This window comes from Carassius gibelio, chromosome B4 (genome assembly GCF_023724105.1).
Source record: "Carassius gibelio isolate Cgi1373 ecotype wild population from Czech Republic chromosome B4, carGib1.2-hapl.c, whole genome shotgun sequence".
Lineage (NCBI taxonomy): Eukaryota > Metazoa > Chordata > Actinopteri > Cypriniformes > Cyprinidae > Carassius > Carassius gibelio.
The window spans coordinates 5,764,457-5,818,137 of record NC_068399.1 but is presented as its reverse complement, the minus strand read 5'-3'; the positions used below and the strand labels follow the sequence as shown (position 1 = coordinate 5,818,137).

Here is a 53,681-nt window from a genome sequence, read left to right as displayed (position 1 = left end):
TTCAGGGCTCATGGATAAATTATTTCTGGCCAGAGATACGTGAGAAATAGGAGAGATGAATCACCGCTGTGACCACGAGCGTCTGGAGTAAAGAGCTCAGAAAAAACGAATTTATTCCTGTTTTAAAGCTTTTAAAAATAAAGTATTGCAGCGATATCACACAATTCACCAATTAGAGCACACCAAGAGCTAAATTAAGATGTTTTTGAACTGTTTGTGTGAAAATGATATATTCGCGGCTGCCTATATCTGAAATCACTGCCTCTGATCAGCGCGCACAGTGTCACAAGTTCAAAACTAACGAATTTATTCTTGTTTAAGAGCTTTTTAAAATAAATTATTGCCATAAATGCACACAATACATCCATTATAACACAACACGAGCTAAATGCAGGTCTTTTGTGACCCGTTTAAGTGTGCAAGACTATTTGAAAGCGCGACTGGCAGAATAACATATATCTCTCGAGCTGCAGGATTCTGCCTTTCGTCGTAAGAACGAACACTTCAAGGACAAGATTATTTCAAAATACATAATAGCTTGGCTAATATAAACGAAAACAGCCACGTGAACATAAACTGTTGAGAAATAAATCTAAAGTGGATCTACTGGAATTTAATATTAAGTGACCGCATACCAGCTGCTTCTGTCTTCAATTTTAATCTATATAAAAAATTTAACTCATTCATCTTGGCTGCTTGTTTAATGTGTGTACGTATCTATTTATTATTTTGCTCTAACAAGACTTAATCTATATTTAATTAAATCAATTACATTTTATTTTACATTTTATTTTTCCATTTCTGCATCTAAACGCCTAAAAACTATTGTATACTATTGTTAGCAATTTCTTTATCGTCCAATTTATCCGGTGTACACGCTTTTATTTTCATAATAAACTTGTTTGTTAGATTATACACAGTTATAGTGGTCTATAATAAATATTGACAGGTTTTATTCAAGCTGTTTAGAATGATTGCCTTAGGCTAATTTTTTAAAATGTAAATCCAAAAAAATAAAAAAAAATAAATAAAAAACATTGGAAAACAATAACTTGTACTTTTTTATACATTTTGTATAGTTTCATAGTTTATGCATTATAGTTATAAAAACAAACAAATTTAGCCACTCACATAGAAATCTTAGGCCTTATCCTTTTCTGACAGTTTTAGGGATTTTTAAAAATCCTAAAAAACCTTATTTGTGCTGCAAATAATAATTTCAAACTAATTTGATACTGACCTCTGACATCCTGTGACATGATATTTATTTGAATTTACATAATCTCATGGATGTAACAGTAAATCTGTTCAGCTCACAGATCAAGACTAAGCTGTAATGCAAGCAGAACTTTCACAAATGCTTGTAGGTCAATAAAATCATTACAAAACACTTAAAAATCATTTAAGGGATTTGATAACACTGTAAAATAATGTCTAATTTGTTAACATTAGCAAATGCATTGATAACACTTTATAATAACTGCACTCATTAGTAAATAGTCAGTTCATGCTTTATAAAGCCTTGTCCCAATATTAATAGTCAGTAGTAAGCAGTTTATAAATACAGCTATAAATAGCTTGTTCTTGGTTTATAAGCACATTTATTAAAAAGGAGAATAAAGGGTCAGTTATCTTCCTATGAAAAAAAAAAATAAAAAAAAATAAACAAACAACACAGATTGATACAGAACTCAGAAATGTTATTGTGGATTTATGATAAACTCAGCCTGTAAATGAATTCATACTCCTCCAAGAAGACACAAGTAGTTCACACCAAACTTTTTTAACATGAAGCCAATATACTGAAGATGTTAAATTTCGAATGGGTTTAGGATACCTTAAATGGTGTGGCCATAGCGATTTATTAAAGTAACATAAAAAAAAATACAATAGTTATTTTACTATATCTTTAAAATTTTTAATTCCAACTCTTCATAATTTTTTATATACGTAGAAGTCATCATTTGAAGGAAGCACAGTAAGTTTCATAGCTTTATCATTTTCAAGAGCCAGCATAAAATTAAAACTATCATAACATATAAATCAAGCTTGCAATTCTTAGTACCAATAATGGCCACCAGATGGCGCTATAGGATTACTTTTAAATAATTATTGTAGAAACAAGTATGATTTAAATCATTTATAGAAATCTTTCAAAGAAAAATAATATGAATTTTATGTATTTTACTGATAAAATGACCCTCACTTAATTAGAATAACAAGCTGAAGTATTGTGAACTGTATATTAAGAATAATTCTTTATAGGCTTTATGGACAAATACGTTTTGAGTGACTCTTGAAGGATCAGCACCACATCCTCTTTTACCACTGTTTAAAGAATGTATCTAACAGTACAGGTGCGGATGAATTTTGAATGGCTTGAATGGTCTTGTCGTGGTGATTTTTTGAAATAACAATAAAAAAGTAACCGGTAAATGTCTTTACTTTTTTTAAGTGCAGCTTCTAAACACTTCAAAAAAATGTACACATAGAAGACAAGTCATTCTGAGGAAATATGCATGGTTTCATGACTATACAACACTATATGGATGATAGAAAATTAAAAAACTATCATACATCTGATGTCACTCTGTCCCTCTGTCACTGTGGGTAATGTGTCTGTGTGTGTGTGTGTGTGTGTGTTAAGTGAATTAGGTGTGAAACTATCAGGGAGCATTTAGTCTCCAGCGCCAACATTTTACAGAACTGCCACTTTCCTGGAGTCTCAGAATTACAATGTGTCAGGTTCTGAGAGATCTAAGATTCCAAAAAATGATTTAATTAGAATACCATGAAGTATTGTGAAATACTATATATTAAGACTTTATATATAGGCTTTTTGAACAGATTAGAGTGACTTGTGAAGGACCAGCACCACCTCCTCTTGTCCGATGGTTTGAGGAATATATCTTCCAGAATCCGGGATTAAGATTTAGGAGCTCATTTTTATTCCACCTCCTTTCCTGAAAGTCTGTCTTGCAGAATTGACTAAAAATTAATCTTCACATTAATTCCTAATTATTTTGCAATTATTTTTGTCAGTTCTTCTTGACCTGTTTTTTTTTCTTCTTCTTCTTTTCTGACCTCATGACCCAGTCAGCATTTTTCTACAATGGTCAAGTCTTAACTTATCCATTTCTGTATTGCATTTGTGTTTGATATTTCTCATGGGTATTTCATAATTTTCGACTTTGAGTTAAAACAGTTTGAGTTAAAACTCTTTTTTATTGCATTTCATCTGTAAAAGAAAACATGCCCAATAATTCTGCACACATGAATATAAGGAGTTTTTCTCTTCCAGCTTTCCTGGACTATTGTATAGCACTCATAAATGATTAAATAAAAAATAATGGTAGTTATTAAGATTGATATGGTTTGGAATTGGTAAAATGTGCTTGGAAAAAAATCACAAAAAAACAATGTTTTAATGTTTAAGTTTGGAATATTAACTGACATGAATGAATGCTATATAAATATTGTTGATGTTAACATAATGTTTAGAAATGAAATATTATTGTAAAGTGTCACTAAAGTTATATATATTGTTCTGTGAATGTGATTTTAAAGTCTTGTTGATTCTGATTAACCCTTTAACTGCCTTATCCTTTAAAACCTCACTGCCAGAGGGATAATGTGAATGCATGTGCCCGCTGGGCACAGTTTACCTGATGCCACCGGGGTGGCGATGGCATTGGTGGCTTGAGCCCGCCATCGCTGCTTGCAGCTATATTTATTATTATTATTCTTCTTCTCCAAAATGAATCGCATTTTTGAGGGCCTAAACATGCTCGAAAAGTCATGAAACTTTGCACACACCTCAGAACTGGCGAAAATTTACGTCTGATATGGGTTTCAGAAGTGGGTGTGGCAAAATGGCTCAACAGCGCCACCTATACACGTTCAACGGTGTGCGCCTCGAGCTACGTTTCATGTACATGTATGAAAATCGGTATACACATGTAACTCTCCAATACCTACAAAAAAGTCTCTTGGAGCAAAATCCGAAACCCAACAGGAAGTCGGTTATTACTAATATTATGAGCAAATTTTTTGTCATTTTTGTCATTTCCATGCGTTGTATTTTAACGAACTCCTCCTAGAGATTCATTCAGATCAACACTAAATTTGGTATGCCTAATCTGAAGGCCTTTGCGATGTTAAATTGCGAAGCTTTTGAGTTTTCGTTAATGGGCGTGTCCGTGGCGGCCTGTCGAATTTCGATGATTCGCCATGAAACAGGAAGTTGCTATAACTCAGACATACAATGACCAATCTGCCCCAAACTTCACATGTTTGATGAGACTCCTGACCTGAACAGATTGACATGCCCATATTCAGTTATAGTCATAGCGCCACCTATTGGCAACAGGAAGTTACATATTTTACACTGCAATGAACTACTCCTAGAAATTTTATGACATCAATGTATTTTTTGTGGTCAGTCTAATCTAAAGGCCTCTGCGATGTTAAGTTGTGAAGATCTTGAGTTTTCGTTAAAAGGCGTGTCCATGGCGCCGTCACGAAGTTCGATGTCTCGCCATGGGAATAAAATATGTTATAACTCAGGCATAAAATGTCCGATCTTCCCCAAACTGCACATTTGTGATAAGAGTCCTGGCCTGAACACATCTGAAGGCCAAAATTCCATCAGGTGTGGCAAAATGGCTCGATAGCGCCACCTATACACTTTCAAAAGAGTGCGCTTCGAGCTATGTTTCACGTACATGTACAAAAATCGGTATACACATGTAACACACCAATACCTACAAAAAAGTCTCTTGGTACGAAATCCGAATCCCAACAGGAAGTCGGTTATTTAGAATTTTCTCCGCAAAATTGGCGTTGTTTTTGCCATTTTCAGGGGTTGTACTTTAACGAACTCCTCCTACAGATTTATTCAGATCAACACCAAACCTGGTCAGTGTAATCTTAAGCCCTTTGCGATGTTAAATTGCGAAGATCTTTAGATTTCGTTAAAGGGCGTGTCCATGACGGCCTGACAAATTTCGATGTTTCGCCATGAAAAAGGAAGTTGCTGTAACTCAGACATACAATGTCCAATCTGCCCCAAACTTCACATGTTAGATAAAACTTCTGCCCTTAACAGATCTACATGCCCACATTCAGTTATAGTCATAGCGCCACCTATTGGCAACAGGAAGTGACATGTTTTACGCTGCGACAAACTACTCCTATAATTTTTTTGAGATTAACATATATTTTGTGGTCAGTCTAATCTAAAGGCCTGTGCAATGTTAACTTTTGCAGATCTTGAGTTTTTGTTAAAGGGCGTTTCCATGGCGCCATGACAAAATTTGATGTCTTGCCACAGCAAGAGAAATTGTTGTAACTCAAGCATAAAATGTTCAATCTTCCCCAAACTTCACATGTTTGATAAGAGTCCTGGCCTGAACACATCTGAAGGCCAATATTCCATTATAATGATAGCGCCACCTGTTGGCAACAGGGAGATTGGCACATAATAAATGACTTTGATATATTCCACTTATATTTACGATTTGAAATGCATATTTCTCACCGTTCACCTTTTTACTAAAGCCACACGATGGCGGTGAGCCCGGGTGCGAGGGCCCGTTCATCGCTGCTTGCAGCTTTAATTATTATTATTATTATTATTATTATTATTATTATTATTATTATTATTATTATTATTCTTCTTCTCCAAAATGAATCGCATTTTTGAGGGCCTAAACATGCTCGAAAAGTCATGAAACTTTGCACACACCTCAGAACTGGCGAAAATTTACGTCTGATATGGGTTTCAGAAGTGGGTGTGGCAAAATGGCTCAACAGCGCCACCTATACACGTTCAACGGTGTGCGCCTCGAGCTACGTTTCATGTACATGTATGAAAATCGGTATACACATGTAACTCTCCAATACCTACAAAAAAGTCTCTTGGAGCAAAATCCGAAACCCAACAGGAAGTCGGTTATTACTAATATTATGAGCAAATTTTGTGTCATTTTTGTCATTTCCATGCGTTGTATTTTAACGAACTCCTCCTAGAGATTCATTCAGATCAACACCAAATTTGGTATGCCTAATCTGAAGGCCTTTGCGATGTTAAATTGCGAAGCTTTTGAGTTTTCGTTAATGGGCGTGTCCGTGGCGGCCTGGCGAATTTAGATGATTCGCCATGAAACAGGAAGTTGCTATAACTCAGACATACAATGACCAATCTGCCCCAAACTTCACATGTTTGATGAGACTCCTGACCTGAACAGATTGACATTCCCATATTCAGTTATAGTCATAGCGCCACCTATTGGCAACAGGAAGTGACATATTTTACACTGCGATGAACTACTCCTAGAAATTTTATGACATCAATGTATTTTTTGTGGTCAGTCTAATCTAAAGCCCTGTGCGATGTTAAGTTGTGAAGATCTTGAGTTTTCGTTAAAAGGCGTGTCCATGGCGCCATCACGAAGTTCGATGTCTCGCCATGGGAATAAAAGATGTTATAACTCAGGCATAAAATGTCCGATCTTCCCCAAACTTCACATGTGTGATAAGAGTCCTGGCCTGAACACATCTGAAGGCCAAAATTCCATCAGGTGTGGCAAAATGGCTCGATAGCGCCACCTATACACTTTCAACAGAGTGCGCCTCGAGCTATGTTTCACGTACATGTACAAAAATCGGTATACACATGTATCACACCAATACCTACAAAAAAGTCTCTTGGTACGAAATCCGAATCCCAACAGGAAGTCGGTTATTTAGAATTTTCTCTGCAATATTGGCGTTGTTTTTGCCATTTTCAGGGGTTGTACTTTAACGAACTCCTCCTAGAGATTTATTCAGATCAACACCAAACCTGGTCAGTGTAATCTTAAGCCCTTTGCGATGTTAAATTGCGAAGATCTTTAGATTCCGTTAAAGGGCGTGTCCATGGTGGCCTGACAAATTTCGATGTTTCGCCATGAAAAAGGAAGTTGCTGTAACTCAGACATACAATGTCCAATCTGCCCCAAACTTCACATGTTAGATAAAACTTCTGCCCTTAACAGATCTACATGCCCACATTCAGTTATAGTCATAGCGCCACCTATTGGCAACAGGAAGTGACATGTTTTACACTGCGACAAACTACTCCTATAATTTTTTTGAGATTAACATATATTTTGTGGTCAGTCTAATCTAAAGGCCTGTGCAATGTTAACTTTTGGAGATCTTGAGTTTTTGTTAAAGGCCGTTTCCATGGCGCCATGACAAAATTTGATGTCTTGCCACAGCAAGAGAAGTTGTTGTAACTCAAGCATAAAATGTTCAATCTTCCCCAAACTTCACATGTTCGATAAGAGTCCTGGCCTGAACACATCTGAAGGTCAATATTCCATTATAATGATAGCGCCACCTGCTGGCAACGGTAAGATTGGCACATATATGGGATATACTTTGATATATTCCACTTATATTTAGGACATTAAATGCATATTTCTCAACGTTCACCTTTTTACTAAAGCAACACGATGGCGGTGAGCCCGGGTGCGAGGGCCCGTTCATCGCTGCTTGCAGCTTTAATTATTATTATTATTATTATTATTATTCTTCTTCTCCAAAATGAATCGCATTTTTGAGGGCCTAAACATGCTCGAAAAGTCATGAAACTTTGCACACACCTCAGAACTGGCGAAAATTTACGTCTGATATGGGTTTCAGAAGTGGGTGTGGCAAAATGGCTCAACAGCGCCACCTATACACGTTCAACGGTGTGCGCCTCGAGCTACGTTTCATGTACATGTATGAAAATCGGTATACACATGTAACTCTCCAATACCTACAAAAAAGTCTCTTGGAGCAAAATCCAAAACCCAACAGGAAGTCGGTTATTACTAATATTATGAGCAAATTTTGTGTCATTTTTGTCATTTCCATGCGTTGTATTTTAACGAACTCCTCCTAGAGATTTATTCAGATCAACACCAAATTTGGTATGCCTAATCTGAAGGCCTTTGCGATGTTAAATTGCGAAGCTTTTGAGTTTTCGTTAATGGCCGTGTCCGTGGCGGCCTGGCGAATTTCGATGATTCGCCATGAAACAGGAAATTGCTATAACTCAGACATACAATGACCAATCTGCCCCAAACTTCACTTGTTTGATGAGTCTCCTAACATGAACAGATTGACATTCCCATATTCAGTTATAGTCATAGCGCCACCTATTGGCAACAGGAAGTGACATATTTTACACTGCGATGAACTACTCCTAGAAATTTTATGACATCAATTTTTTTTGTGGTCAGTCTAATCTAAAGGCCTGTGTGATGTTAAATTGTGAAGATCTTGAGTTTTCGTTAAAAGGCGTGTCCATGGCGCCGTCACGAAGTTCGATGTCTCGCCATGGGAATAAAAGATGTTATAACTCAGGCATAAAATGTCTGATCTTCCCCAAACTTCACATGTGTGATAAGAGTCCTGGCCTGAACACATCTGCAGGCCAAAATTCCATCAGGTGTGGCAAAATGGCTCGATAGCGCCACCTATACACTTTCAACAGAGTGCGCCTCGAGCTATGTTTCACGTACATGTACAAAAATCGGTAAACACATGTAACACACCAATACCTACAAAAAAGTCTCTTGGTACGAAATCCGAATCCCAACAGGAAGTCGGTTATTTAGAATTTTCTCTGCAAAATTGGCGTTGTTTTTGCCATTTTCAGGGGTTGTACTTTAACGAACTCCTCCTAGAGATTTATTCAGATCAACACCAAACCTGGTCAGTGTAATCTTAAGCCCTTTGCGATGTTAAATTGCGAAGATCTTTAGATTTCGTTAAAGGGCGTGTCCATGGCGGCCTGACAAATTTCGATGTTTCGCCATGAAAAAGGAAGTTGCTGTAACTCAGTCATACAATGTCCAATCTGCCCCAAACTTCACATGTTAGATAAAACTTCTGCCCTTAACAGATCTACATGCCCACATTCAGTTATAGTCCTAGCGCCACCTATTGGCAACAGGAAGTGACATGTTTTATGCTGCGACAAACTACTCCTATAATTTTTTTGAGATTAACATATATTTTGTGGTCAGTCTAATCTAAAGGCCTGTGCAATGTTAACTTTTGGAGATCTTGAGTTTTTGTTAAAGGGCGTTTCCATGGCGCCATGACAAAATTTGATGTCTTGCCACAGCAAGAGAAGTTGTTGTAACTCAAGCATAAAATGTTCAATCTTCCCCAAACTTCACATGTTTGATAAGAGTCCTGGCCTGAACACATCTGAAGGCCAATATTCCATTATGATAGCGCCACCTGCTGGCAACGGTAAGATTGGCACATATATGGGATATACTTTGATATATTCCACTTATATTTAGGACATTAAATGCATATTTCTCAACGTTCACCTTTTTACTAAAGCCACACGATGGCGGTGAGCCCGGGTGCGAGGGCCCGTTCATCGCTGCTTGCAGCTTTAATTATTATTATTATTATTATTATTCTTCTTCTCCAAAATGAATCGCATTTTTGAGGGCCTAAACATGCTCGAAAAGTCATGAAACTTTGCACACACCTCAGAACTGGCGAAAATTTACGTCTGATATGGGTTTCAGAAGTGGGTGTGGCAAAATGGCTCAACAGCGCCACCTATACACGTTCAACGGTGTGCGCCTCAAGCTACGTTTCATGTACATGTATGAAAATCGGTATACTCATGTAACTCTCCAATACCTACAAAAAAGTCTCTTGGAGCAAAATCCGAAACCCAACAGGAAGTCGGTTATTACTAATATTATGAGCAAATTTTGTGTCATTTTTGTCATTTCCATGCGTTGTATTTTAACGAACTCCTCCTAGAGATTCATTCAGATCAACACCAAATTTGGTATGCCTAATCTGAAGGCCTTTGCGATGTTAAATTGCGAAGCTTTTGAGTTTTCGTTAATGGGCGTGTCCGTGGCGGCCTGGCGAATTTCGATGATTCGCCATGAAACAGGAAGTTGCTATAACTCAGACATACAATGACCAATCTGCCCCAAACTTCACATGTTTGATGAGACTCCTGACCTGAACAGATTGACATGCCCATATTCAGTTATAGTCATAGCGCCACCTATTGGCAACAGGAAGTGACATATTTTACACTGCAATGAACTACTCCTAGAAATTTTATGACATCAATGTATTTTTTGTGGTCAGTCTAATCTAAAGGCCTGTGCGATGTTAAGTTGTGAAGATCTTGAGTTTTCGTTAAAAGGCATGTCCATGGCGCCGTCACGAAGTTCGATGTCTCGCCATGGGAATAAAAGATGTTATAACTCAGGCATAAAATGTCCGATCTTCCCCAAACTGCACATGTGTGATAAGAGTCCTGGCCTGAACACATCTGAAGGCCAAAATACCATCAGGTGTGGCAAAATGGCTCGATAGCGCCACCTATACACTTTCAACAGAGTGCGCCTCGAGCTATGTTTCACGTACATGTACAAAAATCGGTATACATATGTAACACACCAATACCTACAAAAAAGTCTCTTGGTACGAAATCCGAATCCCAACAGGAAGTCGGTTATTTAGAATTTTCTCTGCAAAATTGGCGTTGTTTTTGCCATTTTCAGGGGTTGTACTTTAACGAACTCCTCCTAGAGATTTAGTCAGATCAACACCAAACCTGGTCAGTGTAATCTTAAGCCCTTTGCGATGTTAAATTGCGAAGATCTTTAGATTTCGTTAAAGGGCGTGTCCATGGCGGCCTGACAAATTTCGATGTTTCGCCATGAAAAAGGAAGTTGCTGTAACTCAGACATACAATGTCCAATCTGCCCCAAACTTCACATGTTAGATAAAACTTCTGCCCTTAACAGATCTACATGCCCACATTCAGTTATAGTCATAGCGCCACCTATTGGCAACAGGAAGTGACATGTTTTACGCTGCGACAAACTACTCCTATAATTTTTTTGAGATTAACATATATTTTGTGGTCAGTCTAATCTAAAGGCCTGTGCAATGTTAACTTTTGGAGATCTTGAGTTTTTGTTAAAGGGCGTTTCCATGGCGCCATGACAAAATTTGATATCTTGCCACAGCAAGAGAAGTTATTGTAACTCAAGCATAAAATGTTCAATCTTCCGCAAACTTCACATGTTTGATAAGAGTCCTGGCCTGAACACATCTGAAGGCCAATATTCCATTATAATGATAGCGCCACCTGCTGGCAACGGTAAGATTGGCACATATATGGGATATACTTTGATATATTCCACTTATATTCAGGACATTAAATGCATATTTCTCAACGTTCACCTTTTTACTAAAGCCACACGATGGCGGTGCGCCCGGGTGCGAGGGCCCGTTCATCGCTGCTTGCAGCTTTAATTTATTGAATTGTTGTTTTAAATAACATTGCTAACTCCCTTAAAAATCAATAAAAGCAGCCACTCTCCACAGTTCATTGCGGTCTCACAAAGTTCCATTATAATCAATACATGTGCAAAAGCAGGTTTTAAGTAGAAACCATAGACTGTGCCTGATTGCAAACACAAATATGCTGATCAGGTAAGTCACACTGGTGCTCCTAAATATTTTTTTCATAGTTGCATGCAGAAGTTTTTAGTCTCAAAATATAGGCTGTTTCGAAGACTTTGACCTCAAAGCTCACTGCCTTCAAACTACCTACTTCCCAGATGACCACACAAGGGAAAATATTGCAGCCGGCCTGAGAGAGGGGCTGGCCAGCTGGGATCTCAATGAAGAGAACCTCGTCTGCATTATGACGGACAACGCATTAAATATGGTGAAGGTAGCAACAACTTAACCCTTGTGGATTGTTCAAATTCACTACCCTTTCGAGTTGTTCGGGATGAAAACATCCACTCAATTAAACTGCTGTAAAAATGTATCAGATTCATATTTCTTTCCATTTTTTTGCATAAATCTGTTAATCAATCTCAGTCCTGATCAAAACTACCAAATGTTTTTAAAAAAATCCAAGATTTTAACTCTTTAATTGCCAAGTTCATAAATGATGTCACTGACTCAGGGGAAAAAACACACAAAATGACTTATTTTCAATATAAAAGTAATTGTGGCTGGATTTTTTTTTTTACTTTTCATAACAGTCTTGGGCATGTCAAAGATTAGTAGCAACATTGACTTTGATGCATTTTTAGTTTTTGTGCAGCATTAGATTAAATTTTTTTTCTCCCTAATTTGTTGTTGGTGGCTGTTTTTGCCCCATTGACTTCCATTATAATTACATTTTTTGATTGCAAAGCCATGACACTATGTAATCATGCATTCTTTATTGTTTGTGGTTTTCCCTTTTGGGAAGAGGTAAAATTTGTTAATTTTACAGTTGATCACTAGGTGGGACCATTAACCCTTTAGATAGGCCTGTGCAAAAAAAGGCTTAGTTTCTGGCTTGTATATGGAGTTATATGGAGTATAACAGCAAATTATAGTGTTTGTGTGTGTGTGAGATTCTTGATTGTTTGTGGTTTTCCCTGTTGGGAAGAGGTAACATTTGTTATTTTTACAGTTGATCACTAGGTGGGACCATTAACCATTTAGATAGGCCTGTGCAAAAAAAGCTTAGTTTCTGACTTGTATATGAAGCTATATGTAGTATAACAGCATATTATATTGAGTGTGTGTGAGAGAGAGTGTGTGTGTGTGTGAGAGAGACCTTTGCGCACTTACCTTAATGTATTTCAGAAAGTCACAATGTACACCTCACCTCTTAGAGCTACATGGAGTAAACAAAAGTGTATTTTGTACCTGCTGCCTTTTAATGGTGGTGAAAGTATTCGGTTTTTAAGCGCTGTTTCCGGGTCCAGGCCTCAACTCGCTTCACTTGAGAATATGACCTTAGCAGCCGTTTTTGAGTTAAAGGTTTTGAAGTTAAACGCTTTCAAACTTATGATATACACTACAGTCTCCGTGCTCACAGTGTTCCAAACACAAATTTTTTTATATATTCTTTTTATATTAATATTTCCATTGTCTGGCTATCTGGTACTTCGGTATGGAGTTAAAGGTTAATATAAATTTTTCGCTAGTATTCTATAACATTGTGAGTTTATATTAAGCACCTTTTGTTATTTTCTCGTGGTAACTGATAGAGCGTTTTGACACAGAAGAGCTGCTACGTGATGTCAGACCTAACAAGCGAATAGACTAAACAAAAGCAAAGTACGTGGATTTAAACACTTGCATGCCGTCGTTCTGGATATTTAATGGTGAGAAAAGAAGCAAGCAACACGAGAAAGGGCTTGACTTGTACCAAAGTTTTAGAAATGATTATGTAGCATGACCCCTCCAGCGGGTTGAAGTTGGTACTGCATTTTGGTTAATAATACATTGTTCATAAATTTGATGCGAAGTAGATTTTTTTTTTTTTTTTTTACAGGATTTTAAGGTTTTAAATTGGCTTTACCATCAAGAAAAGAGCAGCATTTCACATATAGGCCATCTGAACTTTTCACCATCAAAAGGCAGCATGTGCATAAACACACTTTTTTTTTGTTTACTCCATGTAGTTCTGAGAGCATGAGGTGCATATTTTGATATTTTTTTTAAATAATGTACATCAAGGTAAGTGAACAAAGGTCTCTATCACACCTTCTCTTTCTCTCTCTCTATCACACACACACACACTATAATTTGCTATTGTACTCCATATAACTCCATACAAGCCAGAAGCTAAGCCTTTTTTTGCACAGGCCTATCTAAAGGGTTAATGGCCCTCCTAGTGATCAACTGTAAAAAATAACAAATGTTACCTCTTCCCAACAGGGAAAACCACCAACAATCAAGAATCTCACACACACACAAACACTATAATTTGCTGTTATACTCCATATAACTCCATATACAAGCCAGAAACCAAGCCTTTTTTTTTGCACAGGCCTATTTAAAGGGTTAATGGTCCCACCTAGTGATCAACTGTAAAAATTTTTTTTTTTACCTCTTCCCAAAAGGGAAAACCACAAACAATCAAGAATGCATGATTATATGGTGTCATGCCTTTGCAATCAAAAAAATGTTGTTATAATAGAAGTCAATGGGGCAAAAACAGCCACCAACAACAAATTAGGGAGAAAAAATGTAAATCTAATGCTGCACAAAAACTAACAATGCATCAAAGCCAATCTTGTTACTAATCTTTCACATGCCCAAGACTGTGATAAAAGGTAAAATAAAATCCGGTCCACAATCACTTTTTATATAGAAAATATATAATATAGTGTTTTTTTTTTTTTTTTTTTCTCAAATCAGTGACATCATTTATGAACTTGGTAATTAAAAAGTTAAAATCTTGGAATCTTTTTTTAAAAAATTTGGTAGTTTTGATCATGACTGAGGTGGATTTAATAGATTTATGCAAAATTTGAACAAAAATATTTGTCTGATACATTTTTACAGCAGTTTAGTGGATGTTTTCATCCCCGAACATCCCGAAAGGGTAGTGAATTTGCCCACAGTGTACCGTTGAGTTTTTTAAAAATTTCAAAATATGATTTGTCACCAAAAATCACTCCATTAGCTGAAACACAGAGAAAGTTGTGGCCAAAATAAGACTCAATTTTACTCCCTAGTGGACGAAAACATCCCCAACAACCCACAAGGGTTAATAAATGGCTCCAGTGCTTCGGGCACAGATTACAGATGTGTGAGAAAGCAAGATAATGTGTGACAGTTTTTAGAGTGAGTGAGAAATGGAGTGTGTGTGTAATGGTGATAGCCTTGAATCACACAACTAAAATGTTATGAATTACGCTTTTTAATTTTAATTCATCAGTAAGATATTCATCATTCTCTACCTCACATTGACATACTGACAGGGTCAACCTGTTTGCACATTCGCCTCTTGTACATCCGTGTATCTTCATATTAAAGAGCCAGTAAGATGAAAATTCTAAGCTTCATATCACTGTTTATTAGTCCTGTACAACCGGTTTAAATCCATTCAAGGTTAAAAAAAACATTGTCATTTTGTCAAAATGTCATTTTAAAATTACCTCAATTCTCAGAGATCCCCAAACAGTTTGCGCGAAGCTGTTCAAAAGATTCAGTTTCCTTAAACCCCACCTTTCGGTAGCATACTGTGTTCTGATTGGTCAACTGACAGTCAGTTTTGATTGGTTGTTCCGCACACAACTTCACGGTAAACAATGCGTTAACATCTTTTTTTTGGGGGGGGGTTATGTCTTATTCCCCTCATCTCGAAGCAAACGGTAAAATAAAAAACTTGAACAGTCTCGCTGCTTTTTCTTCTGTGTGGGCGTATTCAAGCCGCACGCTTCAGTTTGAATCTGATTCTAGAGCATCACAGTTCCGCCCACAGCCCGAGAGAGCTCTGGTGCCGGAAGTAAATTTCCCATTCATTTCTCCCATTGACTTTCGGAAAAATCTGTATCTAAAGAGTTTTAGAGCATGTGTGAGGATAACCAGCTACGGCTGAACTCATAAGCATACAACATATAATTTCGAGTGAAAAAACGAAGAGAAAATCCAAAAACAGTCAAAGGTACAAGACTGTGTACATATTTTAATTTCCGAGTGAAGGAACTACTCATCCCATAAACCACCGTGCCTCACTGAAGTCGACTAAAGCCACAACCACGAAAGAGCCTTTTGAGCGACTTAAATCTGATAAAGGCCACGCAAACTTTTTCCTCCAGTGAACTTCATATAGTGAATGTGCAGTTAATAGCGGTTTTGTTTTTTCAGTAGTAATCGTGTAAATACGTTTTATATAGGTATTGTGTATTGAATTTTATATTTATAATCGTGTATTTTATTGTGTATTTTATATTGTGTGGGTGTGTGAAAGCGGTTAACATTAGCAACATGGTGCAGTGCTTTGTACCTGACTGCAATCACCGATCAATCGTCAACAAATGTCGTTTCCATCGATTCCCCAAGAGTGATGCCGTGACGAATCGGTGGATTAGATGTATCAAGTAAGTATTTTTTCAAATGAATATAAGAACGCAATCAGGGTGTTGTGTGTTAATAGTAACATTAGGCATGGCTGCAGGGGAGTAGCAGCTACCAGTGTTTTTTGCTGCTCACGTGCTCAATCTTTCAAGTGTCATAAGTGCATTTATACAGTAATGCATTTATTTATATTAATGCATTTGTTCATGCATTTATGTATACACATTACCTTTCTTATGTTCGAGTTACGGTATAAATGACAGACGAGGTGTACATTTAAATCCATTAATGCACATTTATGACAGTTGTGCATTAAAACATTAAATGCATTTGTGTAAAATGTTTTTTGTTCAGGCATTAATAGGAATTGCTGCATAGACCATGCAGCTAGCTATGCTTCAGACTTTCTGCCTCTTAAGCTTCTACTTGGCTTTGATTATTTAATAATGCAATAATAATTGCATAACTGTATTTGCTTAGGCTTTAATGAATAACTGTTTTGGTTTATGCATTAATGCATACATGTACTTGTTTAGGCATTAATGCATAACTGTATTTTTTATGCTTCAATGCATGTATTTGCTTTAATGCATACATATATTTGTTTATGCATTGATGCATAACTGTATTTGAGAAGGCTTTAATACATAAATGTAGTGGTTTAGGCATTAATACATTAGTGTATTTTTAAATGCTTTAGTGCATACATTTAGTTGTTTAAGCATAAATTTTATTTGATTATGCCTTATTGCATATAAGTAAACCATGAGTATGAATAACAATTGTTTTTGTTTTTGTTCAATCAGGCGTGCAGACAGGGCACCCAGTTCCTACTCCAGAGTGTGCAGCTGCCATTTCAAAGATGGACTTGAAAGGGGTCCAACTATGTTCCTAAGGCATAGTCACAATGAATCTTTTCAGGTGGTAGGTGCCACCTTCCTGGTGAAGGTAAAAGCTCTTCTCTTTAACCTGCTTCCTCAAAGGTACTGTCCCTCCATCTGTATGGACACTTCACCTCAATAATGCCCGTCTCTCCAACAAGACCATCAGGGGTGGCACCAAGGATCCCAGAGTCAGCCAACCATAAACCAGACCCTCTGACCTCCAGGCCGGTGCCCTCCTCGAACGCAGCAATACCCTCTTTTTCATTCGCTATGCCCCACTGCACAGCCAAAACTCCAGAAAGGTCCTGGTTCCCACAGAGCCTGTTGATGAGGGCAGGGATGTCACGTTTTGCGGACAGCACGCACCCAAAATTGCTGGCCGTTAGGCGACCTTTCCGCAGGGCATGCCAGAGGTGATTATCCCTTTGGCACACTGTTGCTGTCTGGATGGCCATTATCTGGTCCAAGGACAGCCTTAAGGCAACAAGAACAGCATCACTGCCCAGGTGTTTTTTGGCAGTTACAATGCTGTGACTGCAGAGATGAAGAAGGGATCCCTCCTGAGTTTTTGGCTCAGGAGTGAGCAGCCAGAGACGTGAAAAACGGACATTGCGTTGTTTTCATATGGATTACTTTATCACAGAATATCTGAGCAGGTCAGAGTTCCGTTTCTCTCAAGACGGTAGGCGGAGATTATTATGCAAAGTGTTCCTAGTGACGTACATAGAGATGGGCAAAAGATTTGAAATCTATAACGACTCGTTTCAGCGATTCAGAGTCGACTCCTTACTTTAGAAGCCAATAACTTTATAAATCGTGTACTTTTTGGTTTAATTACTTTGCACATTGTTGACAGCTACATCATACACTGTAATACAGGTAATTTTTGATTTCCCGTGTGGCTCTTTAAAAACTACAGTATACTTTCATGCACATTATTTATCTGTTCTATATTTAACTTACAGTATACATCTTTTTTATAATTTGTTCTTATATTTTCATTGTTTACTTTTTTCATTCATCATAGCTATATTTATGTATATTTTTATCTGTGTTGTATTATAATAATAATAATTGCACTGTCCATGGAGCAGACCTGACTCACATTTTTCACTGCTGGTTATATATGCTCTATATAATCGTATATGTGATGAATCCAAATCTTGAAGCTTGTTACTGAGCTGACTTTCAAAATAATGATTAACACCATACAACTTATTAGTCTGCTTTGTTTTAGTAATTTATTATGTTTACAAGACTGTAGGTTCAACAAATCAGTTAATATACTACTGTAATTGAAGTAGTTAAATAAAAATGTCATTCATATCAATTCATGCTTCACCCAATTTCATCATAACATAGGCCTGGCCTACAGGAAATAAATTTAAGGTTTATGTTTAATCTGTTTAATGTTGTATTGGTCATATCATACAGTGATTTACTGTTTGACTTGGTTGAATAATACCGAAGATTAAAAAGCTTAAAAATAATTGCATATCAAATTGCAATTGCAACATTGGTTAAAAAAAAAAAAAATTAAATTATTTTCCAAAAGTGTTACAGGCTACTGTTTAAAGTGGAATACCAATGGGGGCAGCTGTGGCCTAATGGTTAGAGAGTTGGACCTGTAACCGGAAAGTTGCCGGTTTGAGTTGGTGCTGGCAGGAGTCGTAGGTGGGGGTGAGTGAATGAACAGTGCTCGCCGATGGCTGAAGTGCCCTTGAGCAAGGCACTGAACCCCCAGATGCTCCCCTGACGCTGGATATATAGCTGCCCACTGCTCCGGGTGAAAGTGACATGACATACAGATCAAGTGTAAGATTACATATAAAGAAAAACTCAACAAGGAAGCAAAGAGTTTTTAGAAAAAAATCAAGACAATCAACAAACTCAATCTGCAAGAAAACAAAGAGTGGTCGGATGATATCTAGTAGTATCTCTAGCTGCCTCTAGTAACCTTCCCTGATGTGTTTTCTTACCTTGTTTGTAGTGTCAGAGCGTACACCTCTGATCAGTTTAAAAATTATAAATCTCTCGAGTCTCACCTGCTGTTTACAAATGGATGTGTGCAGGACCTTCAAATTTTCCGCGTCAACGAGCGGAAAACAGTTGTCTGTACAAAGGTCTTGAATTAATCAATTTTAATAATTGTCTTTCTATTTACCTTTTTCACTTATTGCATTATCTTTGTTCTTGATACTTGAAGGATACATGGTTGTTACACGTTACTCCTGATGCATTAGCACTACAAGTGCACTGAACGTATAAATTAAAAAATTTTCTTCTTTTTCTCACTACCCTACCTGTGGTTTTGATACTTGTTTACCTAATTACCTTTTATGTGTTACACTGTCCCTTTACTTTTTAATATGCGTTATTGTAAACTGTACAAATTAACCTCAGTGTGTTATGATGCACAAATAAAATATACAGAATTGATCAATTTTGCTGTTTATTACTGTAACAGGTGGTATGCAATATGCATAACACTGATAATGCAGGAGACATCCACTGAACGCAAACTGCGCAAGCTTTCTGTGTCAGCTTTACACTTTTTTGATTTGAATGAAAACAGTGCATCCATGCAACGTGTCAAACAAAGAAGAGTGTACAAAAAACAGTCCAAGAGTGCACATAAATTAGGCCCAAAAAACTCAGACTGATGAAGAGCGTTTAAGCTCAGAATAATAAAATAAAAACACAATTATTTAACAATATGTTAAGGAGTAGTAACATTGTTAAAGTCTCACAACCAGCCCTTTTGATGTCAGCAAAAATGTTGATGTAGCTCTCAGTGACAATAAGTTTGACACCCCTCTAGAAAAAGTAAATCAGAGGGTGAAGAAACAAAATCTCCTACGTCAGCTTGCATTGCTACGTATGACCGAGCAAGAGAAAAGAGAAAAAAAAAAAAACGTAACTTTTGTAGCAATTTATGGTTACCATGGTTTAACTAAAATAACCTTTTTTGCTTTTGTTAATTGTTGTAAAGGAATTCTACATAATTTATCACATTAATTATGCACCTGTATATAATACAAATATATAGTATAGTCCTCGGTAGTTCATAAAAATGTCCACTATTAGTTACTAGATGGTAATACATTTTTATTGTACTAAAATTGTGTATATTTAAGGACCATTATCCAAGTGTTCCAGGAAATTCTAAAGGTGATGATGTTGCTTACAACAAAAATGTATTGAATGTGTTTCAGACCTTGCTACAGACCATCACACAGTGCTCTTCACCATCAGTTTGGATACAGAACAGAATTGATGACTGTTGGAATATTATCGTTCCTGGATTTACAGATGAGTAGTGGATTTAAAACTTCTAAATGTCCCAAGAGAGTCTCAGTACATCTGTTGCTTTATGAAGCCAGTGGTGGACAAAATGGGCACAATCTTTTGCCTGTATTGCTGTTGTAGTGTGGAAATTCACAATTAAAGCAAAGTACAGGGGTGTTGGACATCTGTGTCTATGATTTCTTGAAGTCATCTTCTCCTCGGTTGAAACTATCCTGTTCCTTTAAGTAATTTAGATGCTAAATGTGGAGAAACTGAAAGAACTGACCCTTTACTTTGAGCAAAGATGGGGGTTACCCCAATGCATGGGCGCTATTGATGACTCCCACATTCATATTATGGCTCCCCAGGAATACCACACAGAGAATTGCTCTCACCCGCTCTGCAGCCGATTCTAAAGATTTTATTGGTCATGTGAATCACAGTACTAATTGCCTACACCAAACATTGATCCCTAAACCTACCCATCATTGTAAGCCTAACCAATGAAATATGGGAGAATCACGGGAAAAACGGGAGGGTTTACAGGTATGCCTATATATACAGCCATTACAAAGAAACGATATATCATATCAATTGCCTCTTTTAATTTTCTTTTTAACATATAGATAAAATGAATGCAGACCAAAGATTACCTGTTATATTTAACCAAAACGAATGACATTTTATGTTTAACCACTAAAAAGACATCCGAGCCAGCGACACACATCAGAAGGTCTAGCCAAAGTGAGGCTGCTCTCGGCGGATACATGATTTTGTACATGATCTCCCACTGATCGCGTGAAGCTCACCGTCTCCGAAATTGGCGAGAAACATTTTTAAATACGCACTGTCTTTATAAATAAGCCACAGATTTGAGTTTTAAACATCTACATTCTCGACTGAAATACTTTTAAAATTAAAATTCATGCCACAATGACAGTAATATTTTTAAAATGATCTGAATAAATGGTGGTTGGAATCACTGCTGCATGAACTCAACCAATCAGGATGTTAAGCGTCCAAGTCCTGCCCCCAAAAGTTCCGGGACTTTGAAAAAGTACCACCTTGCCAGCAGAGACTTTCTGAGGGGCATTTTTTTTACCCAGAACTTTATTTAGTCCCTGGTTCCTGCGGTGGAAACACACCGAGTACCAGGCCAAAGTCCCTAGTTCCTGGGCAAAGTTCCTGCGGTGGAAACGCGTCTTATGCTGCTGCACTCAGGGAGCAGTTGGGGGTTCTGTGTCTTGCTCAAGGGCACCTCAGTCATGGTTTAGCCAACCCATGAATCGAACCCACAACCTTAGGGTTAGGAGTTAAATTCTCTAACCACTAGGCCACGACATCCCACAACTTCCTGTGTGGAACTGTTTTCCCATGTGATGAAAGTCCAATACTTATAGCCGAGCATAAATTGTTGAAAATGTTTATTTTTGCTTGGTTTCTTTTGAAATTGTTGAATTTCCTTCGAAGCATTCATTTTAAAAGTGAAAGACTTTGGAGTTGGCCCATATATTGCTGTTTTAAATCTTGTACTGTAAAATGTTTTGTGAATGCGTGTTTTGTGTTTCCATGGGTTTTTAAAAATGGTGGGTGCTGGTGTTTCTCCACATGCATTCGGCCAATCCGCATACACTTGCGCTAGTGGTAGTTATTATATGACTGTTTTAGACCTTACATTGAAGTAGGAGCTAATTTATTTCCCCCAGACCACAGTGTTTAAATACATTCCCTGTTCCTGTTGTGTGAGCATTCTAAAAAGCAGTAACTTCCACTAATAGTTCTAGTAACTAATAAATGTTTCCTCAGGTATGAAAGCGCTTATTTACACACCGAGGCCAAACACGATTTGTAATGTTGAACTTTCACCCTTGTGGTAAAGTATGCACATTAAGCATATACAGTTCTGTATATCCACCCTTATTTTTCATCACGGAAGTCAGCCATTTTCTAATGGAAAAAACATTAGCGGTTGCTCTTATGGGAGAAAAAAGCTGGATAGATATGGAAAAGGTCAATTTTGTGTAATAGAAATGTCTGTGAATTATTTGGTGATCTGCTCTACTATTGTGGTTTCAAGTTAAATGGCAAAACATGTTTTACCTGGGCATCTTAACAAATTTATGGATAAGAATGAAGCATAACAAAGTAGTGTTGTTTTATCTTAAGGTAAAAGGCATTTGTTTATATTGTCTACCCAATCCTGATCACATTTAAGTTACATTTTCTTTGCCTTCTGTTCACTTCAAAACTGATCAGTAATTCTTCCTGTATAGTACACCCTAAAAACATTGAGGTGCAAATAGTATCTGCTCTACTGGCACCAAGTAAATTGCTAAGAAAGAATCAAAGGAACACTTTGAAAACACATCAGATCTCAATGGGGAAAAATATAATGCTGGATATCTATACTGATGTTGAGTGGGCAATGTGTTAGGAATGAGAGGATGCCACATCGTTTGATGGAAATGAAAATGATCAACCTATAGAGGGCTGAACTCAAAGAGACCCCAAAAATCAATGACAATGTAGGGGCATGCTCCCAATGAGACAATGGATGATGTCCTGGGGTATTTCTAGATATATCTAGGGTATATCTAGGCCAGGGCATCACTGAGCTCCTGGACAGTCTAAGGTGCAACCTGGCAGTGGCGGATGGACCGAAACACAATGTCCCAGAGGTGTTCTATTGGATTTAGGTCAGGCGAGCGTGGGTGCCATTCAATGGTACGAATTCCTTCATCCTCTGGGAACTGGCTGCATATTCTCGCCACATGATGCCAGGCATCGTCGTGCACCAGAAGGAACCCAGGACCCGCTGCACCATTGTAGCGTCTGACAATGGGTGCAAGGATTTCATCACGATATCTAATAGCAGTCAGAGTGCCATTGTCTAAGCCTGTAGAGGTCTGTGTGTCCCTCCTGGGATATGCCTCCCCAGACCATCAGTCATGTCATGCTGAACGATGTTACAGGGAGCACAACATTCTCCACAGCTTCTCCAGACCCTTTCACATTTGTCACGTATTCAGGGTAAATCTGTGCTCATCTGCGACAAGCACAGGGCGCCACTGGTGAACCTGCCAGTTCTGGTGTTCAATGGCAAATGCCAATTGAGCTCCATGGTGCTGGGCAGTGACCACAAGGCCCACTAAAGGATGTTGGGCCCTCAGGCCCCCCTCATGAAGTCTGTTTCTGATCATTTAGTTAGAGATATTCACAACAGTGGTCTGCTGGAGGTCATTTTGTAACAATGTAACCATGCATTCAACAGCTTCTATATTACACCAGTGCGCTATAGATCCCGAGGAACAATTCCACTCATTCTCTACTTTTGGAGAGGAAGAATTGTATAAACTTGTTATATCTTCGAAACCAGGTCATTTGTAGGGCTCTGGCAGTGCTCATCCTGTTCCTCCATGAACAAAGCAGCATATACCAGTCCTGATGATGGGTTAGGGTCATGTCCAGCTCACCAGTAACTGCCTGTCTCCTGGAATCTCCTCCATGCTCTTGAGACATTGCCAGCAAACCTTCTGGCAACGGCACATATTGACATGCCATCCTGGAGGAGCTGGACTACCTGTACAACCTCTGTAGGGTCCAGGTATCACCCCATGCTATCAGTAGTGACAATACCTGTCAACCCCTCCCTTTTTCCCCGGGATTCTCCCGCTATCATCCCGTTTAAATTTCCTGTGCTTTTAATCTTTTTCTAAATAAAATAAAAAAATAATCCCACTGGGCATATTTTATGTTTCCTACATTCGCTTCTGATAAAACTCCAGTAATCTGTATGAGCCAAAACTCATTATATGAATAATAACAACAAAAATATTCCAAGCTTGGCCAGATGCCAGATCTTATATTAAATTAAATTAAATTTATGCATTTGGCACACGCTTTTATCCAAAGCGACTTACAGTGCATTCAGGCTATCAATTTTTACATATCATGTGTTCCCGGAGAATCGAAAAAAAAAATATATACGTAATATGTTATTTATAAAAATGTAAATGTATATTTTAATGTATAATGAGATACAGCTATCAGTTCAAAGTGCTATTTTGATTAAATAGGAGCGCTGCAAGTTTCAAAGTTGCTGCTTTGTTTACTGCAGTTACCGGGGAAACGGCTACATTTCTGGTGAAAAGTGCCACCTTCTGGCAGAGAATGAATTAGCAATGAATGTTAATAAGTCTTTCTGCTCTTTGTTTAAGGTAGACCAAAGCCAAAAACTACCCTTATTTTTGCGCAGAAAACAGCAGTTGTAGATGTGAACCGATGGATCAACCAGAATATAATGAATTATAAAACTCTAAAGATATAGCCTACACTAAGATAGTGACCAACCAATATTAACATGAAGAAAAAACGTTTTATTTTATACTTGTAATAATTTATATTTGTAAATTATACCCATATATATTTACAGTGTAAATGGCATTTAATGCAAATTTTGATTGTTGCAAATAGCTTTCATAAAGTTGCTGTGAAAGTGAACTATGCTGTAAGTGTAAATTAAAATGCTTTACTAAGTACTCACCACAGTACTTAACCACTTATTGTAAAGAGAATCGTAAAGCTGTATCTTTCTTTTATAGATATGATAAACCTGAAGACTTTTAGGAGATATGAAGGATGCAGTGCAACTCTATAGGTACTCAAGGTCAACATGTGATTGGGTGAAACTGTTTGTTATACCCCCTTTAAGAATGCTTTTTTACTTAAGTTTGAAAGTAGGAGTAAATTTCACGACATTTTGCCCACGTTCAGCTGCGTTGTTTAACGTTTCCTTAATTTCACAAAGATACATATTTTCTGGTGCAATTTTAATTTTAATCAATTTTAAACCTCTTTCCACACAAAGAACTCAAATAGTGTTTCACATTTTCATGACCTTTCAAGTGTATCTGCAAGTGTGAAGAGAAAATAAAGGTTCTGTTGCACTGATCACAATTAAATCCCGCACAGTTTGCAGGTGTAAGGCTTCTCTCCAGTGTGAGTCCTCACGTGAGCGCTGAGGATTTTTTCATAACTGAAACTCTTTCCACACAGATTACATTTAAAACAGCTTTCTGCTGAGTGAATTCTGAAGTGGTAATTAAAGGTTGCCTTATTTGCGAAACTCTTTCCACAGTGACCACATTCAAACGGCTTCTCCCCAGTGTGAACGTTCTTGTGATATCTAAGGTTTAGTTTTGTTGTGAAGCTCTTTTCACACTGATCACATGTGAACAGTTTCTCTCCGGTGTGAATTCTCATGTGGTATTTAAGGGTGGTTTTATGCGCAAAGCTTTGTCCACACTGAGGGCACGTATAAGGCTTTTCTCCAGTGTGGATTCTCATGTGGATTTTAAGGTTGCCCTTTTGAGTGAAACTGGTTCCACACTCTTGGCAGGTGAAAGACCTCTCTCCAGTGTGGAGTCTGATATGGACTAAAAGTTTATGTTTCTGAGTGAAACTCTTTCCACACTGCTGGCAGGTGGAAGAACTGTTAGCTTTGGTCTTCTTAGCTCTTTTTCGTGAAGAACTCTGTGTGGATTTTCCTCCAGTTATGGAAATATATTTTCTCTTTCAGATTTTTCTCTTCCATTTCATTCAGTTCTTGACTCTCCTCTTTAAGGGCCATCAGGTCTACAGTGAAAAAAGACAAATGTGAGTTAAATGGCACAGTAACAGACATCAAAACAAACAGATGGTATCAGAACTTGTTACCTGTAATGACAAAACCTATTCTGAATTGTTAACTTTTCACTTTCTTTACTTTCAAGGGATTTTATAACTGCTTATTAAACACAGCTTGAATAAACGAGAAGTGGTTTAAAGCGTAATCATACAGAACTTTGTTGTGTATTACATTTACAGGTAGTTCCTGTGGCTCAGTGGTGGAGCATTGTGTTAGCAGAAGGTTGTGGGTTCGATTCCCAGGGAACACACATACTGGTAAAATAAAAATGAATGGCCTGAATGCACTGTAAGTCGCTTTGGATAAAAGCATCTGCTAAATGCATAAATGTAAATGTTGTGTCACTGGGAAAAAAAGATCCTATGATGCATCACCATTTTTCTTCAACTCTGTGTGAGCAGTTAAATGCACTTGCATCTCAAAATTTTTTTTTTATTTTTTATACAAACTTATACTCAGTTGTGTCTTGAGGAGAGGACAAAACATCTGACATGTTAAAAACCAATCTGTGCGTTAATGGAATTAACTTCATGCTTGTCAAAGACACGTGGATTTTTTGAAGAGGCAAATGAAAGAGGATTTCAGCTGCAGGACCAGACAACTTGACTGAAACCTCTCCTTATATGAATTTAAAAGGCTGTAATGAAATAAGCAATATATGGTTGAAAACACTGAAAAGTTGTGATGTATGACAAGAACTGAGCATCTCTGGCTCTGCAGCAGCCAAAGCGTTTAAGCAGGTTCGAATTTACCAGTTGCTGCACTGAACATGCTGATGACACTGATGTGAGCTCACTCATACATTAAAGGGGGGGGGTGAAATGCTATTTCATGCATACTGAGTTTTTTACACTGTTAAAGAGTTGGATTCCCATGCTAAACATGGACAAAGTTTCAAAAATTAAGTTGTACGTTTGTCACAAGTTTCGGAAAGTTTTTTTCGAGTATGGCTCTGTGTGACGTTAGATGGAGCGGAATTTCCTTATATGGGTCCTGAGGGCACTTCTGCCGGAATAGCGCGCGCTCCTGTATAGCAGAGCACTGACTGAGAGCACAACAGACGTTCACGGATCAGTGCGAGAGCGTCGCGAAATGTCACAAAAGGAGGAGTGTTTTTGGTTGCCAGGGCAAGAAAACCCTGCACAGATTACCTAAAGAGAAACAACATTAAGGGACCAGTGGATGGAGTTTATTTTTACAGAGCATCAACGGAGTTGTGCAAGTGTTTGTGTTTGTTCCCTGCATTTCGAAGATGCTTGTTTTACAAACAATGGCCAGTTTGACGCCGGATTTGCGTATCGTTTATTTCTTAAGGATAATGCAGTCCCAACGAAAAAGGGTCACGATCGTGTGTTGAAACCGCAGGCGGTGAGTAAAACTGCTTCAAAAATATCTGCCTCCTTGTTAGTGCGTCCCCTGCCATGCCGGAGACCCGGGTTCGAGCCCCGCTCGGAGCGAGTCGTTGCTGCTGCTGCTCTCGTTCAATTTCAGCCTCGGGATCTGATTCTGGATCATAAATAAACGGCTGAATCTGACTGTAAGCCATGGTTTATTTTGGATGATGGTTTTTTCCTCAAGGCAATGTCAGAGGCGTTAAATATGTTTTTCAACGGCTCTGGGTAATGTCACAGCTTCCAAACACTCTCGACGCAAAAGCCTACTGGCGCTTGTGATTCTTTAGCTCCGCCCACACGTCACGCCTCTAGGTGCTCGTGTTTTTCCGGGAAAAGTCGGTACAGACTATCTTTCTCTTATGAATATAATAAAACTAAAGACTTTTTGGAGTTATGAATGATGCAGTACTACTCTATAGGTACTCAAGATTAACAGGATATTGAGTGAAAACGAGCATTTCACCCCCCCCCCCTTTAAGACTTCTTCAACAATATCATTCATTTCCCCTTCACAGGGGAAGTCGTGGCCTAATGGTTAGAGGGTTGGACTCCCAATCGAAGGGTTGTGGTTTCTAGTCTCGGGCCGGACGGAACTGTGGGTGTTTTGCGTCTCTGAGCAACATTAAAGTGTTTCGTTCCTGAATGAATCAACCGTTTAAATGATTCGGTTCAATCGCAATGACTCACTTTTTAACAGTGACTTGCTGCCACCTATTGGCGGTTTTAATTTCACAGTTTAGGAACCTTTTCATTTTTTAAATAATTTCAAACATCAGTTTTCAATGTTTTATCTTTAAAATATCAAAACATTATTTATTCATTTGTAACTGTAGGCTAAAGTATTCCATGTTCCACGGAGCTGCATTAAAATGTGTGTAAAAACATCTAAATGGCACTTCAGATGCAGCTTCTGTTTTATCTGCATTGCAAAGATCAATTTTGTTGATACTGATTGCATTTGCTTGGTAAAAGCCCTAATGCAAGTATTTGACCTAAAAGATGGTGCACACTTTTAGAAACAATGGTGTAAAGGTAAAAAAAAAAAAAAAAATCAGGTGTCAGCACAATTAAAAATAAGATATCAGCACAATAACACTCAGCAAAATAGTCTAATTATCGTTATCGATAAAATCCTAAATTCACAGAGATATAACTTTTTGTCTATATTGCAAACCCTTATTTTTTTTCTTTATTTTTATGTGCCACCCCAAAATTTACTGTGGCCTCATTTGGCCACCCCTGTTAACATTTTTTGGGGGCACCACTGGCTATTTTTGAATGTTTTTGTCTAATCAGGCCATTAACTTTTACTCTGACTAGGTCATTAGATTGCGGGATTGTTTCCCCTTCTTTCAGTTAATTTTTCTCATCTTTGTTTCTTTTTTTCTTCAGTTAATTATTCTCATCTTAAACATGAAAAATTGTCCACATGCACAGAAATTCTCCTGGTGGAAACAAAGAGCCACGTGACACATAATTGTAAAGATTGTGTTTATTAAGGACTAGAGTGAAGACATGAGGATTGAAGAAACGTTCAGAGTGAAACAAGAAGATAACGAGGAACAAACAGGTTGGTTTCTGTTCCCAAAAGCTGTTCTCACTCATTTGAGGTCAGCTGAAGTCATTTGATCCTTAATAAAATAGTGAAATTTACAGAAATGTGTTATTGAAGAGTTGTGGACTGAATTAAACCCTGTCCCGAACACGGGACGCCTACGGTTACTTCACTATATTACAATCTAATCTAATGTTGACAAACTATATATCGTTGGAAAGGTCTAAGACTCCCAAATATATATTTTACCAATGTGTTTTGTTAAACATTATGTAGGAATAGAAATAGATCAATTTATGACAAGAGTGCACCCTCAAAAATCTAAATTCTATCAAGAGTTTGGACCTTTGTTTAAAAAAAAAAAAAGACTTCTTCGTGCCTTTTTCTCTATCACATTTTAGAAATAATCAGAAGTTATATATCAACTGAAAACTAAAAATTTCTAAATTCATCCTTTAAAACCCATTTTAAAATCAGACATTACATTACCATGTAAATGGTACATCAATATCATGTTACAAAATGTTTTCAGTCATGAATTATAAAAATTTAGGTTTGTATCATGCACATTCAAGTCTATATTCAAAAACGTGAGTGACAGTTAAGGTTAAAACACCTGTTTGCCTTTTACTCCCTGAAGTAAAAAAAAATAAAAATTAGGGGGTCAACAACATATTAATGCATTACTAGGGATTCACGATCATGATTTGTCATGGCCGATTCCGATACCGATTTTTTACAAGCAAACTGGCCGATTCCGATACTGCTTTCCGATTTATTTATTTTTTTAAGCAACAAACAAGAAAGAAGGAAAGTATGCATAAACAAGATGTTTATTTGGTATTAAATAGCATTCAGTATTTTAGTTTTTAAATTTGGTTTTAAATTAAAAAAAAAGGTCTTTACCAGTAAGACTAAATAAAAGTATGTTATATAAATAATTTCAAAATGTTAAAATCAAAGAATGCTGGTGAGAATAAAACAAAGATGTAAAAAAGAATAAAACACGCCGGCCACGCCCCCAGCTATGACTAGATGCCGACTGTATCTATACCGTCACTTGATCAATGTGCTTGTTGTCATAGTAATGGCAAAAACAAAAGGAAAATGGCAGAGAAACGTAAATGCGGTGATTCTTCATCAGAGGTGAAGAAAAAGTTAAGACACTATGACAAAACCTACATAAATTTTGGTTTTATTGAAGGCCAAGACAAGTCTCGGCCAGAATGTGTCTTTTGTGGTGAAAAACTGGCAAACGACAGCATGAAACCAAGCAAGATGAAAAGACACCAGGAAACGAAACATCCAGGGACAATTGGCAAAGATAAGTAATTCTTAGAGAGAAAAAAAGAGATGGCTCTGTCAAAAAGATCGACAGATATCAGAAAGGTATTCGAAAGAGCAGGTAGTGATTTACAAAAGGCTACTAAAGTCTCCTTTGAGTGTTCGCTATTGATTGCCAAGGCAAAAAAGCCGCATAATATTGGAGAGGAGTTAATCAAACCCGCCTGCATTAAAATAGTGGAGGGACTGTGTGGCCCACAAGCAGCTGAAAAAGGTTAAATCTGTCCCACTTTCTAACAACACTGTTAAAGACAGAATTGATAAAATGGCAGAAAACTGCAAAAAACAGTTGCACGAAAAACTTAGAGAAGTCCAATTTGCCATACAGCTGGATGAAACGACCACAGTAGCGGGAGAGTCTGTGCTCATCGTATATGTACAGTATGTGGACGGAGATGAGTTGAAACGGGACATACTTATGTCTGCCAATTTACCCACAACAACTACGGGTCAGGATATTTTTATGGCTGTTGATTCATACCTCACATCGTACAATCTGCCCTACACAAATATCGTCGCTTGCTGCACGGATGGAGCTGCTGCGATGATGGGTAGAAATAAGGGATTTAACAGCCGTTTGATGGAAAAGGCTCCAGACTGTGTAATTTTCCACTGTATGATACATCGCCAGGCACTCGCCAGTAAAAAACTGTCCAGAGACCTTGGTGACACGTTGGCAACAGTTGTAAAAGTGGTAATCTTCATTAAAGCTCGCCCTACCAACCATAGATTATTTGCACAACTGTGTGAGGATGAAGCGCACCACACTCTACTGCTACACACGGAGGTGCGCTGGCTTTCGCGTGGCAAAGTGCTTGTGTGCTTTCTAGAACTGCAGGATAAAATCCTGGAATTTCTGCGAAATCAAAACACACTGTTGGAGCAGCTGACTGATGGGTTCTGGATCAAAACAGCATACCTTGCTGACATATTCACTCTTTATAATGAGACCAACAAGAGACTGCAGGGCTCTGAGTCAAACATCTTGGAGTGCAAAGAAGCAATCGATGCTTTTATGCGCAAGCTAGAGTACAGGGCTGGAAAAATGTCGCAGGGGCATTTACAACACTTTCCACTACTGCTTCAACATTCTGGGGGTACCGAGTGCATCTTTGCGAGTTTTGCCATCACATGACTGCGCTACAGGAGGAATTAAAGTCCCGCTTTGCGGATGTTGACGCATTATTAAGGAGTCGTGGGTTATGGATCCCTTCACATCCAGGCTTGAAGATGTGGAATACCTTTGTAGCAACAATGAGTTTTACAGAATAATTAACTCAAATGATATATAGGGAATTTGAATAATTAATCAGGAATATGATTAATTTATATCTCAGATGACAGTTACATTAAATTTGATTGATTATGAAAAATAGCTCAATTGCCTATACCAATAAATAATCACAGGGCACTGTAACTTACTCATTAATATGTAAATATTCCATTCTTCATACCAATTATTGTGATATCTCTTACTGTAAATTACTGCAAATCAAACAGTGGTATGTCCAGCAAACCACTGTTGACCTATCAATTTTCAATAAAGTTATCACGCCTTATAATTCAAGGAAAAGTATTCTCTGGCCATGAAAATATTATCCTATCCTTATGATAAATTTAGTTTCTAAATTTAGAGCTTGTAGCTATAGATCAGACATCTCAGTGACTCATAATGTGAGTGGGGTGGAGTCCAAGCCAATCGTCAGTATATGGGTTTTTAATAATTAAACTAGTAATACATCAAACTACAAATCACACAGAGTAAATATGCGTACGACAATACAAACAGTAAGCTTTACAAGACATAACTGAATCCAAATAAAAGAGAGAGAGAGAGAGAGAGAGAGAAAGTAGAATGAGATCACATAAGGAGCTCAGGTATGGAAATCATAGTCAGTAACTTTTGGAAGCCAACAACGATCAGATCATAACAACACTTTAAAGCAGCATTTAAATCTCCATAGAGAAAGTGATACTTGCAAAGTGTCCAATGTGAGCGTGGCGTGAGATCAGCGTCGAGCTTGTGCTGAGGGGGGCTTGCGCTATGAGCGCAGCCTAAGGCCATGCGGAAGCAACGTTGGTCGATGCAGGAGGGAAGGGAGTCAGCGTAAGAAGAGAGAGGGCGGACCTTGTTCGGTCGTTCTTATGGCTTGAGATGGCCCCGCCTCTTTTCGCGTAAACAGCCAATGAAAGTCCGCGATCTGAAGCGGAGGGAAAAGTTCCTTTGTCTCTGTGGAGACAACCCCCTGGAGATCTAGGGCTTGTCCAAATTCCAGGGATTATTCTAGCAAGTTTGTAATTCAGATTACATACATTTTTCATTACTTTGCTCTAGATAAATGGGTCTGTCAGAGCATGACGATCACAAAGATACTAAACATAATATATATATATAAATGATCAAAACATGAAGTTACATTCAAATGCAGAATTACACATATTTAAAGATTTGATTAACACATGATAGCACTGCAGATAGTCCCAATTTATATGGGAAATTTCTAATGAACCGCAAAATCAATAACATACACATTAAGACTACATTTGAGTACATTTTACCATTCTTTTGTAAGGATTAGGTTTCCTGTCCTGTGTGGTCGTAAAGTTTTACGACCTGCAGGGGTGGGGGTTGCAGAAACATGGCTCTCTTTGAGAAAGAGCCAGGCTGAGGAGAACATTTCCACCCATGAATCGATGATCTGCATATCTGTTACACCTTGGCTGTGAAGATGAGCTCGCTGAACTACAAACTTCACTGTCAAAAAAGTACTTCCAGGAGAATGGATTCAAAAGGCTTTGGATAGCCAGGGGACCTGTTGTCGCACCTAAACTTGCAAACTATGCCATTACAAAGATCATTCTTCCTTTCAGTACCTGAGACAGCCTTCAGTACCCTTGTGGCTATAAAAACAAAGTCAAGCAACAGACTGGAAGTCCACAGCGATTTTAGACTGGCTGTCACTGGCATTACACCTGACATTCCAACACTAGTGAAAGGCATGCAAGCCCAAGGTGGACATTAGCGTTATGTTTACGCTGACGTTATGATTAGCCTTGTAAAAAAATAAGGATCTGTGCATGCATGCATGTACATACTGCATTCTACCGTTCATAATTAACATTCAGTACATTCAGTATTCTATGTTTATACACAAAATCCTGAAAAAAGAGAAACAACTGCGTTCTACTAGTTGTGTAAAAATTAAAATATTAGACTAAAAGGAAACATTTGAAGTTGAAAGGAACATTTCCTGTGCATTCATGTAATAAAATGTCATTAAAAAACATTAAATGTCATAAAAAAAAATATATACAGTGTGTGTGTGTGTGTGTGCTTATGTGCATACCATAATATATATATATATATATATATATATATATATATATATATATATATATAATTTTTTTTTAATTCTATGGGGGGGGGGGGGTCACAGATTGTTAAATTTGTACATGGGGGGGCCCCAAGGAAAAAGGTTGGGAACCACTGTTCTAGGATATTACATGCAGAGTTTTTAGGTCCTATAATTAACACCTCTGGTTTTTCAGAATTTAGCAGTAAGAAATTACTTGTCATCCAGTTTTTTATAGCGACTATGCATTCCATTAGTTTTTCAAATTGCTGTGTTTCACCGGGCCACAAAGAAATATAGAGCTGAGTATCATCAGCATAACAGTGAAAGCTAACACCATGTTTCCTGATGATATCTTCCAAGGGTAACATATAAAGCGTGAAGAGTAGCGGCCCTAGTACTGAGCCATGAGGTACTCCATACTGCACTTGTGATCGATATGATACATCTTAATTCACTGCTACGAACTAATGGCGGTCATATAAGTACGATTTAAACCATGCTAATGCACTTCCATTAATGCCAACAAAGTGTTCAAGTCTATGCAAAAGAATGTTGTGGTCAAGTGTGTCAAACTAAGATCCAATAAAACTAATAGAGAGATACAACCACGATCAGATGATAAGAGCAGGGGTCTCATGTATCAACCTTGCGTACGCACAAAAACTTTGCGTACGCCAGCTTTCACGCTCACGGTCGGATGTACTAACAGTGAAATTAACGCAAGAATGTGCGTTCCTCCAAGCCAATTTCATGTCTGGCGTACGTTCATTTCTCATTGTTTTTGTCCGTTGGCGACTCTTACAGGCAATAAAGTGAAGTTGCAAACATTACACAACAAATTGTTCTACAAGTCTCGGACCACCACCTGTGGGAAGCATTGCAATTAATTTGCAATTTATAAAATAATTGACATATATTGTCACACGAGCCTTTTTATAATTATATAAATTATGCAATTAAATAAGAACATATAAAAGCATAACGGTTGAAACAACCCTTAGTCTATGGCAATGGCAGCGTTGGCCTTATTAGAGGACATTGCTAATGGCAGAATCAGAAGAGAACGAGTTTTTAGGGACCACAATGATTTTCTGGCCCAGGATGATGACTGGCTTATCAGCCGTTTCAGATTTCCAAGGGCTGTCCTCTTGGAGCTCTGTGCTGAGTTGGGTCCGAATCTAGAGAGAGAGACAATGAGGAGCCACGCAATACCCGTTCCCTTGCAGGTGCTGACAACACTTGGTTTCCTGGCAACTGGTTCTTTCCAAAGGGAACTGGCAGACCGCTCAGGAATAAGCCAGTCGTCTTTGAGCCGGGCAATGCCAGTGGTATGGGACGGGATCATCCGCATGTCTGCCAGGTATATCAGGTTCCCATATGATGCATTTGACCAGCCAAACATTAAAATGCAATTTGCAGCGATAGCCGGTTTTCCTAATGTTATCGGAGCGATCGACTGCACACACATTGCTATAAAGGCGCCATCTGAAGAAGAATTTGCATATGTGAATCGGAAACATTTCCATTCAATAAATGTGCAGATAATATGTGATGCACAAATGCGCCTAACAAATATTGTGGCAAGGTGGCCTGGGTCAACCCATGATTCATACATCCTTACAAACAGCATGGTTGGGATGAGGCTCCAAGCTGGCAGGGTGCGTGATGGGTGGCTTCTTGGTAAGTGCCTTTAAAGTTATGATCCTATCTAATTGTAATTTTTTTTTTTTTTTGCATATAATTATTAATTAACCCTTCAGGAGACCGCGGTTATCCACTAAAGACGTGGCTTTTAACCCCCCTCACCAACCCACAAACTGACCGAGAGCGCAGATACAATAATGCCCATTCTCGCACTCGTTCAGTTGTAGAGCGGGCGATTGGGCAGCTGAAATGTCGGTGGCGCTGCCTTGACAGGACTGGGGGGATGTTGTTATACCGCCCTGACAAGGTGTGCCGCATTGTGCTGGCCTGTGGTGTGCTGCACAATGTCGCGCATAGGCATGGCATACCACTTGGTGAGGTGGCAGCACCGCCAGATGACCCCGACCCAGGACCAATTTATGTGCAGCCCAACCAACAAGCCGTTCATGCCCGCCAACATGTGATTGCGACAATATAAATGGTAATCAGAGACAAAAGTTCACTTTTTGACCAATTCCTTTAATGAGTGGCTTATGTCTGTGAGTGCGTCAGTGATATTTTTCAGGTGACTGTTAATTTCCCCGATGGCCATAATGATTTGCTGTTGTGACTCCAAAACAGCATGTGTCAAGACGCGACCAGACGGACGGGCGTCAGCACTGGGGAGAGCACTGGAAACGCTGGGCACAGTGGGCGCTGGCTGCTCAGGAGGGGCGGACTCCGAGTGCCCCTCCTGGGAAGTGGATGTTTCGGCTGTTGCGCCATATGGGTCTAAATAAAAATGCAAATGTTAACTGTAATTTAAGTACGTTCCATTTTTAAGGGGCACACACATTTGCAATAAATGAAATGGATCCGTAAAATCTCTGGTGTATACTTTTGGTTCGCTACACTGAATGCATTTGACAATGAAATATAGGTACGCTATATGTACCAAAGTAAAAACAAACGAGAAATTGGTTACCTTCGTCGCAATCCTGTAAATCGGAGTCTCCCACAGCAGAAGATACTACTCCAGAGAGTAAAGTGTCACCCATAATTGAGGCAACTCTCTGCTCAAAGGGTGTAAGTTCATCGACCCCTTTACCACTGCCTGTCCTGCCCACACTTTGTCGGTGCGCAGCAGTTCTCCGTTTAACGTCCACCTTTATATCAGACCATTTCTTTTTAAGCTCATTTACAGTGCGACTTTCAGATCCCACTGCATTGACGGCTTCAGCCAAACTCTCCCACTCATATTTTTTCCTTTTGTTATTAATTCCAGAGGACAACGTTCCAAATAAAATATGTTTTCTAGTCTCTACCTCCGATAGTAGCACCTCCAATTCACTTTCAGTAAACTTTCGTTTCTTGCCGCTTGCCTTAGCCATTTTCTTACTGCTATCTTTTGCCAAAGTGGACTCATTACCATATTTAAATTGATTTAATTAGGGGTGGAGACTGGGTGGGGCGTTGTGCTCGTGCATGTGCGCTCAATTTTACGTTAATTGGGATGTACAAAGAGAATATGCGTGGAATCCTTCGTACGCAGAGATTCATACATCTGTTTTTTTTTGTGCGTACGCACATTTACAGCTTTGTCCGTACGCAATGTTTTAGTATGAATTCAACGCAAGTCTTTGTACATGAGGCCCCAGGTCATTTGTAACTCTAAGGAGAGCAGTCTCAGTACTATGATACGATCTAAATTATGGCTGTGACGGTTGACATGACAACCGCGTCACCGGGGTGGTCGGTTGCTATCGCTGTTGTCTACTGCCACCGGCGGTAGTGCACGTGACGTCACAAAGCATAATACAAAATTTAGTATTTAAGTGTAATAACTGTAATAGTTGCAAATTCTAAGTCTATGGTAATTAACAAATTACCTCAAACAACAGCGTTTCCTTTAGATTGGCAGATTTGATTGCAGGAAAATACAGTTTATGCATTCAGCAAATTAATTTAGTGTTGGGCGATGGATCTTGTTGGGAAAGCAAATACCGCATCACCGATCTGGAGCCATCTGCATTCATGTCACCCATCAGCGTTTGCACAAGTTCTCGTGATCGCAAACGCTGGCTGGTCAGGTTTGGTGAGGCTTTCTCCAAACTGGCCAAATACAAACGAGACAGCGATAAATAAAAGATGGTAACAAGAAATATGGCAGCGATTCCTATTTCAAAGAGAGCGCGTGCAGATGAGGAGTTACTGAGCTTGCTTGGTGGCGGAAAAATAAACCGGATGCAACACAACCGTGTTGCGACAGGTTTAGTCTGTCTAGTGTCTATAGAGGCCATTTGAACTCTGTGTCAGTAGCCTACCTCACAGACCGGACAGGGATTTATCATGTCGTGTTGTGCTGCATCCAGTGTAGCATTACTGCTTATGAGTATTTTGTCGCGCTGCGTCGCTCGCGTCCATTAGACGGGGTGTATTTAACTTTCTTATTTAGGCTACTTTCTTGTTTAACTGCATTGTTTCTTTGATATTTATTTAACTGACCACGACACTACTTGCACATAGTTTATTTTGCAGTTTGATATGAAAGGATATGCACAAAGGAAGCGCGCACCGACGACTTTGAACACAGGACCATCCGCGCTTGCTTAACTTGCACCTGATAATAAAGTGAAGTGGAGCGCGTAATTGAAACTTCTCCTGTTAATAAATTTACTTCTTGTCATGAGAAAAAAAGTGACAGAAGCAGTGGGTGGTCATCCCCGCCCCTACATTAAATATTTAGAATACGTTAAAATGAAAAAAAGTTATTGCCTTCGTTAACGAGCAAATTTTGACACTAATATATATATATATATATATATATATATATATATATATATATATATATTCTTCTTTTTTTTTTTTTTTTCATCAACACCGTTGTTGTTGATACATGACTGATACATGATGTTGATACATGATACATGACTACCGCGGTGGTAAAAATCAACCACCGTCACGGCCCTAGAATCCTGACTAGAAATCCTCACATATACCATTTTTCTCTAAGAAAGAATATAATTGTGAGGATACCACCTTTTGTAGTATCTTGGACAGAAAAGGGAGATTCAAGATTGGTCTATAATTAACTAGTTATTTGGGGTCAAGTTGTGTTTTTTTTTTTTTTTTTTTGATGAGAGGCTTAATAACAACCAGTTTAAAGGTTTTGGGGACATATCCTAATGACAATGAGGAATTAATAATAGTCAGAAGAGGATCTATGACTTCTGGAAGCACCTCTTTTAGGAGCTTAGATGGTATAGGGTCTAACATACATGTTGTTGGTTTAGATGATTTAACAAGTTTATACAATTCTTCCTCTCCTATAGTAGAGAGTGAGTAGAATTGTTCCTCAGGGGGTCTGGTTGGATAATATAGCTGACGGCTGAATGGTTGCAATTTGATCTCTTATAGTATCAATTTTAGAAGTAAAGTAGTTTATAAAGTCATTACTGCTGTGATTTTGGGAAATGTCAACACTTGTTGAGGCTTTATTTTTCGTTAATTTAGCCACTGTGTTGAATAAATACCTGGGGTTATATTTGTTTTCTTCTAAAAGAGAAGAAAAGTAATCGGATCTAGCAGTTTTTAATGCTTTTCTGTAGGATAGGTTAATTTCCCGCCAAGCAATACGAAATATCTCTAGTTTTGTTTTCCTCCAGCTGCGCTCCATTTTTTGGGCTGCTCTCTTTAGGGAGCGAGTATGCTTATTATACCATGGTGTCATAATGGTTTCCTTAACCTTCCTTAAACGTAAAGGAGCAACTCTATTTAAACTGCTAGAAAAGAGAGAGTCCATAGTTTCTGTTACATCATCAAGTTGTACTAAGGTTTTGGATATGCTAAGGAATTTGGATACATCAGGAAAATAACTTAAAAAGCAGTCTTTTGTGGTAGAAGTGATGGAAGTGATTTACAACTTGCACCTTTTCAGCAATAGATAGAGGATTTCTTTGCCTTTACTTTTGGTTGTGCTGCTGGCTGCTGTGTCGTTTCGTCTCCTTGGCTCGCGTTGAGCTGATAAGGGAATCCTGGCTGGGACTCACTGTTGTGTAGATGATGTCTGGGGATACCCTTTTCCTTGATTGATTGGTTGACTGCCCGGTGATTTTGAGAGATTCAACAGCTCTTGCCTTCATGGTGGACAAAGTTTCTTCTGAGTCCTCTTGTTTGCGTGGCGTGAGCTTTGGAGATTCTGTCACGGAAAGTTTATTGAATTACAGATTAAAAGCAAGATTTTTCTTTATCGAGCATAGTTAAGCTAAACGTTAAATTAAGACGAAGTTAGTTAATAAATAATGTTGGCCTCTAACTTAGTTGACTAATATCATCATGTTTTTTGCATTTAAACGGTGTCATTTTTATTTTTTTCCTCATTTTTGACATTTTGGTCGACAGGGTGCTTTACGAATTAGATTAGGACCTAGCAGTGCAGTGCAGAGGCCAGAGCTCACGGTTCTGGATACTGTTTACGGTTTCTTGTCAGCATTGGGGCTAAAAACTGAGGTAAAGCTAACGTAAAAAAAAAAAAAAAAAGACTGAGTATATAGAATTACGATTAAAAATCAGATTATCCATCCAGAAAGACATAAGCCTTCCAGCCACACCAAGACTCATAATGCTTGGTAAGAGAATATTTTGAGGAATGTTAGTGTACTTCATTGAGTGTTTGCCTTTTAAACATTTGTAATTTTTTTTATTTTTTTTGGGAACACATTTCTCTCTTCCACAAAGTGGATGGTAAGCATTGAGGGAAAGGTGGCCTATGTTTTGGATAAGCACCTGGGATTTGCAGATGCCTTATCTGTATTCTTCTACATTTTCAACATTGAATACCAGGAGACTGCCTGTGCAACACTGGAACTCATACAACGGTAAGTACCTCTTCAGTTCTCCACATATTGTTTTGTTCTGTTAACTCAAAGTTTAACATGTTTAACTTAACCTCAAAATTATATTATGTTTTTCACTTTCTTGTAGCTGTAACTAGCCAGGGTACCATTATATTTCATCTGCCAAAATAAACAAAAAAAAATGTAATTCCAGAAGATAAAATTATCTTGTGGAATTTAAGCAGTCCTGGACAAACAACATTTTTGGATTGTTTTGGCAGATAAATATAATTTATGAAAACACTTTAGAATAATTGTCTGTCATTTTACGTAACTATGCAGGGTTAATAACTAATATGGAAAGAAGATTAATAAGTAATGGTAAAGTAGGACTGAGATATTTTTTATTAGGTAATCAATTACTCAGACACAGGATAATGTTGTGATTAGTAATTTATTTAGTAAAAAGGTATTTCATAATTATTAGTATTTAATGAGGCCAATCTCATTCAGAAATTATTGATTACCTAATAAAAAATATCTCAGTCCTACATTTACAATTATGTACTGATTAGTTATTCTTTTTTCCATGTTAGTTATTGGTAGTAGCTGTAGTGATACTGTAGAACTACCGTATTTTCCGGACTATAAGTAGCACTTTTTTTCATAGTTTGGCTGGTCCTGCGATTTAAAGTCAGGTGTGACTTATTTATCAAAATTTATTTGACATGAACCAAGAGAAATAAACTAAGAGACAAGAACCAAGAGAAAACATTACAGCCGCGAGAGGGCGCCCTCTGGCGGCTGTAGACGGTAATGTTTTCTCTTGGTTGTAAATATATGCGACTTATATTCAAGGGTTCCTTATATATGTTTTTTTTCCTCATCATGATGTATTTTTGGACTGATGCGACTTATACTTAGGTGCGACTTATAGTCCGAAAAATACGGTACTCATTTGTTCTCAACTCAACAGTTTTGAGGCACAATTCACTTCCATAGTAGGGAAAAAACGTAAAGTAAATGGTGCCCCAAAATGAAATAAATGACGACAGAATTTATTTTTTTGGGTGAACTATCCGTTCAATGAAGGACCATTATTCTAAAGTGTTACCTAAAACATTTAAAGCAAAGGCACTGAGGGAAATCTAAGATGCCTTTTTTTGCTCATGGCTTAAGAAATACAGCACACAGACTCAAAAAATATTTAAGCCTGTTTTTAAGATTCTTTTGTACTTCAATTGTATAGTAAAATTCATTTTCCTTTAAATTGTATTTATATTAATTCAGAATTTGATTTTTTTTTCTTCTTACATTCATTTACTCTTGCTTAAAGGTTTTTCTTGAGGATAAACCCAGAGGAGGGAACAAAGTGCACCGCCAAAACCGGAGTGAGTCGGAAGACAGAGGAAGTCGTCAAGAGGAAGACAACAGTAATCAACAACAGAGTGTCATCCTTCCTTCGCCACCTAATGGAGTTTGAGTGGAAAAACTCGGACTAGGTGAGATGCTTCTTAACAGGACATGTACTGTATACAGACACTTTTCAATTTGAGGATACTAATGCAGTTTACTTTTAATTCATCCTGCAATAATGGTTACAATGTTGTTTTTGCTTAAATTGTATTGAGGTGATTCAGTAATATGATGATTTTGGAGGATGTAGTTTGTGCTGTTACTATTATGTACTGACAGTTTTCTATTTAATGATCTATTCTGTTAATCTAAATAACAGAAACACCTCTCTGTAATATGGAATCAGGTTCAGCATCACTACAAAGTACATTCTTCAAAATATTTATAGCACTGAATCACTCCCTAAAACAGTTTCAACAAAAACTAAACATTTAATTTCTCATCTTCATGAAGGCACTGCAGGACTGGATTAAACAGCATTTGTTTTGTTAGGTGTACCTTAAAGTGTTAACCAAGTGTATAAAATACTTTAAACCATATGATGAAATTTTTAGGATTTTTTAATTAAATTCTATCTGTGTAAATGTTTTAAGAAATAAAACTGTCTGTGTAAATGTGCACATTTTATGACTAACTTTGTCATTCTTACCTAGAGGGACGTCTGACAGATTCCTTGCCGAGTAGAGGAGGAAAAAATGACAAAACACAATCTTAACAGAACTGCAGGTCAAGACAAGACCAGGCAGTTCAACTGTGTGTAAAAGTGATTGGGTTTTCTAGTTATCCAGAAAGGAGTAAACAATTTAGTGATTGAGCATCTGCATATTATAGGTGTGCATATGTGTATAGTGCAAGAATGTTGGGGACTGTGCATGAATACATGTTTATGCTGAATAGGTACATGTATGTTTGAGAGCACAAGTGGGAAGTAAAGCCAAAGGAACCATTCAAAATTGGTTGATTTTCTGCATTGACTGGTCATAAAATCTTATCTTCTTAACAGACACGGGTACAAGCAAAACAATGTTCACCTAAAGAAATCTCAGAATTTACTCACTCTTATGCCAATTACAATATATGACTTATTTTCTTAAGATAAAAACAGAAGACAAGGAATTAAATCACTGTGATGTTCATAAAATGCCTGCCACTAGTTTCACATCTAAAAAACACAAACAGTGATCGTGACATTAATGTGAAGCCAAACAATAGCTGTGAAAAAAATATGTTTAACTCTCAACTGTAAATAATTTATTCAGATGTAAGTGCGTTGTGAAGTTTGTGCCAGTCCTTTATGCTTGCGATGTAAGCTTCACAATGCATTTACATCAATGTAAGTGCTTATTTGACAGTACACCAAAAGCAATAATTTATATTTATCTTAGTACTTGTAGCTTTATTAGTATTTTTCTCACACATGCCTATGGTTTGGCCTTGATTTATCTGATGGGGTCACATTTTTTTTAAGCACTGAACTAGTGACAGTCCTTTAAAGGCATTTTATGGACTATTATGGATGGATTATTTCATTAAAAATCCTTATTTATGTTTATCTGGTTGCCCTCATGGCATGAGGGTGAGAAAGTTCTCATTACTGGGTGATCTCTTTAAGCCAACAACACACAATCATAATCTACCATGTCTTTACTAAGCACATCCAATTAAACATCTACAATGCTGTGGAAAAAGTGAAATTTGTAAGATGTAACATTTCCAAAGGGTTAATACCACTGAACAAGTAAGTATTAGGGAGCAAATAAGCTTAGTTACCTAGACAAAATCCCATTCAAAATCGATGAGGTTCTTTAGCAGGGATGCAACTTTGGGGTTGACAGTAGCTGACTTCTTATTCACGATCTTTCCAGTTTTCTTCGAAACGACTTTGCCTCTGCCAGTCTTCGAGCCTTTTTCAGGCTTTATCCCAACAAATCGCCTAAGGGGATTAATAAATATACATGTATATTAATAGAAAAATGTAAAAGACAAAACTTACAGACTACCTTTTTTTAGTGTAATAAATGTATTAAATATAAATATATGGAGTAATAAAAGGGACAAATTAACAGGTCACAGTAAAAGGTGAATAAAATACCTTTGAATGAATTCCAATGTGCCACATGCCTCCTCTGGATACTAAAGGTTAAAGACGTAGTACATTGCAAACATTGTTGCTACGGCAGTCAGAAATCTTGGGTGTACACCCTCACAAATGACACGGCCCTCAAGGGTAATCATCCATCGTTCAATGCAGCTCTCTGACCTCCCTGAAATGATATACATTTTTTTAATCCTTGATTAGATTGTATCTAAAATAGTTCTCAGAATGTCTTCTTTCCAAATTTTGCTTAAAGTAATAGTTTAAACAAATGAAAATTTACTGACAATTCACTTTCATGCTGACCAAGATGTCTATGACTTTTTGTCATCAGAACACAAATAAATTTTCAGGAGTAACCTGGACCTATGTATATGTGCATAAAACTACTTACTGTTTCCATTAAAATTATGAAATATTGGTGGCACTGTGTTAAATTACATGCATCCATAGCCAAGTACATTCTTTCAGGAAAACAAATTCTCTCCGTTCTTCTTGCATTGAAATCCACCGAATAAACACAGGCCAAGCACTACTTATATCACAATTCGTATCACTGGAGATTCCTGCTTCCCTTCTCTTTTGTGAAATTCTTAATAACAAGAGAATATTGATACCACCAATAGTGGTCTTCTTTTTGAATTGTTTTATATACAAACATAGAGCTTCAAATCAGAATACATTACCTGATTAACTGGAGACATGTGGATTCTTGTCATTCTACCTTTTCTCTCTTGTTTGACTGTAAATGTTATAGCACCAGATAATGCATCTGCAAAACCTGGATTTCTTTCTAAAAAAAAAACTGTGTTCTGATGAAACAAAGTCATATACATCTTATGTTGTATATTATATATTATATTAGCGTAGATGCCATTCTTCTAATGATGTAGCAAGGACATAGGGTGTTATGGGAAGTGTTTCCGGTTCCGGTTTACCTAATTAATGCAGCTTAAAAATCCTTTAACAGATTTGGATATTAAAAGCATATTAGTATGTTATGTGTAAGCCAGGTTAAAGAGAACAACCACCCAATAAAGCATTACAATAGTCTAACCTTGAAGTCATAAATGCATGGATTAACATTTCTGCATTTGACATTGAGAGCATAGGCCGTAATTTAGATATATTTTTGAGATGGAAAAATGCAGTTTTACAAATGCTAGAAACGTGGCTTTTTAAGGAAAGATTGCGATCAAATAGCACACCTAGGTTCCAAACTGATGACGAAGAATTGACAGAGCAACCATCAAGTCTAAGACAGTGTTCTAGGTTATTACATGCAGAGTTTTAAGGTCCTATATATAACACCTCTGTTTTTTCAGAATTTAACAGTAAGAAATTACTTGTCATCCAGTTTTTTACATCGAATATGCATTCCATTCGTTTTTCAAATTGGTGTGTTTCATCGGACCGTGAAGAAATATAGAGCTGAGTATCATCAGCATAACAGTGAAAGCTAACACCATGTTTCCTGATGATATCTCCCAAGGGTAACATATAAAGCGTGAAGAGTAGCGGCCCTAGTACTGAGCCTTGAGGTACTCCATACTGCACTTGTGATCGATATGATGCATCTTCATTCACTGCTACGAACTGATGGCAGTCATATAAGTACGATTTAAACCATGCTAATGCACTTCCACTGATGCCAACAAAGTGTTTAAGTCTATGCAAAAGAATGTTGTGGTCAAGTTGGGGGAAACGTAGTGAAATAACAACAAAAAGACAAACTTAAATTGAACCATGAGCTTTAAAACAACAGAGGTGGAGGCAAGAGGCGAGTTGTGCAGTGATCTCGTTTACCGCACAGTTTTTTGAAATTTATGAAATATTTCGATTTATGAAAATGTTTTATCATTTGCATTACCCATGATCAGTGCAAAAAATTCCATCAATGAGTAGGTTAAGTAATTTTGCCATTAAATCCTTAAATGGCAAGTTAACAAGCCTTTGTATTCTGTCAATACTCAGGGCTTGAAACAAGGGGCTCTATCTTGCAACCCTCACAGTGCAGCACAAAGCCAGATGCAAGCTGTATTTGCTAGTATAAGACCAATGCAGTTGTCAATTTCCCATCAAGCGCTCACATCTTTAAAATAGCAAATTGCCCTGTGCTCATGGTCGTGCTGGTCTTGCAGGGAAGTGTGTTCAGGATAAATCTTGGCGTTTTGCTATCTTAATACATCGGAAAGTGTATCCGAAAGAACAACTCTCCTAGAGGCGCTCTGACACTCTGATTGGATTACTGCATGTTACGCCCCAAACCACACCTAATTATTATACAAAGGAATACTGTGAAGATCGTGCACCAGAGAGACGCAGGGAGATAGAGATCCAATTGCAGGTATTTATTCAATAAAGGGTAATCTAAATCGTTGTCAAACACAGCCAAGGTCAAAACCAAAAAGACAGTCCAAAATAAACAAACAAAGGAAAAGGGACATGAAAGGGAACTCGGAGGACAAGCAGACAGGAAGAATCTTGGGGGATGAGAATGCTGATACACGAAGGGTAAGGACTCCATACAAAAAACAGGGAAAGACTGTTTCCGCCTTCAAACCAGTAAAAGTGGATTTGGACATGCCTAAATGTGTACTGTGCTAAGCTGTGTGCATAGATAGTTAAAATAATGAAGCCATTGAGAAGCTTAACTTAGCTAGTTACTATGAGCACAATTGTAATACATTCCTTTTTTTTAAAGACTCACGTGATTTTTATTAAATTCAAGACAGATATATCAAAAGCAAAAAAGTCTTACTCTAAAATGTAACCATTTTTATGTACAAAATAAACAATTTTGACTTGCAAGAACAAAAAAAAGGCATTAGAGATGTGCAGGATAAAATAAGGATTCTTACAGAATTATATTTTGCTTATGCAACAGTACGTTGTTCACTTCCATGCAAGCTGAAATTCAAGACATCTCTTGCTAAATTCCAGGACAATAACAGAATTGCTGCTATAACACAAAGCCAACATCATGCTCCTGATCAGGTAAAACAACAGTTGGAGATGCATCAGTACTTGTTCCTGCTGTTGTCAGAAAGAGTAATGGATCTCGAATGTACAACAAGCGACAGTACTGCCTATATTGTAGATCAGCGGCCCAAAAAATATTGTGACGAGTCAGCTGCCTCCTCCCTGATTATCACCGGCAACCCGTCCTAAATCGCCGCCCTTCACCAGGCTCCCGACTGGAGGGGGTGTGTGAGAGGAGGGGCGCTGGACGAGTCAGGGCTGGCGGCGTGTGATGGGGCACACCTGATGTAAATGGAGCCTCATCCCCGCCGCTGTTTAAAAGCCCAACGCGCCTCTCCTCGGGAGACCGGTCCCTTCCCCGTGCATGCACACTGGTGTCCTCGTGGGTCCAGGAAGGGTGCGTTGAGGGACTCCCGCGCCACCAAGACGTGAGCTGCCGGACCCGCGATCCGGAGGAGAACCGCACCCGTTTACACAGCCGGCGGGCCAGGATGCCGGGCCGTCCATCCCCTACCAGCGCCGCGGCCAACGAGAGAGACGCGGCCGCTAGGAGAAGCCGCCGCCCCTCGCGCCCCGGACCTAGGAGGGGAGCGCGTGCGGCCGCCGGACTCCGCCCCTTGCCTGGACCCTTCCTCGATGAACACTGCCCGACCTACACAAACCCCGCAGCACGACGAGGACACCAGATTCCCTGTTATTTTGGACACTTTCCCCCTTTGGCCACTTTTATTCCCTGTTATTTTATGATTTCTGTTAATAAAAGCCTCTCGAGGCCTGACGCCACGCCCACTGTGTCTGTCTTGTGCACGTCCTGTGACAATATCTAAACAATTGGAGCGTGCTCACTTAAAAGAGATGAATTTCTGAAAAACAAAGTTAACTTTAAGTTATTAAAACAGAGTCTGGAATTATTGTTCCCTTCAAACAACCAAATTCAAACCTGTGTTAAATCTAAACCTGGAAAAACTAGAGTCAAATCCCTCCGCGTTTGCGGAACCGGCACCCTCTGCAGTTAGTGAAAGTGTATGGAAGCTAGTGGGCAGCATGACACAAGATGATATCTTTGCATCATGGAGTTTGGAAAATATCTATATAACAGGCTTGGAGTCGATGTTAGCAAGCATGAATATATTCGTCAAAAGATGAGGGAGCTTGGTCGGCTGCATTTACATGGTAGAGAGGTCACACCACTGCAAACTATCAAAGATTATGTCACACCAAAAAACTTCATGCTAGCAGTTACTGCATTAAGACACACAGCAAGTTTCAATGAGGAAACCGCAAAATACAAAACTACAACACTTGCTATAAAGCTAGGACATGGACTGAAAAATGTGTCCATGCCACTTGAAACCAATGCAATGATGAAAGGTGATAATGATGGTGCAACAGCGGCTCGCTGCTTTCGTCAAGTGTATGATGCCAGGTGGAATGAGCTCATATCAGCCAAGTGGAATTCCCCACAGCTGTGACCTTTTACAGAAGATGTAAGAACTCTGCATTGCTACCTGAATGACGCGCAGCACCAGTTCTACAGTGACTTGTGTATGTAGCACAATGTAGCTCTCTCTTGAGCTAGGGAAAAGTATCTGCAAGCATTTTGTGAGACTTTAAATAAGAGGTAAAACAGGGCGGAAGGTGCCTGTGCTCTTAACCGCTGCGATGGTGGATTCCCTTAAATTCGCTTGTGGAGAAGAAAAAAAGAATGTGGACTAGCTGAATACAATCCATACATGTTTGCATGGCCATATGCAGTGTCCCACTACAGAGGGTCAGATTGCATTTGTTAGTTTGTGAAAGCTTGTGGAGCCAAGAACCCTCTCTCACTCACCGCTACAAAGCTCAGGAAGCATGTTACTACACTCTCAAAAGTACTCTATCTGAATGACACAGAGCTTGACCAACTGGCAAATTTTCTTGGCCATGACATCAGAGTCCATCGCCAGTGCTATCGTTTACCTGAGGGCACTCTCCAGCTTGCGAAGATCAGCAAGATTCTCATGGCCCTTGAGCAGGGGCCTTTATCAGAGTTTAAAGGAAAGACCCTAGACTATAGGTACCAATGCCTTTTCATTAGACAAATATAAGAAAATGCAGATATTGTTTTTTCCAGTACACTCAGTATACACTGAATGATGGCTTTTGTTTCCTGCCTTCTTTTTATTTTAGAAACAATCCTGTGTGACAAAGAAATCCAAGAGGCCTGGCTTGAGGAGAACATGCCAGGTATGTATTTCAATACTTCCTGTACTTGTAGATGCATGTCTGCATCAGTTTTTCCTGTCTGAGGTATTTGCTTCCAGAAAGATATGATTTGAGTTTCAGTATGATTTTTACTGCTCTTTTAACAGAATTTGGGTTATCAAAAAGGAATGTTGCCTTTCTTTTCTAAGTCAAATCCTAACTCCTTCATGCTAACACCTAGAATGGGGTGTTAAAAGCTTTGAGGTATTATAAAGCAGCAGCTTCTGAATTCCTTTCCATCATCATAAATTAGGCTTTGTTTATCTATTGCAGTGTTTCCACCGAAATAACCAGGAACCTTTTTCCCCGCCCAGACTTGCTTTCCGCGTTTCCTCCGCCTTCTAAAGTACCAGGAAGATTAGGCAAATAGTCTGGTGACGTAGCTCTGCGCGCATTTCTCAAAACAAAGTATGCTGATTTTGGACGTGCATCCTCGGTAGTTTAGAGTCTGTGCATGTGACTCAGGAGTGTGATGTCCGCGACGACGCAAATACGGTAAATCTGCAAACAGCAGCGTACTTGATAACATCAGTCAGCTCGTCTCAGCTACTGCAGTTTTCCTCACTAATATTTACAATAAAACAAAATATGATATCAAATACCACTGCCTTCTTTCGTTTTCATTTGAGCATAATAACAGCTGCAGAAATGTGCTTAGTTCAGGGATATGTGTATATATACAGCCATTACAATGAAAAAAAATAATATATAAATATATTAAATATAAAAAAATATATTTTCATTTGAACATATAGATAAATTGAATACAGACCAAAGATAACCTGTTAGATTTACCCAAACGAATGATATATTATGTTTAACCACATTAGAAGGTCTAGCCGAGGAGAGGCTGCTCTCGGCAGATACATGAGGACTGAGCTCCACGCGATCGTCTCCGAGATGGGTGAAACACATTTTTAAATAGGCGCTGTCTTTATAAATAAACCACAGATTTGAGTTTTAAACAACTACATTCTCGCCTGAAGTACTTTTAAAATTACATTTCATGACACAATGACAGTAATATTTTGAAAATGATCCGAATAAATGGTGGTTGAACTCAACCAATGCTGTGTGAACTCAACCAATCAAAATTTTTAGCGCCCAAGTTCCGCCCCCGAAAGTTTCGTAACTTTGAAAAAGTACTACCTGGCCAGCAGGGACTTTCTGAGGGGCATTTTTTTACCCGGAACTTTATTTAGTTCCTGGTTCCTGTGGTGGAAACACACCGAGTACCAGCCCAAAGTCCCTAGTTCCTGGGGAAAGTTCCTGCGGTGGAAACGCGGCATATATCATGATGGTCAGAGTGTGAATGAGCTTTGGTTGAGATTCACTGGCCTTACATGACCAAAAGCTGACAAATATGTTTAACAGTGTAGGGTTGCCAAGATTTGTTGCAGATTTGTTTTTGTAAACATAAATTAGCATAGAGCGTACCAGCATACCAGGAAGTTTTAGAGCACTTCATGATTCCTGCTGCTGACCAAATTTATGGAGATGTGGATTTAATTTTCTAACAGGACTTGGCACCTGTGCCAAAGCTACCAGTACCTGGTTTCAGGACCATGGTATCCCTGTTCTTAATTGTCCAGAAAACTCACCTGACCTTAACCCCACAGAAAATCTATGGGGTATTGTGAAGAGGAAGGTGTGATATGCCAGACCCAAGAATGCAGAAGAGCTGAAGGCCACTATCAGAGCAACCTGGGCTCTCATAACATCTGAGCAGTGCCACAGACTGATCGACTCCATGCCACACCGCATTGCTTCAGTAATTCAGGGAAAAGGAGCCCCAACTAAGTATTGAGTGCTGTACATGCTCAAACTTTTCATTTTCATACCTTTTAGTACGATATCTAAAAATCCTTTCTTTTTATTGGTTTTAAATAATATTCTAATTTTCTGAGATACTGAATTTGGGATTTTCCTTAGTTTCAGTTATAATCATCAAAATTATAATAAACATTTGAAATATATCAGTCTGTGTGTAAAGAATTAATATAATATACAAAGTTTCACTTTTTGAATGGAATTAGTGAAATAAATCAACTTTTTGATGATATTCTAATTATATAACCAGCACTTGTAAGAGTTACTGGATAAACTATGTTAAAGATCAAGAACAAGATCATTTTTCAGAATAGATGTAGATCCCTTTGAAGCTGATAGTTTTGCTGTAGGTTGACATAGCTTGCACAGTACTGCGATGTCCTTAGTCTTGCTTTTCCATGAGAGAAATTCCCTACGCACAAGGCTTTCTGTTTTCCTGTCATTTTTGCATCATGACTAGCATGTCTGCACTCTGCAGGTTGCTAATTGAACAGACTGTGTGTGTGTGTGTGTGTGTGTGTGTGTGTGTTTTTAAACAGTCAGAGAATCAACAAATTGCCCCTGGTTAAGAATTCCCCAACAGGTTACAATAGTAGTAAATACAATAAATGACATTTAAATTCAAAGTAATCACTAGATAATAATCTAAACTACTTTCTGGATATAACTGTGAATTGACTTATCATCTATATAAAATGTACCTACAATGGAATAGTTACTTTTGTATTTTAAATGTATAGTTTATTCTATTACTTCCCAATCCTGCACTCCTACATCACATGCCACATTGCATGCATCCACACACCACAAAGTGTACACACCTCCATTACTTGAATGAAAGTAACTTGACTTATGTGAATTAATTGCTCCCCTTCTTGGACTGATGATCATCCAGCTGCACTGAGCAGGCAGCTTAAGCGACAGGTTGGATAAGATGTCAACATAGTCATTAACTTCAGCTGTACATTTAGTTATGCATCCAGTTGTTTGGATGTCTCCTGTTTGTGTGTGTGTGTGTGTGTTGTGTATGCTTGATATTTGATAAGAAATCCTCTTCATCAGAAGTGCTTAAGGGAACAAAGACTCTAGATTTGCCATTATATCTTTTCATCATTTCTAGGTTGTATGCATGTAAACACTATCAAAGTAAAATAAAAAAAGATTAAATAAGGAAATATTGTTCCATTTAGAAAAGTTCTCTTAGCAAATTTGATGACACCTTCATCACTGGTCCAGGATTTTAAAACCTTGGATGAATAATGACTGCAGCAATTGGCTCAGTATTAGACATTATGTACCCAAACTAGGAGGGCATCAACTACCCAGATAGCACACATACGTCTGTGTAACAAAGTTCATAGGTCAGGAAAGAAGGAGGCGGAACTGGAGAACATTTAAATAACAACAACAAACAAAAAATTTAAGTAAAGCATCAGCCCTTGAGGACGACTGCAACACACAAAACAAAATAAAGTTCTGGCCTGGTCCTCTCTCGTCTTTTACTGTCGTCGTTCCTTTTTTTATCCTCCTGGAGGTCCTCTGTGGGACTCAAGAACGGTGAGGGGCACAGGTGTCATGCATTATCATTAACTCGACTGGCCTCGCTCCATTCCCATGGCTCTCAGCCCCGTCCCTCTCGTCACATAACCCAATCGCCCCTCGCAGGCTGGGGGTACACATGAAACTGTGCTCTACTCTGGTTACGCTAATGTTAAGCTAAACTGTTCATAAGGGAAATCATTTAAATAATTAAACACATCCATGTGCCCATCGATTTATATCACTTTTATCATTTATTCATTTAGCAGATAAGGAGAAACAGACTACTTTCTCGGATTAACTGGGTCCAAAACAGACTGGGATTTGCCATTCAGCAACAGTAATATGAAATTTCTGACTCGGGACATCATTCCTTATAATACTTATAGCTCATGAAACGTAAGACAAACATCAATTGGAGCACTGCGCAGCATAGAGCGCCCTCTCGCGGATGTAGATGGTAATGTTTTCTCTTGGTTCATGTCAAATTAATTTTGATGAATAAGTCGCACCTGACTATAAGTCGCAGGACCAGCCAAATTATGAATAAAAGTGCAACTTATAGTCCGGAAAATACGGTATGTGTTATATTATCATAAAGAAATGGTGGTTTACTTTGCATCGAAGCATTAAAAGTGATAGCCTATGTTAGTGAGCTAGGCTATATGGATTTATATGCAAAATGTCAATATTCTCACATATTAGTCCTAAATATAGTCCTCTTTCTATACACTGATTAAAAAATTGTTGCGTGTTTTATAAGACTGAAGACACACGGCTTATGCCATAACTACACACCTCCACAGTATCCTTCTGGAGTGGGGTCTTCAGGACAGAGTTTTTTGTGTAACTACAGACAACAGAGCAAATGTAGTTTCAGCAGTAAAAAAATGAACATGAGACATCTGCCATGCTTTACACACACTCTAAATCTTATTGTAAAAGACAGTCTTGCTGCAGTCACTGAACTTGATGACTTGAGATCCAAAGTGATGAGAGTGGTAGGATTTTTAAGATCCAGTTGCACAGCAAAGGAGAAGCTTGACAACTTGAAAAAAGATCTGAAAAGGCCCCGACTGCGCCTTCTCCAAGAAGTGGAGCTAAGTGGAATTCCACCTGTTTAATGCTAGAGAGGTTTTTTAACTTCCGGGAACCCCTCTCTGCACCCCTCTCGGGCACCTGTTCTTCCGGACATCACTGAACCTGACGGAGTCAACATTCAACTCCTCCAAGCGGTTCAAAGCCTCTCCCAAACCGTAAAAAATCTGGAATCAAGGATGGCAATATTCAAACAGTCAGCTGCTAGTTCCAATGGCCCGGATCCGGCTGTCACCTTCGCTGTAACTCCTCAATTCCGTCCTCCTGCCTGTGGATCAAGCGATCCCTCGAGCGTCGCTTCTACTTCTTCAGCCCTGCCAACTTCTCACCAACCGGCTCAGACTCCATTCCAAGATGTCCCTGCTCCAACCGAAACCCCATTATTTAACCTTTCTACAGCAACCCCCGGCCAGCTATTCGGTAGGTGCTTCGTTTCTCCAGCCGCTGCTACGGTATCTCCCCATATCAGAACAAACATCATTCAAGGTAAGGATTTAAACCTTGCTTCACTTCTGCTTCCCTCGCCTGCTGCTGACAGGAAGGTGGTCGACTGTGGTGACGTGGCAGTCTTGCTTAAAACTTCCGATCCGAGGTTAC

The 53,681-nt window shown here is 38.4% G+C and overlaps 2 protein-coding genes and 1 long non-coding RNA gene across 4 annotated transcripts; 2 read left to right on the top strand and 1 right to left on the bottom strand.

Annotated features, from left to right (window-relative positions):
- The first annotated feature begins 16,417 nt into the window (after window positions 1-16,417).
- Window positions 16,418-19,238, top strand: LOC127956129 (uncharacterized). The gene is made up of 2 exons (XR_008153495.1): window positions 16,418-16,863; window positions 16,958-19,238. It is a non-coding gene; the product is annotated as an uncharacterized LOC127956129 (long non-coding RNA).
- A 14,810-nt stretch (window positions 19,239-34,048) lies between these two features.
- On the top strand, window positions 34,049-35,791 carry LOC127956019 (putative nuclease HARBI1). Of its 2 annotated transcripts, none has more exons than XM_052553768.1 (3): window positions 34,049-35,102; window positions 35,183-35,547; window positions 35,688-35,791. In XM_052553768.1, the coding sequence occupies exons 1-2, from the start codon at window positions 34,427-34,429 to the stop codon at window positions 35,542-35,544; spliced, it is 1,038 nt and encodes a 345-aa protein (XP_052409728.1). In that variant the 5' UTR covers window positions 34,049-34,426; the 3' UTR covers window positions 35,545-35,547; window positions 35,688-35,791. The 2 variants fall into 2 exon arrangements, with proteins under 2 accessions (XP_052409728.1, XP_052409729.1); XM_052553769.1 differs by having other exon boundaries at window positions 35,632-35,749.
- LOC127956077 (nuclear apoptosis-inducing factor 1-like) lies at window positions 35,565-36,702 on the bottom strand. The gene is made up of 2 exons (XM_052553854.1): window positions 36,031-36,702; window positions 35,565-35,837 (listed from the first exon to the last, which is right to left on the bottom strand). The coding sequence occupies exons 1-2, from the start codon at window positions 36,434-36,436 to the stop codon at window positions 35,566-35,568; spliced, it is 678 nt and encodes a 225-aa protein (XP_052409814.1). The 5' UTR covers window positions 36,437-36,702; the 3' UTR covers window position 35,565.
- Between the last annotated feature and the right edge of the window lie 16,979 nt (window positions 36,703-53,681).

Bases quoted from the DNA above. Each gene is read 5' to 3' on its own strand.
- LOC127956019 (XM_052553768.1), top strand. From the start codon at position 34,427: ATGGCAATGGCAGCGTTGGCCTTATTAGAGGACATTGCTAATGGCAGA. The intron at 35,103-35,182 runs GTAAGTGCCTTT...TTAACCCTTCAG, and splicing joins GCGTGATGGGTGGCTTCTTG to GAGACCGCGGTTATCCACTA.
- LOC127956077 (XM_052553854.1), bottom strand. From the start codon at position 36,436: ATGGCTAAGGCAAGCGGCAAGAAACGAAAGTTTACTGAAAGTGAATTG. The intron at 35,838-36,030 runs GTAACCAATTTC...ATTTTTATTTAG, and splicing joins TTTACAGGATTGCGACGAAG to ACCCATATGGCGCAACAGCC.